The sequence below is a fragment of the Nicotiana sylvestris genome, chromosome 2 (genome assembly GCF_000393655.2).
Source record: "Nicotiana sylvestris chromosome 2, ASM39365v2, whole genome shotgun sequence".
NCBI lineage: Eukaryota > Viridiplantae > Streptophyta > Magnoliopsida > Solanales > Solanaceae > Nicotiana > Nicotiana sylvestris.
This window is the reverse complement of record NC_091058.1, coordinates 30,883,114-30,955,202: the sequence shown is the minus strand read 5'-3', so window position 1 is coordinate 30,955,202 and position 72,089 is coordinate 30,883,114. Positions and strand designations below refer to the sequence as shown.

The following is a 72,089-nucleotide window of genomic DNA, read 5'->3' as shown; positions in this document are numbered from 1 at the left end:
ATTAAATTAAAAGGGAAGAGGGCTCAGATACTTTCAGCAGGCCATTGTTGGCCCAAACTTCAATTTCAACCAATGTGAGTCAAGATTCAAACAATATTCACAATTAAACAAACTCAGAGAAAGCTGATGAACTAATTCTAGCAAAACGGGACACTAATGGAGCATGCATTACTATTAACGAATCAACTAAGGTATTTAAGACTGAATGGTGATGATCATCAATTTAAACTACTAATAAACCACTTATTATTCCTAATTCAATTTCCAAAACTGACCTCTAACAGTTCGTCAATTAATAAGGCTTAAGAACAAATTCGAGGTGATTGGAACATTTGGACACAATTGCATCTCAACTATTTTTGGTTCCTGATTCGAATTAACCCACAATAATATGAACACTAATCATAATCAGTTTCCAGTTATTAGTACCAATAAGGCTCGTGGCTTCCAAAATTACTTTTATGTTCTAGCTAGATTCTGATTTCAAAATTACGCTACAAAATGAAACTAGAAGGCTAATGAATAATTGCTATTCTAACAATCCAGTCAGTCCATTATACATTAACAGTCCAAACAGTCTACTACAAATAAGCTAAAACAGTGAATTCATCCAAAAAAAAATCCTAGAACTAGTTGTAATGCAATTAACTAATAAAACAGTGAAAGCTTCATTGAAGATCAACAGCAACTACATTTCCATTTCATGAAGGAATTACATTAAATCAGTCTCGAGTTTGTACCTGGAATTCGAATAAAAAGTGAAGGAGAAGAGGTCAAGCTAAGGCAAATAGACGAGCAGCAACAACAATAACAATTTCCAGCAGTATAGAACGACGAGCAACCCAGGAATGGATTCAGAAATCCAGAAATATTCAACAATCAGACAAAAACTAACAAATCAACCCAAAGACCACTTGAAATGCACTCAAATAAGCTCGAAATGCCCCAGAATACTTCAGCAAATCCAAAACTCATCCAAAACCAGTTTAAACAGACCCAAAATTGCTCGAAATTAAACAGGGGAACATTTGAAGTTTCAAAATCAACTAGAAGAATGGAGATCAACAACTAAAAGTCAAAATTAACCTGAATTGTCTAATGGAACAGTACTTTTTTTTGGATTTTTGAAGGTTTTCTATTGTTTTTTGGTTTTTTCTTTTCTCTTTTGAAGAAAGCTAAGCTAAAGGGGTATTGGATTTGAAACTCTGAATTTCAAATCTGTGAGGCTAGAGGAGTATTTTTTTTTTTTTGGGGGGGGGGATTTTCAGAGATCAAAAACTTGGGAATGAAGGCATTGAACATGCCCTTTTATAGGCACAAATGGGGTTCTATCAGATTTTAGACTTTACAAATTAGCCCTTCCTTATTTTCAGTTTAGTCCCTTTACTTTTGACTTGCTCAACAAGTAAATACCTCTATTGTGCTAACACCTACACTAAAGTACCCTTCTAGAAGGCCCTAGGGTGCTCTTTTAGTTAGGCAATTCCTCTACTACCCTTACCCCTGTTTTGAAATTACCAATCCTTAAAGAACCACCCTTTTCTATGCCTAAAATGTCCTTCTAATAGTCTGAAAACTACAGACTAAGGTCAACTGATCCCAGTCGCTTACCCTGGCTAGAATTTAATTAAAGTTAGCCAAAACAAAAGATTTTGTTCAGCTATAACCAACCAGGTTCACCTCTAATGCAAAATATTCAAGCTGAATCATACTACCAATTAATCCTAATGCACACTCTACCAAGCCAATAAACATCCGAAAGTAATCATCAACATGAGAATAGACTAAGCTAACAACTAATCACAGAATCATCACCCATAAGCATGAAACGGACAAAAGAGAATAACAGAACAAAGGCCTGGAAAAATCAGATCAATAAACTACTAATCTAACTGACTAATTAACGATAATTCAGAGCCTAAGTCCTACTGTTAATTGAAATGGCTAACTGATAAAGCATAGAAACACGAACTAATTTAACCTAATAAAATTAGACTTAAAACAAGTAAAAATCAGAATTAACCATGGACAATTTCCACAATCGATCAAATCAAATAGAGAAGAAGAAGAGACTGTTAGGCTACACTGATGTAAATTGAGCTTAGAAAGTTGGAGAGAGACTCACCGACGGAGAGAAAACTCCGGTCAACCACTGCCATTCGAATCTCTCCAGATTTTTGACACGCAACATCCCTAACCATGTGTTTTTACAAGAGAACACATGGTTAAGGATATTACGGTCCAAAATCACAAAGATTTTGGGTTAGGGTTTTGGCCATAAATTCTTAGATTTGAAATTCGAGCCGCTTCACCGATATTCGAAGGAAGATGGTCATGGATTTGGGTTGAGGGAAGTCCGGGGATGGTGTGGTATGATTTTGGTCCAGTTTGGATGAATTTGCGACTTGGCCGGAAAACTTCAATCGGAGATTCAATGAGCTCCGGCAATATTCGAGGGAAACCAATGGTAGGAATGGAAAGAGGAGAGTGAGGAGGACGAGGGGTGTAAATTTGGGGGTGATTAGCATCGGCGTCGCCACCGGCGATCTAGGGGTTTCGGGGCGGCGCGGCTAGGGTTTGTGGGGGGTGAGGAAGACTATGGGGAATGGGGTGGGGGGACCTTCGGACAGTTTTATAGTACACCTACCTCGCCTCTGAGCCGTTGATCTTATTAACCTCGACGGTTTGGATTGATCGACGCCAAACGGCGTCATTTTGATTTTAGCGTATTGGACCGGATGGGGAGAGGGTTCTGGGCTGTTTGGCGTGATGGTTTGGGCTGATGCTCAATTCAGAAGAGGCCCAATTGTTTCTTTGCTTGAGACAACCCTTTTATTCCTCATTTTAAAGTGTTCTTCTCTTTGAATTTTGATTTTCCAAATTAATTCATCCTTATTTTCCACCTCATTTTTGTTACTAATTATCTAATTTGCAAAGATTGCAAGAAGTTAAAAACTAAACTAAGCTAATTAATGTCTAAAAACTTTTAAAACTAATTTGTGACAATTTCACAATTAAAACAATAAAATGCTAAAGTGAGCTATTTTGTAATTTTCATGTTTTGTTTAAAAACAAATTAATCCCTAATTAATCCTAAAAATATGAAACTATATCCTGAATGTAAATGCATATTTTTGTATTTTCATGTGAATTAACACGCACAAATAAAAATGCAAACAATTAACAGAAAATGACACAAAAATTTACAAAAATTGTAAAAATAAGGGAAACATCATTTTGTTTAAATTTTTGGGAATAATTTCATATATAGGGCAAAAATCACATGCTCACAATGAGTATCTGAGTACTGAACTGACATGAGTGTCTGAGTACTGAACTGCCATGAGTATTTGAGTAACTAACTGGCATGAGTATCTGAGTATTGAACTGACATAAGTATTTGAGTACTGGAAACTTGAATGTTATAACATGACACGTGAAATACTGGTTGTACCACTGCTAACTCTAGTGGTAAATCCAACTCATAAGCTAATTGATCGATCCTTCACAAGATTCTATATGGCCAAACATAGCACGGACTATGCTTCCCCTTCTATTCAAATCTCATAATGCCTTTCACAGGCAAAACTTTCAGAAACAACCAATCATCAACTTGAAGCTCTAGGTCTCTATGCCGCACATTCGAATAGGACTTTTGGCGACCTGAGCCATCTTCAAACGCTCTTGAATCAACTTAACTTTCTCTATAGTCTGATAGACCAAATTTGGTCCCATCAACTCCCTTTCACCAACTTTTGGACCAACCAATTGGTGATCTACACCTTCGGCCATAAAAATCATGCTTTCAAAATGAGCAAGATAATCCTATTATAAGGCCCATATTTACCATCTCCACTCAAAATATGTGTATTCTGTGATAACCACTGGGCTTTCTGTTGCTCGGCTTTCACTTACTGATAATTCGGATACTTGTCCATAAAGTCTACAATGTTCTTTTTCATGTCGTTCCACCAATAAATCTCCTTAAGACCATGATACATATTTTTGGTACCTGAATAAATAGAACACCTGAAATTCTGTGCTTCTAGCATGATCTTCCCTCTTTAAGTCCATCTATGTCTGGAACACACAATCTGTCGTGGTACCTCAAAGTACTATCATCTCCCCCTTACTCCAAAGCTATCATTTTATGCCTGTGAATCCCCTCTTTCAGCTACAAGTAGGGATCATCAACTATTTCTCCTTCACTTCGCCTACTAAGGGGGGGGACAAGTCATATTCTAGACAACAACTCTACTATCTTTGGAGTACGTAAATTGAACTCCTAGCAAGGCTAAGCGGTGAACTTCTTTCACTAGAGTTGTCTTATCTACCTCGATCGTGAGTTATACTTCCCACACTTGATTCTCTTTTTAAGTACTTCCTGAAAACACTTATATAATTGTTGTGAGCTAAGTCTATACTCCGAAGATTAGAGTCTCATGCGATGGAACTACCCTCGTAATACATAACTGAGCATGATTTTTGTATAGCTTTTTTGTGATCACTTTATCATCAATAACTAAGCTCGGTGATTATTCTACTCACTTTGTGTTTCTTACACATATTAGACATAATCCCTATGGTAATTATACAAATTTCCCTCATTACCGAACTGATTTTCTTTTTCATATCCCATGCTAACTATTCGAGTTTCAATTCTCCATCTGGACTTACTGATGGTTTTCACATCACCCCTTAGACCAAATGTCTTGTACTTGTGGATCCTTCCTTTTTTTTGTTGGGATTCTAACAACTTTATTTATCTTCTGCAACTCTTTGCACTTTACGTTAATGATGACTCATCTCCCAACTTACCTCTGAGAAATCTTTCTTACTAGGAAAAACTAAATTATTTATATAAACGGAAAGTTTATGTCTTTATAACTATCATACATAATCGTAATGATTTAACTCTGCCCACACTGCTAATCTTGGGGAAACCCCTTTTCGATAACTCTTAAAGGGCATTCTTCTATAGTTTGCTCTCTCACTACTAGCTGATTTTTTTTCCACTGCCACTGTACTTCAGGTTTAACTTAAACTCTTTGAGTTCTAACACATGCATTCGGTATTTCAAACTTCCATCCACTCACTAGAGATAACCTGGCTAAGTGGATCAAATCTTACCTCTACTAGCTCTGCTAAAATTGCTAATTCATTGTATCTACTCAACTTACTTACTATCCTTTCATTACCCACCTGCTAGCATCATATTTTCTTCTCCTGCTTTGAATAACTAAAGTGAAGCATAAGGTTACTCCTAACTTCCACATCATCTAATCATATTCTTTTACCGCACACTATCATTCTTTTTGAACTATGTACATGGATCACACCTAGGGGAATTTCATTTGTCTTAAACAAAATTAGAATATCTAACCCCAAACTTTCTATACACTTGAAAATCATATCATATTATAAACATTCGGAGTAAACACTTAGTCACATAACTTAAGGGGAATTGTCATATTCTTTATCTCACAATAATAGCTGCTTCTTATAGCAATTCACTAACGTCGTACTTTCTATTTCTGATTTGAATAAATCTAAAAAACTTAAAATCGTTCCCTAAAATTCACTATTGGCTGCTATTGGTCCTCATTTCATACATCATATCTTCTAGTCATTTGCATGAGTTGTACGAAATCACATCTTTGGTAACAACAAATGTTTCTGACTCCTAGGTATTTTACCCTTATGCTCTTTTCTATCTAAAACTATAGTGACCAATGTCAGGGTCTGACATCTGAACTATCATCATCCAACTTGTGGCTCCATTTCCAAGAATTAGAAATGAGATTGTTTAATGAGGTAAAACACATATGAATACACTACCATACACAAACTTGTCCTTCAGAGTATACCATCATCAGATAAATCACTTCATGTACCGTCCGATGAGTCTTGGGTCTTAATCTAGACCTAAAATATGCGAAGTTTTCTCTATAATCATTGTTACTTATATTTTCTTTGAGAACCCATATGCATCACTGGATACTCACAAGTCACCAAGAATTTTGATACACTGAAAATTGGATATTTGGTAAACATATAACTGAATACTGGCTTACTGAATAACCATAAACTTGCTAACTGAAGGATTGTATAACTGGTAACTGAGGTAAACTGATAACCATAAGACATGATAATTGCTTTTGTACTTTCTGATAAAGTTATGCTCTATCTGTAATACTATCCATTGCATCCCACTTTTAACATCCTCTAAAGTCTTATATTTACCAACCTATACTCCATGATTATACCCCAATGGGCAATTATCCTCTCTAGGACCTTACGTTTCTCCTGCGCGTCGCTTGGGAATCCAATACGTTTGGAATTCGATAGGAAGAGAAGGTTACCTTTTGCTATAAGCTTCATGGCACAATCTAGAGTAGAAAGAAGTGAGACAATCCTGGATGTCTTGGTAGTTAACCATTTATATGAGTGGTCGGCACACACATATAAAGGAAACTCCAATGGACACAACTTCATAGACTCCCTAGAACTCTTGAACCTAGCGCTCTGATACCAAGCTTTGTCATGCCCCGAACCTGGGCCTGGACATAACACGACACTCGGTGCCTAACTAGATGTGACCGAGCGAACCAACTGACTGGCTAAATCAACATGTGATATCATAACATACTGAATGCGGAAGATAAACTAACACATGCTGGTATATTGAAAGTCTGAATAATATAAATCAAAGTAGGAAAATACTAATACAATTTCTTAAACGTATTTGTAGCAAATATAGCTTAACATGAAAAACTTGAGACTTTGTCTAACTGTTACTCTAGTCTATGAAGCCTCTAATGAAATACTGAAAACACTAACTGTTTAAAAATACTTAAGACTGTAAGGTAATAATAAAGCTCCAAAAGAACTGGGGATCACCAAATAGCTGGTACGAGAATCCTATCGCTTTGAATCATTAACCTGTAAATCATTACCTGCATCGTGAGATACAAGCCCCGGGAAAAAGGGACGTCAGTACATTTTAATTGCACTGGTCTGTAAAGCAACTGAAAGAAAGAATTGTAAATGTTGAAACTGAAACTAAGCTGATAATTGAGAATTGATAATTGATAACTAAAATGATAACTATTGAAACTGAAACTGAAACGATAACTAATAACTAATAACTGAACTGGTAACTGAACATATAACTGATAAGTGAACTGAACAAAGGAAGTAAGGATATGAATACTCCCTCTTCTGAATGATGAACAACATGTTTATCTAAAAATTAAACTGTGGCCTCATGCCCAATATATATATGTGCACAACTGCGGCCTCGAGCCCAAGTATACATATACATAACTGCGACCTCAGGTCCAAAACGCATAAATCATAAACTGCGGCCTCAGGCCCAAAGATGCATAAAGCATAAACTACGGCCTCAGGCCCAAAGATGCATAAAATATAAACTGCAGCCTCATGCCCAAAGATGCATAAACTGCGACCTCAGGCCCAAATACAGGTGTTCAACATTCAGGAATTTAAAATCAGGAACTGAGAATCATACTGCAATACATGATAGTGAAATACTGAATCACGCTGAGTTACATGATACTGGAATACTGGATCATACTGAGTTACATAATACTGGAATACTGAATCATACTGAGTTACATAATACTGGAATATTGAATAGGACTAGAATGAAACAGGTATACTTGAACTAGTTATGAACACTGAAACTTCAACTGTTTATGACATGCTGAGTAAGCTATACTGAGACTTAGGGACATCAAACCCAAGTCTATATTGAATACAAACTGAGCTCACAACATTCAGAATGAAAGTCATGAACGAGTTATGAAGCTAGAGAATAGAAGTTCTACAACTATTCAAGGAACTAGGCTTAACTATATTTCAGAGGCAACTGATACGTCGTAAAAGAAACATAGTGTAAGGAGAATCATTAATATTCCTAAACATAGAGAGTTAGCCTCACATATCTTAACTTCCTACTCTTGAGCATAATACAACATTCGCCAACCCTTTCAACTTTAATCTATATCAATACAAGTCAAAGGGATTCCATATTAGCAATAATACTGATGTTTTGGTCACTTAGGCATTTTCTTAAACACTTGGTGGCATAAAGCTTCATAGTCCTTATTAATAGTATTTCTACACCCAATAACTTATTCCCTTTCTTCTAGATAAATTCTAAAGTCTCAAATGGTTATAATCAACATCATTCTTTATCACTCATAAGGTAAACAATACCCTTAACCAATAATCAACAATCAACAACCCAAACCTATAACCATTCATGCTTTTCTATCAAACTCATCAACTCATATCTCATGAACTAGAGTCTATAACCATTAATTCAATGATAGAATCAATTAGAAGGTGAAGATATTACCTTTTTGACGTTCAATCTTCTTGAATTCGAGCTAGTGTTTCTTCTCTCAACAATGGTGTCCAAATCGAATATCTAATGATATGGAGGGTTTACCCATGTTAATAGGATGTTGGAAATCAAAATTAATTTAGAATCACCATTAGAACTTACCTTGGGTGGTGGAGGGACCTTTGAGGAGTTAGGTTTTTGAGAGTTTTCCTTTCTAGGGCAAGTTTTTATGTTTTGGGGTTGTGGGGGACAAAATAGGGCTTAAAATGACTTCCCAAGACTGCCACCGCGTCCCAGTAGGCCTGACCGCGGTAAATAGCTAGAGCACTGCCTACCGACCGCGGTCGCGGTCACGCGGCCAAACAAGGTGGTTATGCACTATTCTGTAAAATTGACATAACCTTTTGCACAGAGCTCCGTTTGGGATCCACAATATATCGTTGGAAAGATATTTCAAAGACCTATAACTTTCGTGCTTTGAGTTTTCCTAAATTTCTTACAAGTTTTCACTAAACCCTGCTGGAATACGGACCTTCTGCAAACTTAGTCGATTTTGTCGAATCTTATGCACCTCACTTTCCATCTTGATTTTGAAACAACTATTTTCACCCATAATCATCCCGATAGGACTTCATATGTCCAAAATATAACCTTTCTTCTCCTTTAACTCATTCATATCTAATCCAAATGTGTGGGGTGTTGCTATTGCGAGCCAAAAATTGAATGATTCTGTATGCACTTGTTGGCTTTTAACCGATGAGTGTCACTTTGCCTAGACGGTCTTGAAAATTTTAGAGTATAGGGCTCATCTTCCTTTTCCTTTGACTCTTGCATTGGCTCATACATATTAATTTACATTTCACCATCTGAACATAATATAGAGAAGTGTTTGGAATGAGGTCCAACGCGCTCAAATACATGAACTTCAAGAATTTTTAACCTCCTCAACAATCACACTAGGGTAAACTAAATTTGTATCATTAACGTCCCTAGTTGACTCTAGTATTACTTCTTCAACATCGACATCCTCAAATTCTAGTTGGTTAGATTGTTGGTGTTCTACTCTGACCTCCTCCATTAGAACATCCGTTTCGGTATCTAATTCATATTCTTCTTGGCTACTATCCACAATATTGGCTTGTTGAGTATTAAATGCTTTAACTAGTTGACTCACTTATCCCTCTAGGTTGAGAATAGTAGCATCTTGCCTTTGTATGAGCATTTGTTTCTCATTATTTTGTTCCACAAGGCACCTTAGCATATTCTTGATCTCTTTCAGGTCATCATCCATGGGTTCTTTGTTCCTATTAACTTCACAAGAAAAAGAAGAAACATCAAAGTAAGGGGTTGGGAAAGATAAGAAATATAAGCACAACCATGAAAGTGATCATCTTGACCACCACACAAATCACACACATTCCACACATACGATTGAGTTGGTGTACATAATTTTGCTACGGGTGGTTACCTCCACTATATGCATGAAGAGGATCAAAAGTAGAATTACCAACATCAAAACTCTCATAATTCCAAGATGTTATTTTTATAAAATCAACAAGTAAAACAAAAATAAAAAAATCAAATACAAGAAAATAAAAATAAAAGTTCAAACTTGCAACCTAGCAATATGTACACCTACAGCTACACCGTAAGTTCCCCGGCAACGGCATCAAAATTTGATCACGTCCAACTCTAGTCCTAAAAAGGATAAGCGATCGCTGCAAATATAATCCAGTCTAAAAATTCTGAGTCGAATCCCACAGAGAACTAAAGTTTAGCTACAACTTTTTACTATCACTAAGAAGACAAGCTCGAATAATTCCTAAGTTATAAATATTAAGATTCTTGTATCTAATTAACTAACAAATTAAATTAGTATATTAACAACTAGGGATACTAAGGATTGGAGACAAGATTAAGGAGGTCTAGATTTATGATTTCTCCAATTGTCGGAATCCTTTCCACTATATTCTTTATAATTTCGCCTAAGTATTCTCTACCGATCGTGAGTACTTTGAGTGTCATAATTCTCTTCCGAGCAACTTCCACAATTTACTAGATATATTCTTTCGAACTACACTAGCTGGCACTAATTCACCGCTCACTAAGATCGCACCAAGGTCTCGTTATTCCTAATCCCACATTTAAACCCTCAATAGAGATTCCTTACATATGTTAGGAGTGATGTTGTTCAATAACTACCTAAATAGATATATATTTTCCAAACAATACATACTAAATAGGCACAGTCAATTGAGGGCCCTTTACCAAGGACAGGAGAACGAATAAATTTCTCTCTCTAAAAATTCTTTTCTCTCAACGGTAACACCAACGGTAATAGAGTGTATCCACCCCAAATGGATACTTCTCCTGCCAGCCAACCGACGTCTATCACCCAGCCTAAAGACCCACCCACAGAAATAAGGCCACCAGTTGTCCTTCCACCTGACCCAAAAATCTCCTTCTCCACTGCTCTTATAGGAACCACAAGCACCTGCAACACAATCAACACCAGCACTGTGGTGGCAAGGCAAACGACTCACAACAGGAAACCTGTTGTTATCTTCAAAGCCTCCGACTACTATGGTGTAATGGCGGAGAATTGTAAATGGACTTTGGTCAGAAAATTCACCATGGGAAGACCCAAGATTGAAACAATTAGGGCAAAATTCATTGAACAAATTCCTTTGAAAGGAAAGGTAAGAATTGGGGCTTATGACTATAAACATGATTTCATTGAATTTAACAATGAAACAGACTTGAACACTCCTTACTTCCAACGATTTATGGGAATTTATGGAGCCTTACTGAGGATGTTCAAATGGTCTCCTGACTTCAACCCCAACGAGGAAACTTCCTTGGCTCCCATTTGGATTTTATTACCAGAACTCCCTTTCCATATGTTTAAATGGGAGTACCTAAAGCAAGTATTAGAACAAATTGGCACTCCAATGAAGGAGGACATTGCGACCATTGCAAGAACTAGATCATACATGGCCAAAGTCAGGGTAGAAGTCGATCTGATGAAATCACTTCCAAACTCGGTGTTCATCGGCATTGAAGGCGATACAACAAGATTGAAGGGCAAAGATCAAAAACTAGAATACGAGGGTGTCCCAACATTCTGTAAGACATGTAAACTATATGGACACGATTATGAAAGATGCAAGGTTGAGGCAAGAAAGAGAGAACAAGCCAGAGCCAACCAAGAAACTAAAAATGCTGAGAAAAAAGAAGACCAAGCAAGAACTAATATTGCTGGAGAAATAGGAATTAAGGTTACTGAGGGGACACAGACTCATATTGAAAATCAAAAGGACGATGGATTCATACAAGTTAAAAACAAGAGGAACAGGAAAAAAAGACCTTCCAGGCAGAGAGCTCAAATGTCAATAATAATGAGACCAAAAAAGTTGTTTTGAATCAGCTACAACCTCCACACGACCAGACAACTCTTAAGAACAGAAATACCCAAGCAACATAACCTGCCAAAGACAACCTGGTTGCAAAAATGAGGGAACTACTACTATACAGCGAAAAAGAGCCAATCCAAACAAGAACAGCAGCAGAAACAAGAGAAACAAGACTAAAAAGTCGACTACCCAATGCCTAAAAGTCAAAAACAGACTTTGGATCAAGCAAAAGCCAAAGCAAATAGAAGAGAAAATCATATAAGTAGTACAAAAAAGAAGGGAAAATCAACATGGAGAACATAATAAAAGAGAATACTACGTGCAAGGACCAAGAGATAAGGCTCAACATGAAGGAAAAACAAAAGAGCACGATAGCAGTAGCGCTAGCTCAAACAATCAGATTATGTCCCCAGTCACTGCGGACACGGCTTGCATTCAAAACAAAGGTGGAAAAATTGTTATTGATCTGGGAACACTTGAGCATTTTCCAGGGGAATTGAACAACAAACATAGCCCAGGTATAGAAAACAGTTCTATCTATGAATCAGGAGAGGACATCAATAGTAATCAATCTCATGAGGCCTCCACAGATGATAAAATTGCAAATAGTTCTATAGGAGGAAGTGAGGATGAAGATGAGCCTCACGGACAGTCTAGTTGAAGCTTTTGTATCTGTACCAAAGCATCTTAACGACCCTGTGGAAAAAGAAACAGAGGAGGTGATACAAAAACATGGCCTCTCACCAAGAGGGAACAAAAGAAGAAACCACAAAGGTAAAGGAGGCAACCCCAAAACCTCAAGTACCTTCCAAACACAAGGCAACCTACAAAATCCCAACCTTTCATAATGATTAACATCATCAATTGGAATATTAGGGGAATGATATCCAAGGGTGCAAGTGAAAGATTAGCCAAACTAATCAGAATTCATAAGGCTCACATGGTCATTCTCCATGAACATTTTCTCTCTTCTAACAAGTTAGAAGACTACAAAAGGTACTTTGGTTTTGATCAAGATGTCTCCAATAAATGCAGCAAACTGTGGCCTTCTGGAATAATGAACTGGAGTGTGATGTCATCGACAATAGCAGACAACAGATTACTCTCAATATTAAGGGAGATGAGCAAACATATTGGATCACAACAGTATATGCTAGGAACAGTGCTGTGAAAAGAAGAAATTTGTGGACCAAGCTGAGGAACATAAGCAGCAGAATCAATGGCTCATGGACCATCCTTGGTGACTTCAACACTATTATGGCTCCAGAGGAGAAGAAGGGTGGTACCCTCACACTTTAAGCAAAAGTGCAGACTTCATTAGATGCATGGATGACTGTGGAATGTCAGATCTTAGCTTTACAGGGAATCCTTTTACATGGTGCAATGGCAGCAGGGGAGAAAAAAAAATCAGCACAAGACTGGATAGGGTTCTTATTAATGAAGACTGGGCAAAGAACTTTCAAACAAATAGAGTCGACCACCATGCCAAATCAGGGTTGGATCATAGTCTCATCACCTTTAAATTTGGTAATGAGAACCCTGAAGTTATCAAATACTTCAGGTTCCTTAATTTCTGGACTAAGTAGAGCAACTACAACTCCTTAATTGAAAGCATCTAGAACAAAGAGATCCAGGGAAATGACCAATAGATCCTTCAACAGAAATTAAAAGTTGTAGCCAGGGGCCTTAGCAAATGATCCAAAGAGTCTATTGGAGATGTATTCACTTCAGTCAAACAGACAGAGCTGGAAATGTGTAGGTTAGAGCAGGAATATGAGACTAATAACAACAATGTCAACAGACAGAACCTATACAAGGCCCAAGCACAATATACTAGATGGCTAAAGATGCAAGAATCCATTCTCAAGCAAAAATCCAGAATCAAATGGGCTGAAGAAGGTGACTCTATCTCCAAATATTTTCATAGTGTGATTAAGGAGAAAAGGAGGAGAGCACATATCCACAAAATTAAAGATAATCAAGGAACATGGATTGAGGGCAATGAAGCTATTGCAAATGCTGCTATTGATAATTTCAGCAATTTGTTCATTCACACCCAAAGTGACAATAATCTGTCCATTCTGGAATGCATTGAACTGATAGTCACAGAGAAAGACAACCACCTCATGAACCAGATTCCTGAAGAAGAAGAGATTAAACATATAGTATTCTCTATAGAACCCAACAGCTCTGCAAGCTCGGATGGCTTCAATGGTCACTTCTACCAAGCATCATGGGACACTATTAAAAGGGAGGTTTGCAAGTTTGTTCAAAAATTCATTAATGGTTACAATATTTCCAGATATTACACTCATACTAACTTGGTCCTCATTCCTAAAGTGTCCTCTCCTTTATCTTTATCTCAGCTAAGACCCAATAGTCTTTGTAATGTGTCAAACAAGATTATCTCCAAAATTATCAGTGCTAGGATAGCTAACTTCCTTCCTAAATTAATCTCCGATAATCAATCTGGTTTTGTTAAAGGCGGATTAATGACTGAAAACATCCTTCTTGCCCAGGAACTTGTTCATGGTATCAAGAAGAACAATCAAGGTGGAAACATTGTCATTAAGCTTGACATGTCAAAAGCTTACGACAAACTCTCTTAGAGTTTCCTCACGGTTGTGCTAAGAAAAATTAACTTCTCTGAAATTATCATAGATTCCATCCATAGACTGATTTCGGAGAACTAGTATTCCATTTTAATTAATGGAACAAGACATGGATTCTTCAAGTCAACAAGAGGACTGAAACAGGGAGACCCTCTTTCCCCTACTCTATTTATTATAACGGCTGAGGCTTTATCTAGGGCCCTTAACAGACTCAATGAGAACAACCAATTCATTGATTTCTCTATGAATCCCAAAGGACCTAAGATATACCACCTAAGTTATGCCGACGATCTAATTCTTTTCTCTTCTAGCGATAGGAAATTAGTGAAACTGCTAATGGAAATCCTTGAGGACTACCAGGATGCATCTGTCCAAGAGATCAACAAAGAAAAAAGTTTTTTCCTAAAATACAACCATGGAGTTGGCAGAAACAATAAAAGAACCATTAGAAGACTACGAAAATGGACAGGCTTTAAGCACATGCAATTCCCATATACATATCTTGGGTGCCCTATCTAGATAGGCAGGAAGAAGATTTGCTACTTCGCCGACCTGGACACAAAAGTGCTAAACAAAGGGGGAGGATGGCAAGGGAGACTCCTATCATTTGGTAGTAAATCCATTATAATCAAGCACATCTTTTAGTCCCAAACTTTATATTTGCTGGCAGCTATGGTACCTCCTAAATCCATTATCAAGCAGATTGAAATGTACCTTGCAAATTTCTTCTAGGGAGAGAAAGAAGGTAAAAGGAGTTATCACTGGTGCTCTTAGGATAATATGAGCTATCCTACTGATGAGGGAGGAGTTGGGTTTAAAAAGATCCAAGATATATGCAACTCATTTGCAGCAAAAAGATGGTGGAGATTCAGGGTGGAAAATAACTTATGGACAAAATTTCTCCGAGCTAAATAATGTTAAGATCCAATCCAATCTCTAAAAGGTTGGATTCTAAAGACTCTAACTCATGGAGGAGCCTAATGGAGACCATAGATTAAGTGGAAGCTTACATTCATTGGAAGATCAACAAAGGTAATAGTCTATTTTGGTGGGATAGGTGACTAACATCAGGGAACATCAAAACAATAGCCAACCCCTCCCCCCCCCACCAAAAAAACCAGAAAACACCAATGTCAAGGAATTCTTCAATAACCAAGGATGGAACACGGAGCTTCTTCAAGAAACTATGCCTCAGAGAGTCATTGATGAAATTGAGCAAATCAAGATTGGTTACAACTATATACAGGATCAAGTTGTATGGACCCCCAACCCCCAAGGATCCTTTTTATTGTTCTTCTGCCTACCAGCTTCTAAGAAAAAGAAAAGACTCCTCACCTCAGTTGGCCAAAATTTGGAATAAACATCTACCTTTCAAAATCTCCTTTGCTACATGGAGAATACTGAAAGGCAGGCTACCACTTGGTAATATTGTACTAAAATTCGGTACTAACAGTATATCTAGCTGTTGTTGTTGCAGGGTGCCAGAAGAAGAAACCATGAACCATGTCTTCGCAACTAGCAACACAACAAAAAAGGTATGGAACACTATGTCCACTCTACTAGGATTTCGGACCACGGGAAGGAATATTCTATGCATCATAACTCAATGGTGGAGCAGACATCCAAAAAATAATGTGCATAAGTTTCTACTACAAATCACTCCAATTATAATATGCTGGGAAATATGGAAGGCCAGGTGTGGTAAGAAATATGGTAAGAAGACTATTTCTATTTTTAGAATATGTCAACAGGTTCTTTTTCAGGTAAACGTTTCCATGGGCCAAAAATACAGCCAGATGGATTGGAATTGAACATGGAACAATGTATACAAGGTGGTAAAGGATTACAAGAGTAGACTGAAGAGTATTATGGTTCTTTGGGAACCCCCTAACAGTAATCAATGGAAAATAAACACAGACGGAAGTTTCTGCGCAAACGCAGGCAAAGCAGGCATTGGGGGTGTTGTTAGGAAAAGAAATGGTAAAATGGTGATGGTCTTCTCTGCACCAGTACATTTCTCGACTAACAATTACTCTGAAGTGCAAGCGGCCTTGTTTGTTGTACTCTGGTGTTGTGACCATAACTGCCAAGACCTAATACTTGAATTAGACTCTCTCCTGGTTGTCAACATGATCCAAGGGAAATACAATACCCCATGGAGACTAAAAGAAGGAGTCACACTTATTCAACAAAAGGTGCAACAACACGACATCAAGATAAAATATTGCTACATGGAAGGAAATGAAGTGGTCGACGCTTTGTCCAAAAATGCTACTACTCTCATGCAGCAGGCCATCATCCTCAATGAAACTGATCTGCCTACTGAGGCCAGAAAAGCAACGACTATGGATAGAATGCAGATCCTAAATTTCAAAATTAGACCAAGGAATCACTCAGGATGGGTATTTGAACCTCCTTAAACGATAAGGAAAGAGCTACTGCTGTACCGAATCATATCCTATGATAGTAGCTCTTTTATAACTTAATAGGCCTAGTCATTTTAGTTTTTCTAGCAACAATGTGACTATGTGAGGTTTTGGTCTATGTCCCCCTCCTTGTACTATTTTGCTAGTGAATAAACAGGGTAGGGGTCTATGCCAAACCCCCTAACACCATAGGAGATGAAAACCTGGGTGGATGGTTTTAATAAAAATAAAAATAAAAATTGAGGGCCCTTCAGTCAACTAAAATAATCACGTAGTTGAACAAGAAGAGAAAATCCAACGGCAAAATAATATTAAATGCCACAGAAAAATCATCCTTCAAAAGGTTCCATCAAAACTCTAGATAATAAATTAGCTATTCATAATAGTATGCATAATTGCAATACTAGAATTCATAACCAATAATGAAAATTAGGAAGAAGGAAGTGAAAAACTCGTAGAAGAATTCTCCGTCTTGCTCCTAGTGTGTTCTTGCCTCCTTAGGTCGAATCCCCTCTCCGAAAACGTCCTCTTTAGGTTGAATCTGCTCTAAAAAAATATCTCCCCCTTCTTCTTAGACATGTTTAGGGAGTATTTATAAGCTAGGGTTGAAGTCCTTAAGTCCAAATCCAAGTCGGAGTTTTTTAACCTGCGAGTTTTAATTACCGAGCTATACACCTCACGAGGCTAGGCTTATAGCGCGGTCAACCTGGCTACAGACCTCGCGAAGCCTGGTCTGGAGCGTGTTCAACCTGGCTATAGACCTCGCTAAGCCTGGTCTATAGCACGATAGAGCTGGCTATAGAGTTGGCTTTACTTGGTCCGTAGCACGGTTTGGGTACTTGATGCTTTTGTGCTTTTTTCTTGCATTTTTTCCCTCTTTTTGTGCAACTTTCATTCGTCTTTGTCTTCCAATACTCCTACATATAAAATAACATAATTTAGCTCAAACGTTGTACAATTAACCACTAAACTAAAATATTATAGGGCGAGTAATGTAATAAAAATATACTCCCTCCGTTCCAATTTATGTGAACCTGTTTGACTGGACACGGAGTTTAACATAAAATAAAGACTTTTTGAATTTGTGATCTTAAACAAGTCAAAAAGGGGCCCAGAGTATTTATGTCGTTATAAAATCTTCTTATTAAGGATAGAATTGTAAATTTAAGCTAAATTGTTTCTAAATTTAGAAAGTGGTCATTCTTTTTGGAATGGGCCAAAAAGAAAATAGGTTCACATAAACTGGATCAGAGGGAGTAGTATTTTGGCCTAACATCAGACATTCATTTGATAGATGAACCAGCGTTTGGATGCTGCCAGGGCCACTATTGATCTGATTGTCACCATCTTTTCCACAGGTTAGAAGGTCTCTGTATAATCCAGTCCCTCCTTTTGACTGTAGCCTTTAGCTACCAATCTAGCTTTATATCTCTCTATCTCCCCTGAGGCCTGATACTTGATCTTGAATATCTATTTACAACCAATATGGATCTTGTCAGTAGGAAGATCAACAACACTCCATGTGTGATTAGCTTCTAGAGCAGCAATTTCAAGCTGCATTGCTTCTACCCATTTTGGATCCAAAGTAGCCTCTCTGAAAGTCTGAGGCTATTTGATAGCTGTGTATGCTGACAGAGCCTGCTTCTAAGACAGTTTAATAGCAGTATAGGACACATATGAAGCCATAGGATATTGACAAGATTTGTTCTTGACAGGAATCACATAATCCTGCATCCAAGTAGGTTGCATCCCTTCTCTAGTGGACCTTCTTAACTCCTGATGAGGTGGAGTCTCAGAAGGTTGATCATGAGACTCTGAAGTTGAAGCAATAAACTCAGTAAGTGAGGAAGTGGCACTATGCTAATGTTCTTTATTAGGTGCATACAAAGTAGCATGGGGTAGTTCTTGACAGGCAGCAGAGTGATGTGAGGAGGCACCCTGTGAGTAGGCCTCTGCAGCTGGTAGCAAGTCAAGAATATGAAATATAAGGGTACTAGCATCCTTCATGTGTTTGAAGGGAAAGAAATGTTCCTAAAGTACTACATGTCTGCTTTCAAATAAGGACTTGGTGTGCAGACTGTAGATCTTGTATCCCTTTTGTGTGGAAGAATAACCTAGCAAGATTACAGGAAGAGCTATTGGTGCAAACTTATCATTCTTCTTTGGATTGGATGCATAACATAGACACTCAAAAACTCTAAGGTGTATGAGAGAAGGAGGATGCAACTGAAGCATTTCAAAAGGTGATTTGTTATGTAATACTCTGGAAGGCAGCATGTTAATAAGGTAAACTGTAGTGCTAACACATTCACCCCAGAACTTTAGAGGAACAGCTTCTTGAAACCTGAGTGATCTGGCTATTTCAAGGATTGTTCTGTATTTTCTTTCTACCACTCCATTCTGCTGAGGAGCATAAACACAAGAACTCTGGTGAATAATTCCAAGAGAGGAGACCAATGCTTTGAAGTCAGAACTAAAAAATTCATGCCCATTATCCGTCCTGAAAGTTTTAACAATAGTTGAGAAAGTATTCTGCATTATGGTTAAGAAGTTTCTGATGACCACTATAGCATCAGACTTAGAATTAATTAAGAGCAACCAAGTATATCTAGCATAGTCATCCGCAATAGTGACAAAGTATCTTTTTTCATCATATGTACCCTATAGGGCCCCCAGATATCGCAATGTACCAGTTCAAATATTGATTTAGCAGTTGCAGTACTCAACTGAAAAGGTAACTTTGATTGCTTTGCTACAAGGCACACAGTACAATGATATGAACCTACATTTTTCAATGCTCTAAGTACATCATGCCTTTTGATTACATCAATAGGAGCATGTCCTAATCTGAGATGCCATAGATGAGTAGATTCAGAACTAATAGACTCAGAACTAAGGTTAGCTGTGTGTGCACATTTATTTAACAGCTGTGATTTCTGGAGTGAGTCCCTTTCAGTAGATAGAGTTCATGCTCTTCCTTACCAATCCCCAACACCTAACCATTGTAGAGGTCCTGAAATATGCAGAAATCAGGGAAGAATACCACTAAGCACTATAATTCCTTGGTAAGTTGAGAAACAGACAGTAGATTGTATTTAAAGTCAGGTATATACAACACATCACTAATAGTCTGGTCTTTAAGTACTGTAGTATTTCCTGATTGTGATATTGTCACTACATTTACTGTTGGTAATTGAACTGTGCCTCTTTGATGTTTTGGTAAAACCTGATAGTTGTTTAACATCTGTAGATTAGATGCCATGTGATTTGAGGCACATGTGTCTACTATCCAGTTGTGATTAAGATACTTAGATAGTTAGGCTATCAGAGTACCTGCAGCAACAGCCTTGGAAGATGATCCCTCTTCAGCACTTTTGTTGAGTAGCTGGACAATCTGTTGATATTGTTGTTGTGTAAGATAGGGTGCAGGTGGTGGAGACTGAGAATACGTGGCAGATTGAGGCATCATAGATATCATAGGGTATTGAGGCATAATAACAGGTTGAGACATAATGATCTCCTCTACCATGTTGACCTGCATGTTGAACTCCAACCTGCATCTATGGCCCTTCTCCCAGCTGATGGACATCAGCACTAGCATGATTAGCATATAGACCAGGGGTTCCTCCTTTCTTCTTATGTTTAAAATCAGCTAGATAGCCAATTAGCTTATAACCATTTTCCTTAGTATGTCCTTTGTAGTAGCAGTATTCACACTGTATTTGATTTCTCCTTTGTTTGAAATTACCTCCTGAGTTAACAGAGGTTCTATTACTGTAAAGATCAGTACTCGCCATTGTCTCAGACACTTGAATTGTTTGTGAGAAATTTGCCAAACTCCTTTAACTTTCCTGATCCACTAGTAGAGGGTAGGCCTTGTTGATACTAGGAATTGGGGACATCATCATAATTTGACTTCTGAATTGTGAGTATGACTCATTTAGGCTCATAAGAAATTGCAGAAGCCTGTGTTGTTCAAAGTGCTGAGCAAACTTTTTCGATTTTGGACATGGACAAACAGGGTTGGGCATGAGAGCATCAAACTTGTCCCAAAGATCCCTCAGTTTCAAAAAATAGTCAGATATGGTCATGGTTCCTTGAGTCAATGTATGAATTTCTCTATGGAGATAGAGAACTCTCGAACCATTCACTTTATCAAATCTTTCTTTTAGATCCTCCCACACTTTGTGAGCATCAAATGCATACATTACACTACTTAATAGGCCTGGTCTAACTACATTCATAATCCATGCGAGAACTACACCATTGACTACAGTTCAGGTACAAATTTAGATTTAGGAAATCGTCCAGCCACAAAACCTAGTTTACTCTTGCCTAGCAAACCAATCCTCATAGATCTACTCCACAAAGCATAGTTATCTGATCCGGTTAATTGAAGAGAAATCAGAGTACTACTTGGAGTATCCGTTGGTTGAAGAAAGAGAGGATGATTGTGATCAATTGTGGGAATATTGACAGTAGCAGTTGTGCCATCACTTGAATCAGCGGTTGTGACATTCACATCATCTCCAATCGCCATTGCTGAACAGAGTTTCAGACCTAGATTCAACACTTGCAAACCCTAATTTCACCACGCGTCACTAGAAGGCCATTCTACAGGTCTTATGCAGAATTAAAGCAATACTAGAAATGGAGAGTGAAATTGAGTTAGTGATTAAGCGTAGATCGAGTCTCAAAGCTCTAATACCATGTTGACTGCCATGGAAATGGCATTTGAGCTAGAACAAAGACGAGCTTGAGAAGAGAGGATGTGATTTTGTAAAATATCAAAACTTAATACAATCACTGTACACCCAGTGTATATATATAACTAACCTACAATGTTAACTAACTTCTGGAACCTTCTAACTAACTGCTAACTGACTAGCTTAATTGACTAAATAAGATTAACCACCTACTCACTGCTAACTTGACTCTAGTTACATCAGCTTGTTAGCTTTAACCATAGTCAACACAATCGCATTTAGCATTTTGCAAAGTCGCATTTGAGATATCTCATTTATAAGTCGCAATTGACGAAATGAGATGTATATTCTCCACATTTATAAGTCAAAAAGTCACAATTCAGAATATGCGTTATAAATTTCATTTCTAAAATCAATTTAATTTAAACATCATCTCCCAGATTTTTCGTTACCTGACATGTAAATGGCATTTCATATTTTTGGAATTCTAACAAAAATTACACTCTAAAAATTCAGAAGAGTTTGTATCTATATGTTCAGGGTAGTTGAAGGTTAGAGTAGGAAGCAAGATCAATGAACTCACAAGTCACAAGGAAGAAGAAAGGAAGAACATAAAGAGAATAAGCATCCACAATTCTCTAATAACAAAACAATAGCCTAGCCTTGAGATAGGAAGATAGTAGAGCCCTTCTTAAAATTTGCCAAAATCTAGGCTAATTTTATTACCCAGTGCACTAAAAATAAGGTTAAAAGGATGCCCTTGAATTTTCATATAAGACTTTGTTGTCCAACGCAGGATGTCACAATTGACACCAGAGTTCATTGAAATACTTGAGATCTCTTTGCAGTTCCAAAATCCAAGAAGCTGAACATCCAAATTAAGAATGACTTTTGAGAAACTTGAGTATCAGCTCATTGACCTGGTCTGGTAATTGCTCTTGAACAAAGTGGGAACCTTCTAGCAAGAACACTATCTCCAAATTGGTAGCTAAATGTTTCACATGCCCACTTCTTATGTAGTCCTCTATTCCTGGAAATTTCAAGGTGTAGTCTTTTTCCCCCATGATCAGCAGCGCTGGGGCCTTAACTATGTGGTTTGAAATGTTGAACTCTTCATTGAGTGACCTGTGACATAGCATGTTCATTCAAAAACTTACTGATGGTAATGGATACTACGTTACAGATAAGCTCGTCAAGAAAGTAATAATGGCTAAATGGAAACTGAAACATGTATTTCCATTATTGCCTTCTTCGTGGCTTATCGGCAATAAGCTGTCTGTTATATTCCTCATGTATCGGATCTTCCAAAATTAGTACATGCATTAAGTCTCTTACCTATAAGGAACCTTTAATGCAGTTCGAAATCCAGATTTCTCATATAGAGCACCATATGCTGAAAGGTCTTCGTCCGAGAACCAAAGGGGTAGAGGGGTTGATGAGTCCACTAAATCCAGTATCTCCTGATCAGGTAATGCTATTGGTATGTCACTTCTGGAGAAGAGGATGTATATGTTGCGCAAAACAGTTTTAGCATCAAGCCTAGCAAAATCTGCTTCTGCCCTTCCTGGTTCCTGAATTTGAGAAAGGAAGTTACCTAATTGCAAAAACTACATACTTCATATTCTGTTTTTAGCAAAAAGATACCTGCCATCTGGAAACATAGAAGCCTTCTGGAAGGGTCTCGAGAAATTTTCGAGGACCTAAAGGTACAAAAGGAGTACCCAATGTGACGACTCCTATGACTCGTTCGGGGTGTAAGAGAACCAGTAACTGAGCCAGCCTAGCACCAAAATCTTTAGCAACTAGAGTTACCTGTCAACTTAAGTTGTTAGCGGGAGAATCTAAATAGTAAAAGTATACATTACAAGAAATTACTTAATAACGACATGAGATGTTCTTATTATTTAACTTAGACATAACAAATCAAAGCGTTCCGTCTTAAAACTTCCCACTTTTTGCACTCTTACTGATGAAGATCCAAGAAACTTTCAAAGTACATTCGTGCAGACAGACAATGGATAATGTTTTAGCATACAACACAGCAGAACAAATTCACTGTCTCAGTTCTCCCTAGATCTGTCCTATTTGCTTTTATGCGTTATCCCAAAATGTCGTCTGCTCTTACTTTTTCAGCCCAAAAACTAAGGTCAGTTGAATATCTATGATCTGCCTATCACATATACCCTTTTCTTATGGAATGATACGATCAGCTAGCTGTAGCTTTATATCAGCTAGGCACAGTGCGGGATTTCTGTTGGATCAGAAAGCTTTTGGAGTTAGGACTGTAGCATTATGAAACCCACTTTTACTCATCTTAATTACAACTTTATTCTACTCTAATACATCATAAAAAATCAAAATATGCCCCTATATATTTCTCAACAAAATAATACAATTCCTACTTCCAGACTTCCAGTATTCTCTTAATAATCGTTATTAATACTGGAAAAACAAATGGGAAGGATGAGGGTGTAGAATGATCAATTTTTAGCTCCAATTTAGGCAAAAATAAAAATAAAAATTGTATCAACCCTTAGCCGTGTTAGTTTAGTAACAAACTTATCCAATGCCATCTAAAGTGAGAATATATGATAAAGGGCAACCCGGTGCACTAAGCTCCCGCTATGCGCGGGGTCTGGGGAATAGCCGGACCACAAGGGTCTATTCTAAGCAACCTTACCCTGCATTTCTGCAAGAGGCTGTTTCCAGTCTCGAGCCAAATTGAGAGTATATGATATTTACTCTAATATAAGTTTAACCAAATTACAAAGACAAAATGAGCATCTTTAAGTCAACTAGTAAACACAGCTCAAATCCAAAGTTCCAGCAGATGCATTTGCAGTATAAGGTAAGAATAAACAATAATGATAGTAATTAAGGAGTGTAAAAATGAATCTCAGATCAAATATAGTAATGGAACTACAAAAGTACTGACTTTAGAAATGCCAAGAGCATCAAGGAGAGCAACCAAGTCATTAACGAAGTCAGAGAATGTGGTCTTCCCGGGTTCGGGTGGCGGGTCGGATAGTCCATAACCTCTGTAATCGGGTGCAATGGCTCTGAAACCAGCATTAGCCACAGCAACCATCTGGTGCCTCCAAGAATACCATATCTCAGGGAAACCATGCAAGAACAACACCACTGGTTTTGACCCATTTCCAATCTCAGCTATATGTAGCTTTAGCTCATTCACTTCAACGAATTTGTGCTCTATTTTATCCATCTCTGATCTCTCTGTGTCTTGACTTTCACTTTCACTCTTTCTGACTCTTCTTTTTGGGAAAGAAGAAAACAAGTATATTTGGAATTTTAAACTACCTCATAATCACTATCGACAATAAATGTCTTGTTCTTATTCATGCTACATATTAATGTAATTATTGATGCCATTATTAATTAAACGTCTTCCTAATTTATTTAACACGGGATTAAAAATGATCACATGTGGCATATGACATAAAATAAATAGTAAAGTGACAGAATATTGCTTGAAACACTACTAATTAAAAACAGGAATTTGCGACTGATGATGTCCATCTCATTGAAGAAGTATTAGGCATGTGCCTAATAAGAGTTTTCTTTGGTTTGGTAGCCAACCTTGTTGACTTGGTTTGGTTGGTAGCCAACCTTGTTGAATTTCTTTGGTTTGGTAGCCAACTTTGTTGAATTGTGAAAAATGTGTGTAAATTGTCAAATATTGTAGGCTTTAGAGGGTGAAGCTTTGGCTATAAAAGGAGAGCTTCAACTCTCATTTCTTCACACCAACAAAGAGAGAAAGAAAGAGTGAGGTTTCACAGACAAGGTATAAGAAAATAGTCTGTGAGGAAAATAGAGAGTGAGCGATATTGTAGTGAGGTGGGAATATCAAAAGAGGGTTATTTCTTTTGAGTGTTGTAGTGGTCTTTGGAGTATTTACCTCCGACCTACAAAGTGTAAAATTCCTTACTATAGTGATATCAGTTGCTCCTCTCGGGGTCGTGGTTTTTTTTCCCTTATTCAGAAGGGTTTTCCACGTAAAAATCTTGGTGTCATTGTTACTCTTTTATTCTTGTTAATTACCGTATCTCGGTGCTACATTATTATTCCGCTTTATTACCGTGAATATTATTTTGGTAAGGGGTTTATTCCCAACAACTGGTATCAGAGCACAGGTTCTGCTCGTTCACTGAAATACTATTCACTGTCGGTAGTACTATACTTGGTGAAAAATAAAAATGTCCGGAGTAAAGTACGAGGTAGCAAAATTCAATGGAGATAACGGTTTCTCAACATGGCAAAGAAGGATGAGAGATCTGCTCATCCAACAAGGATTACACAAGGTTCTAGATGTTGATTCCAAAAAGCCTGATACCATGAAAGCTGAGGATTGGGCTGACTTGGATGAAAGAGCTGCTAGTGCAATCAGGTTGCACTTATCAGATGATGTGGTAAATAACATCATTGATGAAGACACTGCACGTGGAATTTGGACAAGGTTGGAAAGCCTATACATGTCCAAAACGCTGACAAATAAATTGTACCTGAAGAAGCAGTTATACGCCCTACACATGAGTGAAGGTACGAATTTTTTGTCACATTTAAATGTGTTTAACGGACTAATCACACAGCTTGCCAACCTCGGAGTGAAAATCGAGGAAGAAGATAAAGCCATCTTGCTATTGAACTCGTTGCCATCTTCGTACGATAATTTGGCAACAACCATCCTGCACGGTAAGACTACTATTGAGTTGAAAGATGTCACATCGGCTCTTCTACTCAATGAGAAGATGAGAAAGAAGCCTGAAAATCAAGGACAGGCTCTCATCACAGAAGGTAGAGGCAGGAGTTATCAAAGGAGTTCGAACAACTATGGTAGATCCGGAGCTCGTGGGAAGTCAAAGAACCGATCCAAATCAAGAGTCAGAAATTGCTACAACTGTAATCAACCAGGTCACTTCAAAAGAGATTGCCCAAATCCAAGGAAGGGCAAAGGTGAAACCAGTGGCCAGAAGAATGACGACAACACAGCCGCCATGGTGCAAAATAATGATAATGTTGTCCTCTTTATAAATGAGGAAGAGGAATGCATGCACCTGTCAGGTCCAGAGTCGGAATGGGTGGTTGACACAGCGGCATCTCACCATGCCACACCGGTAAGAGATCTTTTTTGCAGATATGTAGCAGGTGATTTCGGCACAGTGAAAATGGGTAACACAAGTTACTCAAAGATTGCGGGGATTGGTGACATTTGTATCAAGACAAATGTCGGATGCACATTGGTTCTAAAGGATGTGCGGCATGTACCTGATTTGCGGATGAACTTGATCTCGGGAATTGCTTTAGACCGAGATGGATACGAGAGTTATTTTGCAAATCAAAAGTGGAGACTCACTAAGGGATCATTGGTGATTGCAAAGGGAGTTGCTCGTGGCACGTTGTACAGGACAAATGCAGAAATATGCCAAGGTGAATTGAACGCGGCACAAGATGAGATTTCTGTAGATTTATGGCACAAAAGAATGGGTCATATGAGCGAGAAGGGATTGCAGATTCTTGCCAAGAAATCACTCATTTCTTATGCCAAAGGTACAACTGTAAAACCTTGTGACTACTGTTTATTTGGTAAGCAGCATAGAGTCTCATTTCAGACATCGTCTGAAAGAAAATTGAATATACTTGATTTAGTATATTCTGATGTTTGCGGCCCAATGGAAATTGAATCAATGGGCGGTAACAAATATTTTGTTACTTTTATTGATGATGCTTCACGAAAATTATGGGTTTATATTTTGAAAACCAAAGATCAGGTGTTTCAAGTTTTCCAGAAGTTTCATGCTCTAGTAGAAAGGGAGACGGGTCGAAAGCTAAAGCGTCTCCGAAGTGACAATGGAGGTGAGTACACTTCAAGGGAATTTGAAGAGTATTGTTCAAGTCATGGGATCAGACATGAAAAGACAGTTCCTGGAACCCCACAGCACAATGGCGTAGCCGAGAGGATGAACCGCACCATTGTGGAGAAGGTGAGAAGCATGCTCAGAATGGCTAAACTGCCTAAGTCATTCTGGGGTGAAGCAGTTCAGACAGCCTGTTACCTGATCAATAGGAGTCCATCAGTTCCGTTGGCGTTTGAAATCCCAGAGAGAGTCTGGACCAACAAGGAGGTGTCCTACTCGCATCTGAAGGTGTTCGGTTGCAGAGCTTTTGCACATGTACCAAAAGAGCAGAGAACAAAGCTGGATGATAAATCTATTCCCTGCATATTTATCGGATATGGAGATGAAGAGTTCGGGTACAGACTGTGGGATCCTGTAAAGAAGAAGGTCATCAGAAGTAGAGATGTAGTCTTCCGAGAAAGTGAAGTTAGAACTGCTGCTGATATGTCAGAAAAGGCGAAGAATGGTATAATTCCTAACTTTGTTACTATTCCTTCTACTTCTAACAATCCCACAAGTGCAGAAAGTACGACCGACGAGGTTGCCGAGCAGGGGGAGCAACCTGGTGAGGTTATTGAGCAGGGGGAGCAACTTGATGAAGGTGTCGAGGAAGTGGAGCACCCCACTCAGGGAGAAGAACAACATCAACCTCTGAGGAGATCAGAGAGGCCAAGGGTAGAGTCACGCAGGTACCCTTCCACAGAGTATGTCCTCATCAGTGATGAGGGGGAGCCAGAAAGTCTTAAGGAGGTGTTGTCCCATCCAGAAAAGAACCAGTGGATGAAAGCTATGCAAGAAGAGATGGAATCTCTCCAGAAAAATGGCACATACAAGCTGGTTGAACTTCCAAAGGGTAAAAGACCACTCAAATGCAAATGGGTCTTTAAACTCAAGAAAGATGGAGATGGCAAGCTGGTCAGATACAAAGCTCGATTGGTGGTTAAAGGCTTCGAACAGAAGAAAGGTATTGATTTTGACGAAATTTTCTCCCCCGTTGTTAAAATGACTTCTATTCGAACAATTTTGAGCTTAGCAGCTAGCCTAGATCTTGAAGTGGAGCAGTTGGATGTGAAAACTGCATTTCTTCATGGAGATTTGGAAGAGGAGATTTATATGGAGCAACCAGAAGGATTTGAAGTAGCTGGAAAGAAACACATGGTGTGCAAATTGAATAAGAGTCTTTATGGATTGAAGCAGGCACCAAGGCAGTGGTACATGAAGTTTGATTCATTCATGAAAAGTCAAACATACCTAAAGACCTATTCTGATCCATGTGTATACTTCAAAAGATTTTCTGAGAATAACTTTATTATATTGTTGTTGTATGTGGATGACATGCTAATTGTAGGAAAAGACAAGGGGTTGATAGCAAAGTTGAAAGGAGATCTGTCCAAGTCATTTGATATGAAGGACTTGGGCCCAGCACAACAAATTCTAGGGATGAAGATAGTTCGAGAGAGAACAAGTAGAAAGTTGTGGCTATCTCAGGAGAAGTACATTGAACGTGTACTAGAACGCTTCAACATGAAGAATGCTAAGCCAGTCAGCACACCTCTTGCTGGTCATCTAAAGTTGAGTAAAAAGATGTGTCCTACAACAGTGGAAGAGAAAGGGAACATGGCTAAAGTTCCTTATTCTTCAGCAGTCGGAAGCTTGATGTATGCAATGGTATGTACTAGACCTGATATTGCTCACGCAGTTGGTGTTGTCAGCAGGTTTCTTGAAAATCCTGGAAAGGAACATTGGGAAGCAGTCAAGTGGATACTCAGGTACCTGAGAGGTACCACGGGAGATTGTTTGTGCTTTGGAGGATCTGATCCAATCTTGAAGGGCTATACAGATGCTGATATGGCAGGTGACATTGACAACAGAAAATCCAGTACTGGATATTTGTTTACATTTTCAGGGGGAGCTATATCATGGCAGTCTAAGTTGCAAAAGTGCGTTGCACTTTCAACAACTGAAGCAGAGTACATTGCTGCTACAGAAACTGGCAAGGAGATGATATGGCTCAAGCGATTCCTTCAAGAGCTTGGATTGCATCAGAAGGAGTATGTCGTCTATTGTGACAGTCAAAGTGCAATAGACCTTAGCAAGAACTCTATGTACCATGCAAGGACCAAACACATTGATGTGAGATATCATTGGATTCGAGAAATGGTAGATGATGAATCTCTAAAAGTCTTGAAGATTTCTACAAATGAGAATCCCGCAGATATGCTGACCAAGGTGGTACCAAGGAACAAGTTCGAGCTATGCAAAGAACTTGTCGGCATGCATTCAAACTAGAAGACAGTGCTACCTCCTCTGGATGAATGAGACTGGAGGGGGAGATTGATGATGTCCATCTCATTGAAGAAGTATTAGGCATGTGCCTAATAAGAGTTTTCTTTGGTTTGGTAGCCAACCTTGTTGACTTGGTTTGGTTGGTAGCCAACCTTGTTGAATTTCTTTGGTTTGGTAGCCAACTTTGTTGAATTGTGAAAAATGTGTGTAAATTGTCAAATATTGTAGGCTTTAGAGGGTGAAGCTTTGGCTATAAAAGGAGAGCTTCAACTCTCATTTCTTCACACCAACAAAGAGAGAAAGAAAGAGTGAGGTTTCACAGACAAGGTATAAGAAAATAGTCTGTGAGGAAAATAGAGAGTGAGCGATATTGTAGTGAGGTGGGAATATCAAAAGAGGGTTATTTCTTTTGAGTGTTGTAGTGGTCTTTGGAGTATTTACCTCCGACCTACAAAGTGTAAAATTCCTTACTATAGTGATATCAGTTGCTCCTCTCGGGGTCGTGGTTTTTTCCCCTTATTCAGAAGGGTTTTCCACGTAAAAATCTTGGTGTCATTGTTACTCTTTTATTCTTGTTAATTACCGTATCTCGGTGCTACATTATTATTCCGCTTTATTACCGTGAATATTATTTTGGTAAGGGGTTTATTCCCAACAGCGACGACCAAATTATGTAGCTAAACAGAAAAATTCGTTATTAATCCCATTTAAGAATGAATTAACGATATATTAGGAAGAGATTTTATTAGCTACGAGCAATTTAGCGTCAAATTAGCGACAAAAGAGTACAAATAATTCGCGCAAATCCAACAAAAAGTAGGGTGCATTGGTATAAAAAAAAAACTTATAGGGGATATTATTTAGTTGAGATTAAATTTTTGTCAATTATGATGTTTCTCGGGAGTATTCTCAACAAAAATGATTTGGTCATAGACAATACACCTAATTAAGTATGAATATCAAATAATTACCAGATAATAGTTGAATTATTTCGATTGGCCATCTAGTCACTAATCCTGCTATATGTCTCGTGAAATTCTTGTCGTAATGATAATTATTATGTACAATTATTTTTGGAGTTTATTGTTCAGATGATCATTAATTAATAAAAATTGTGTAAAGAAAGACATAATTCTTTTTACTATTTGTTACGAAAAGTTACTTTGTCATTGCTATTTCACTCGCAAAAGTCATCTTAGCCAGAAGTTGATATTTTGGTATCATTTAATGACATGGAAACACACTGATATCTACATGATTAAAGAAAATATACACTAATTATAAAGATAAATATTTTTTGTATATTAAAAAAATATACATATTATTTTAGATGTCAGCTATACAGAGTATATTTCCCAATTTTAAACCTTCTTAAAAATATTCGGAACTTTAGCCCAAGCCCAACAAATGGACCCTAAATCCAAATCCGAACCGCTAACTGCCTTCGCAACCATTCTCTGCTCTGCGCCCTAATTTGTTGCTTCTCATCTCCCTCCGGCGAACTTCTCCACGTTCTCGTCATAATTCGGCTGTATCGAATTGTATGTCTCTAATTTTTTTTCCTCTCTCACTCAATCCCTTAGTTGTTATCCTTTCTGTTATTCGCTTTGCTATTATTTTAGTGCTAAATTTTTGGCTTGATTGAGCAGAAATTTAGAGTTTTTGAATGATTAATAGAGTTGAATGGATCTGAATCGGTAGTTACCTGTTTGGTTCATCAGCATGCTATATTTGCCTGTTCTTTTTGTATTCTGTATCCAGCCTTAGGGTTTCAATTGGGTGATTTTGACTTATAAATTAATATTTCCTTGTTAATCTGCTAATTATTGTGTTTATTGCTTTTATTTTGGGTAAATTATCGAAATATTAACTAAAATTTTGCTTCTTTTACGTGGTTTTTGAAGTTGTTGTTAATTGCCAAGTAGCTGAGTGGAATAGAAGATCATGGAAGAAGAGTTAACTGATTTGCTCTTGGAGGCTGCTGGCAGAACTAATACGGGCGGAAGGAACCGCCCGCCTCCATCGTCTAGAAGGCATCACAAGAGTTCATATTCTGATGATGGAAGTGATTCCAGGGACGATGATTCTGATGATGATCGTGGGTATTCGAATAGAAAGCTTTCCGGTTCACAAGTTCCTCTCAAGAAGAGATTGGACCCTCCGGAAAGAGATGATGATCGTAGCAGTCACGGAGAAGGTGACGATGATGGAGATGGTTATGGGGATGAGCGCGATAGTGATGATGATTCTATTGGCAGTGATCTTTACAAGGACGAAGAAGACAGGCAAAAGCTTGCTCAGATGTCGGAACTGGATAGAGAAATGATATTGACTGATCGTGCATCGAAGAAATCTGACAGGAGTCTGCAGGAAAAAATCTCTGGAAAAATTAAGAATAGGAGCCAACCCAGGAAACCAAGTTCACCCCCTTCACATTCACGTGGCATGCGGTCATCAACAAGAGCTTTGGACAGGGCAGCTGATAGAGATGATGCATTGAATGAGATACGAGCAAAACGAGCAAGACAGCAGGATCCGGAGGGTAACTGGAAACTGAGGGATGCAGGTCGAAAAGGTTCTGGAGGCAGGGGTTATTCACCAGTCAAACGTAGAAGCTTTACAGCTGCAGCCCTGGGTAGTAGTCCTACCAGGGGGGAAAGCGATTCACGCAGTAATGAGGGAGATTCATCAGGCGATGATGGAATGGATGACAGTGATGATGACAAATCACCAGAGTCACAGTTGCCAACGTTTGAGGATATAAAAGAAATCACCATTCGGCGGTCAAAACTGGCGAAATGGTTTATGGAGCCCTTCTTTGATGAGTTAATTGTGGGCTGTTTTGTACGAGTTGGCATTGGGAGGTCAAGATCTGGTCCTATCTATAGGCTCTGTATTGTCCGCAATGTTGATGCCACAGATCCTAATCGACAGTACAAGCTAGAAAATAAAACCACATTCAAATTTCTAAATCTTATTTGGGGAAATGATAGCTCTGCTGCTAGGTGGCAGATGGCTATGGTTTCAGACTCTCCTCCTCTAAGGGATGAGTTTGATCAGTGGGTAAAGGAAGTAGAACGAAGTGGTGGTCGTATGCCCAGTAAACAAGATGTGTTGGAAAAAAAAGAGGCCATACAGAAGTCTAACACATTCGTTTACTCTGCTGACACTGTAAAGCAGATGTTGCAGCAGAAAAAATCTGCAACATGGAGGCCGCTCAATGTAGCTGCTGAGAAGGATCGTTTGAGAAGGGAGATGGAAGTGGCCAAAATGAAGAATGATGAGGCAGAGGTTGAGAGGATTAAGGCAAGACTGCAGGAACTGGAGGCTAGCAGGAAGGCCCAAGAGAAAGATGACAAGGCCCGCAGGCTGGCTGAGATGAACCGAAAGAATAGGGTCGAGAATTTCAAGAATGCGTCTGAACTCAGACCAGTGAATCAACTGTTAAAAGCTGGTGAGGCTGGGTATGATCCCTTCTCGAGAAGGTGGACTAGGTCTACGAATTATTTTGCAAAAAGTGCTAATGAAGCAGCAGTAGGTGCATCAAATGGGGAAGCTGCTGCTGCATTAGCAGTTGTAGATAATAATGGGGCTGGTGGTATTGCCGACGGAGGAATGGCAGCTACAGCAGCAGCCTTGCAGGCTGCAGCAGGTGCTGGAAAGTTGGTGGATACTATTGCTCCGGTTGATCTAGGAACAGAATCAAATACGCTACATGATTTCGATCTGCCTATCTCATTGGCTGTGCTTCAGAAGTTCGGAGGGCCTCAAGGATCCCAAGCAGGATTTATTGCTCGAAAACAGAGGATAGAAGCAACTGTTGGATGTAGAGTTCCTGAGAATGATGGGAGAAGACATGCACTAACTTTAAGTGTCAGCGACTACAAGAGAAGGAGAGGGCTCCTTTGAGATGTACTGCTGTTACCACTTCCAATCTGTTTCTTCCAGATATGAGCTGTTCTATGCTTTTGCTATTAAGCCAAATGGATTGTCCTTCCCTTTGGATTGTTGTTACTTGGGATTTATTTACAAACTGTGAAACTAGAGAGTGCACTTTTAACTGTTATATCAAGTATTTTGGAATTGGACGAAGAATGCATTGGTGTCACTGTTTTATTATTCTCTAATTTACCCCAAAAGTACAAGAAAACTACTCGTTTTACTTGTGAATTTGTTTTCCAGATTTGTGCATTTCCGTCAAGCAAAAATGGCAATCAATTTGGACCGTTAAAAGTCGAAAAGAATATTTTGCTTCACCTCTAATGAAATTCCATGACGAAAAAACATATACACATGGTGTTTACCCCAGATTACATGAATTTATCATGGTAAAAGGTGGAAAATGAATATTGTATTAATTAATCATCCTTTTAATAAAATGGAATTTCATGTTTTTTCTATCAACCTAAACAATCAGTTATTGTTTTGATAAAAAAAATATCTCTCTCTATATATATAAAGAGTTGAATTTTAATTCATGAGTCATTTGACGAATCTATTAGAAGATGAATATGTTACGCTTAAGGGGTACATAAGTCGGGTTAGTTCGAATTTTTCAATTACCAAACCAAACCAATTGTGTTGGGTTATTAAATCTAAAGACCAAACCAAACCAATAAAGTTGGGTTTTTTAATCTGGAGTTTTTCGGATTTTCGGATTTTTTCTGTTTTTTTTTCTTCATAAAGTCTTCATAGCACAAAACATAGAATTTGTGTTCCAAATATTTCTTTAATCCTAGTAAGACAGAACTATATAAGGTATTATTTAATCAAATATGAGATGAGTCATGACGTTGTACTAAAATATTCAACAATAAAGATAATAAAATAACATAAATATTATTAATAAGCCATAATAAAAATAAACATAATTTAAAATTACTAAGTTGCCAAAATAAGCACGACTAATAAGTTCTATTATTTACATAACTAAACACTAAAAAAAAATAAGTTACGCATTTTATCTAAACCATGAAAAAACCAAAAATAAATATCCAACACTATTTTCATTCATAGTACAATTGAATTGCATGTCTTTTATTAACATTAGTATTGATTTGATTTCGATTTAGAATTTATTTGAGTAACTAATATTTATGGACTATAAAACTTATTAGAGCATCCAAAAATTATAAGTCCAAATTTGAGATAATACGTTAAAAGATAAAACTATGAAATATCTTAAGAAATATTTACAAACTACACTACAATAAATATTTTTATGTATTAAATATATGGGAAAAGGCCATTATTGCCCCTGTATTATTGGCATTTAAGCACGTTTCTCCCTCGTTATACTATACGTTCAATCCCCACCCTACCGTTAACAAAGTAAGCAAAATTATATACCCCTAACCCTAACGTTTTGACACTGTGGCACCCAGGACCCTCAAATAAATTGCCACGTAATAATATCAGCATTTTTGTAAATTCACTACCCAATAAATTATTTTAATTTATTTTTCCTTTTTTTCTTTTACCTTTCTCTTTCTTCTTTTTTCAACATCAGTTCTTCTGCTTCTCTAACGCCATAGCCTACCAAGCTGAAAGCTTTAGAAACCCATCAAGGATTGTTTAAGTTCATGATAATGAAATTAGAAAAAGAGTGAGTTTTTTCTGAATGGGTAGAAAATGCCAGGACTTAGGGGTGTTCATAATAATCCGAAACACCGAACCAAACCGACCAAAAAACCCCATACTTTTTGGTTTGGTTTGGTTTTGGTTTTGAATTTTAAAAACCGGTCAAATTTGGTTTGGTTTGGTTTTAATCAGAAAAAAATCGAACCAAGCCGACTATAGGAGTAGCTATTTCAAATTTATTATTACACTTATATATATTTATATTTTTATACAAAGTTTCAAAAATTTTATGATAAATGTTAATAGTTTGCACTTTTAGTATAGTTCTTTATCTTTACATTCTAGTTTGATTGGTAGTTTTCTTTTGTTAAGTGTAAGAATCCATTTTGTTTTAAAAATAGTATATTTTTAATTGAGTCCTTAAATTATTCATCACTATTTGATTCAATTATCACCAATATATCTTGGTAAATAATAGATTTCTCAAAGGGCAATTGATTTGATAGTGTTACGTTGAAAATGTGGTCGCCGGAATATGTGTTTGGTAGTGTATGTCTTATATTCAAGAAAAAACCGACAAGTAACCGAAAAAACCGAAAAACCAACAAAATCTGACATAGACCGAATCGAGAAAAAACGACTTAATTGGTTTGGTTTGGTTTGGTTCTAATATTTGAAAAACCAACTTACTTGGTTTGGTTTCTTTTTAGGGAAAAACCGATCCAAACCGAACCATGAACACCCCTACCAGGACTACTAATTACGATTAATCCCAAAGGTGGCAGGCCATTAATCTTCTTCTTCTTCTCCGGCGAGCTTGTCGAAAAGATGTGTTGAGGGGAGACAATAAGCTAAATTGTTAATGGTTGAAACTGTCAACATTGAACAATATGGCCAGTTGACTTTTCAAAGCAGTGCGTATATATTGACAGGCCAGTAATCTCTTCCATCTTTGGTGGTCTTGCCGGAAAAATGCCCGCCGGTGAAGAAGTACTCTCAGATTTGACCAAAAGATTATCGATGAATTTTCTTTATCTTAACCTTTGTTTGTGGCAGAAATTCCTCCTACCGACCTCAAAATCTTCATGGGTCTGTCATGGGTGGTAATGGAGGTTTCCGGCATTTTCCAATCCTACTATTACGATATTGTACTTTTCACTAGGAACAACATCAATCAAAATCTTGATGTGAAGCCCCATTCTTTATAGACATGATAAAAACAAAAGGATCTGAATTTGCTATAGAAATCAAAGTTGATTGGTTGAATTTTGAATTCGACGGAGAAGATGATAACGCCGAAAACAGAGGAGAAAAGGAGAAGAAAAAAAAAGAGTTAAAAAGTTTAAATCAAGTGGGACCCACAAAATTTCCTTTATCTTAAAAGTAAAAAATAACACAAGATAAATTTAAGGATTATCTGATTTGGTCGTTGGGTTTGGGGATTAAAAATTAGTGGAAGTCCGAGTTGGCAGCTGACTTGGAAAAAAGAGAGGGGGTCAGCTGCCATATCGACAAGGCGTTAGGGTTAGGGGTAATTGCATAAACTTTGTTAACGGTAGGGATGAGATTGAACATATAGTATAACGAGGGAGAAATGTGCTTAAATGCTAATAGTACAGGGGCAATAATGGCCTTTTTCCCTAAATATATTTAAAACTTCTATACATATAATGTCGGGTTGGTTTGGTTTCGGTTTGACTTTTTTTAGTTAAATCAAACCAAATCAATTATGGTCGGATTTTTTACCCAACACCAAACCAAATCAAACCAAACCATAGTCGAGTTTTTTTTCTCGATTTGACTCGGATTATCAGGTTGATGCGGTTTGCCGGTTTCGTTTGTACACCCCTATCTACACTTTACAGAATGATCTTTTGGCGAACATCATAGTGCATAAGCTCATTTTCTATGTGTCTAATCGGACATATTTCCTACTTTCTTCTAGGGGTGTACAAAGGAAACCAAACAAACTGATCCAAATCAATAATTCGAGTCAAATTAGAAGAAAAAAAATAACCAAGGATCGGTTTGATTTGATTTGGTGTTGGAAAAAAACTCGATCATAATTGGTTTGGTTTGATTTTAACTAAAAAAAGTCAAATCGAAACCAACCCAACCCGACATTACATATGTAGAAATTTTAAGTATGCTTAATACAAAAAAATAGTTATTGTAATATAATTTATAAATATTTCTTAAACTTTTTCATAGTTCTATTTCAAGTTTGAACTTAGAACTTCTGGCTCCAATAAGTTTTATAGTCCCTTACAAATAAAGCCCAAATCAAAATTAAACCAATATTAATGCTAACAAATAGGGTTGTTCAAAATCGAACAGTAATCGTTAATTGAACCGATGACTTATTGTTATCGGGGTAATGAATGGTGAACGATTGAGATTTTCTAATTAACAGCTTGACAGTTTGGGAGCAGATTGCTCAATTTTCTTATCGGAAAAACCATTAACCCGTTAAATTTTTTTATGTTTACACTTTTACTCTTATGTATATAAAGTACTATTTGAACCATAAATGGCTAAGTCCCTAATTTCTAATTCTCAATTGAACAGTCAGGTTGATGATTATTGGAATCTCTAACTTGATAACTGCATAATGAGGCAGGGTATAATAGTGGGGAGTTTGCCAATGTGCCACGGCCGCAGTAGAAATTTGGGTCATCGTATCAGAATCAACTTTGTCTTTATTGTGTTCATACGCTGGGGTGTTGTTTCCGACAAAGTATTAACTGTTATAGAATCGGTGTTGGATTTTCTGCAGCTGCATAAGAGCAACATTGGGTACTGGCTTGGTGGTGTCCTCTGGTGCAGGCTGCTTTTGTGTTGGTTAATCTGATTTTATCCTTGTTTCAATTTGAGATTTCTGTGTTTTTACAGCTAGAGGGTTGAAATGATATAAGCGAGTGAACTATGCAGTATGGCATTTGGTATTCACAAGACTAGCATTGTTTAAATTTTTTTATTTGATTTAGCCGATAAACCGTCCGACAACGGACCGATAATTGTTAATCGTAAAAATAGCACAGTATAGCCAGCTTTCGGATTGGTCATTCAAAAATAGCCAACGTTTACGAAGTCAATGAAAAATAGCCACTATTTTGCTGCAACAGAGACCGGTCCAGCATAATATACTGGAGTTCGGTGCACCTGTGTATGAACTCCAGCATATTATGCTGGACCGGTATACTTTGCTGACTCCAGTATAATATACTGGAGACTGGAGTACCAGTGCTCCAAACTCCAGTATATTATACTGGACAATTATACTTGCTGGAACTCCAGTATATTATGCTGGAGTTCTAGTGTACTTATGTTGGAACTCTAGTATAATATGCTGGAGTTCAAGCATACTTATGCTGGAACTCCAGTATAATATATTGGCGTATTTTCTGGCTTTGAACAGTGTTTTCGCTCAGATTTATCTTTACATGAAAAATGGCTAAATTTTGATTACTTTTGAAACTAGGCTATTTTCGAATGACCAGTTGTAAATCTGGCTATTTTTAAATTTCTCCCTTGTCAATCCGATACCAATCCACCCATTATCTTATTGGATGGCTAGCGGATTACTACATTTATAATCTGATAACCGATAAGCCGAACCGTTAAGTGTAATTATCTACCCGATAAGTATCCCTACTAACAAAGATATTCAATCCAATGCTAGGAATGATAATGTGTTGGATATCTATTTTTTAATTTTTTAATGATTTAAATAAAAATGCATAACCTATATTTTTATTTTTCTTTAGTGTTTAATTATTTAATTAATAATACTTATTAGTCGTGCTTATTTTAGCATGACTTGGTACTTTTAAATTATGTTCATTTTCATTATGACTTATTTAAGCAATATTTATTTTGTTCGATTTATTATCTTTATTGTTAAATATTTTAGGACGCTGCCATGGCACATCTCATATTTTGTATTATTTTCTTGGGAAACACTTTATATAGTTGTATCTTATTGGGATTAAAGAAATATTTGGAGTACAAGTTATATGTTTTGTGCTATGAAGATTTTACCGGGGAAAAATCCGAAAACTCCTCGAAAAAACCGAAAACCCGAGAAAAATCGAGATTGAAAAATCCGACTTTTGTTGGTTTGGTTTGATCTTTAGATTTAATAACTCAACACAATTAGTTTAATTTGATAATTGAAAAACCGGAACCAACCCGATTTATACACCCCTGCTTTCTTTTCCTTCAAATCATCAACTAGATCACAGAAATCGTGATTCCAAGTTTAGCCTCTATCTTCTATTTTTTTTTTTTTTTTGACGGTTTTCTATGATCCAATGGTACCACAATTTCTATTCTATATAATAAATACAAGTAGGTCAAAGAGTGAACAGATCTTGGAAATATTTGTGGCAATAAATTCCTAATCAAGCAGTTATATTATAACCACTTTGTTACCTTATTAGTCAAATCATAAGGTATTTTATTTCGTATGTCTTCGAGATGAATGTCTAAAAATCATTTCATAAAGTACTATCTTTTAGTGGTAATTAGCTATCTATAGATACCATTTGCTATTTTACGGATTGTAGATACGGTTTCTGTTGTTATAAGATGTATTAGATATATTTAAGCCACTGTATTCATGAATACAGTAGCAAAAATAGGCGTACAGATTATTGTATTCGACTGTATTTACGGCGTGAAACAAGGGATTATACTATTTTTAAACGGAAAGTGAATCAATTAACATAATAGACTCCTAATATAACTCAACAAACTCAATTATAATTTTTTTTTTGTATTTCCAGTTATAAAAAAGATTCTCAACCGAAAAATATCTAAAAAAACATAGCAATCTTCAGAGAAATTATATAATACATCTGAATACATAAATTATATTAATTAAAAAACATATGAATACATTCATGGCATATAGCGAGACAGTGAATACAATGAAATACATATAATACAACGTGATACAATGAAATACAATGGAAAAAAGATAGTGAATACAATGAAATATATCGAATACAGCGAGATACATTGAATTACAATGAAAAAAAAGACAATGAATACAATGAAATACATGAAAATAAAGCGTGATACGTTGAAAATACATTGAAATATATTAACATAAAATCAAGTTGCTCAGCCCCAAATTCCATCGTCTTTGTTCAAGAACAAACCCTAATTTCCGGCGAATCCGACGTCGAGCAAAAACCCTGAATCTCACTGTTCCCACGCATTAAAATTACAAACGGGGCCACGAACGTCTCGGCCATTCCATGGGCGATATGAAACCCCAAATCTCTAACTCTAACACTAACACCGGCTCTAGGAAATCAAAGGAAACCGAGCGCAGGCGCAGATAGCGGAAGCAGAAGAGAGACAAAAAAGTATCGTCTCATGGAGAAGATAGTGACGCTGGTAATGGCGGTGCTAATTATAAGGAGAAGTCCGATTTTCAAAAGTCTTTGGAGCAATTTGAAGTGGAATATATCCCAGAGAAGGCAGAGTTAGATGGCAAGTTGGATGATGAATTCAGGAACGTTTTTGAGAAATTCTTTTTCGTCGATTCTGTTAGTATAACTGAATAGCGTATTTAGTGGCTTAGGGGTAGGAGGTAACCAAAATTAGATATTTTGCTATAAACATTAAAAGGTATTTATAGAATATAATTTTTTTAAATGGTATTTATTTAAAATAAATAAGGTATTAATCTTTATAGAAGGTAAACTGTTAGCGGAAACGTAAAAGAAAGACCATAAGATTTAACGTGGTTCGGATCAAAATAATCCTACGTCCACCAGAGAACAATTGCCCTTTTAATATTAACAAAGGAATGGGAGATTTCCCAATTACACTTAAGAGAATTTCTCTCTTAACTCTCTACTCACTACAATGTATTGTATTATTTTGGGATGATTTCTACAAATGAAGGAGTGCATCTATTTATAGAGGTAAAAACCTCCTCTTGATGTCATTGGTGACATCAAACTACCTCCTCTTGATGTCATGGGTGACATCAAAGGAGGAAGCTTCCTCCTAGCATCCACACCAACACTTTCCACCAACTCTTCCAATTGGCATGCCATTGTTGACTAAACATAAACCAACATTTTCAGCATGCCATTGTTGACTAAACATAAACCAACATTTTCAATCTCCACCTTGGTTTGCGTTTCGAGCGTGTGAACAACTCTGGCCAAAACTTCTAAGCTTACTGGGCAACCCCGTTGTAAGAAACAAGAAGAATCAAACCATTGTTGAACATACCACCTCCACCTAGCAACTGTTCTCTTCGGAGTTGCATCAGTTGATGCACACCCCCGCCAAGTCCTTGCAGTGTGCAAACTTAGCGAGCGGGACTATCTTGGTCAACATGTCTGCAGCATTATCGTCTGTGATAACCTTCACGACCTTGATAGTTCCCTCATCAATAACATCTCGAATAAAATGAAATCTGACATCAATGTGTTTAGTGCTGTCACACCTCCTTTTTCCGCACCCGCGAGGGTGCAAGGGAGTTTTTCCAATTAAAGGACAATCGAGACGGGATTGGTTTATTTATTTCAGAGTCGCCACTTGGGAGATTTAGGGTGTCCCAAGTCACCAATTTTAATCCCGAATCGAGGAAAAGAATGACTCCATATTACAGTCTGCGTACCAGAAATCCGGATAAGGAATTCTGTTAACCCGGGAGAAGGTGTTAGGCATTCCCGAGTTCCGTGGTTCTAGCACGGTCGCTCAACTGTTATATTCGGCTTGATTGTCTGATTTTATACAAATATGAACTTATGTGCAAATTTTATCTTTTAACCGCTTTATTATTATTGTTTTTAAAAGAAATATGAACATCGCTTAAAACACGTCTTTGGACTGCGTTACATGAAATGCACCCACAATCCGGAACACGTTTTATTTGATGTTTTGGGATTTGGATTCGGGTCGCATGAAATGCACACCCAGGCTTAAGAAAGTAAAATATTAAACACGCGCCTAAAGAGACTATCGCGTTATTATTTTGGGGAAGACCGTGAAATTCGCTAAACGGTCCTTCCGAATTCTAATTAAACCATACATTTTGTGAGGGCCCCGCAATCTATACGTTTTATTTGGCGAGGCTCGTCTCATTTTTATTTTTACAGGATAAACCTACAATGACTATATTTTCTATTAAGTTCGTCTCTAAACTAAAAGAAAATCTCTTAATTATTTACATGCTGAAAAACGTAACTTATTAGTTATTAGTTTACGGCTAATGCGAATGGAAAATTGCGATCGAGTTTGTACAAAGAAAAACTGCTTTCATTTTATATTCTGTTATTCAATAATACTAGAACATGAGATTGACCATAATATCAAAACAGATTAATTATTCTCCGTAATTTAAACTAACATTATTAGATGAAGAAAGTATACATATGCAACCTCATTATTCATTAATCATTCAACTACATCTTTATACGAAGAAAGAAAAATTATATTCAACCACAAATCTAAACAGGAGGAATTCAACAGGAACAAAGCCTGATTAATATTTCATTTTTTGCTTCAAGCCGAGATTGTACAAATGTGTACCTGGAAACAGCAGTACAAGAACAAAAGAAGGAGAAGTCAGCAGCAGTAATAACACAGCAACAGCAGATTCAGCAACATCGCAAACCAGTACAGTAGGAATAGCAGAAAACCCAGGAGACTATAAACGACTCCAAGTATAGTGAAGAAGTAAAAGGCAGGAAGGTTCTGACTATTTCAGATCTTAAGCGAGGCAATGAAGCAGTAACTATTTTTTTTCAACTTCAAAACTCTCCAAAATGAATTCTGCCCCTGTATATTCAGTGTATACAGAATGTATATCGGGTGTATACTTCTCACTCCGCCCCCTCTTTTTTTCTTCTCTCTATCTAGTTTTTCCTCTCTTTTTTTCCACCCTTCTTCCTAAATTTTCTCTTCTATTTATAGCAAAATTTTCGAAATTTTCAGATTTGTTTTTTATTATTTTATTATTTTTTTAATTAAAAGAAATCCCACTTACAAATTGCTTTTATTTTTTTAGAAAAAGAAATCCCACATTTATTTACTTTTATTTTTAAAATTCCAACTTTAATTACTTTATCTTATTTAAAATCCCACTTTTTATTTTTTTAAAAGAGAATCTCACTTTATTTAACTTTTCTTTAAAAAATAAACCACTATCTTTTCTTTTTCTTTTAAAAATGCTACTTTCAATTACTTTAAATTTTTTAAATTTTCAGATATCTTTATATTTATTTTTTAATTCCAACCTTCTTTTACTTTTAAATTTTTTAAAACTTTTTACTTTTTTTTTAAATTTTCTACATTCTTTTACTTTTTTTATTTTTTTATTTTTTATTTTTTTAAAATCATTTCCGAAATTACTATATATATATATATATATATATATATATATATATATATTTTTTTTAAAATAAAAATAATAAATAAAATAAAATATTTTCGGATTTTTTTATATATATATAAAAAAACAAAAAATAAAACTATTAATAGTGATAATTCACTTTTTATTTTTTATTTTTTATTTTTTTTGGTTTTGTTTTGTGTTGGACAAAAATGAAGAAGGGGTGTTGGGTTAATGGACTGGGTCGACCCAGTTCGAAATGGACTGGGTCGTAGGGAAGATTGGGCCATTTTTTGGGCCTATAGCTTGAAATTGAAGAAGAGGCCCAATTCCGACTTTCTTTATATTTTCGCTCTCTTTTCTTCTTTTATTTTTCTAAAACTAAATTATAAAAATACTTAAACTATTATTAAGAACTAAATTAAGTTATAAAGGCGCAAATTAACTCCCAATAACAATTAACGCACAATTAAGTATTAATTAAGCATAAAATTGTATATTTGGACATTAAATGCTAAAAATGCAAACGATGCCTATTTTTGTAATTTTTAATTTTTGTAAAACAATTTTAATTACTAACAATTGTAGAATTAAATCCTACATGCAAAATGCGACATATTTTTGTATTTTTTATTAATTTAGCGAATAAACACGCACAGACAAATACAAATAATTCTTCAAAATATCACAAAATTGTACACCAAAGAAAAATCATTTTATTTTTGAATTTTTTGGGAGTAATTCTCATATAGGGCAAAAATCACGTGCTTACAGCTGCCCCTCTTTGCCCGGAGACACGAAGGGTTTTCGTGCAAAGATAAAGCGAGCGATTTTTGCCCATCCGAGTACTCCGTTGAAGCATTTTTTTGAAAAAGATTTGACCGAACCTTTGCTTCAAAGGTTTCCTACATATCCTGGGCTAAACAGGAATCAGGTCAATGTAGTTCGAGAAATTTTGGTAGCTGGGACTACCGTTGGACTGCAATGTTACTGTTGTTGCATGCTATTACTACTGCTTACCGATCTCCTTGTTACACCGTGCTTAAAAAAACAAGAAGCTAGGCTAGAGTACAATTTGTTTTTGTTGCCTTGCTTCCTTGTCTGCTTGCATTTCTTTCGGTGCTTTACTTCTTTTGACACATGTACTTGAGTTTGTACTGTGACCTCTTGTTGCAACCTTCTGTTTCCCGGTGCCGGGGAATTTTATTGTTTCCTGCTGGGGATTCCTATTGTAACCCTCTGTTTTATTGTCCTCTGACTTGATTTTGAAATGTATGCCTCTGTTATCTGGGCGGGCTCCCAATTTTAATACTTGAAAATTAAAGACTTGAAATGTATGCCTCTGTTATCTGGGCGGGCTCCCAAGTTCAATGCTTGAAAATTAAAGACTGAAATGTATGCCTCTGTTCTATGGGCGGGCTCCCAACTTCAACAACAACTTTAAAAATGAATGTCATTCCTCTCTTCAACCAATACATCGCCATTCTGTTCTTCAGGGGGCTCCTGATTTCAACAACTTTAAAAAATAAAATCCTATTCGAGGGCGGATGAACCCGAAATATCCTATTCGAGGGCGGATGAACCCAAATATCCTATTCGAGGGCGGATGAACCCAAAATATCCTATTCGAGGGCGGATGAACCCAAAATATCCTATTCGAGGGCGGATGAACCCAAAATATCCTATTCGAGGGCGGATGAACCCAAAATATCCTGTTCGAGGGCGGATGAACCCAAAATATCCTGTTCGAGGGCGGATGAACCCAAAATATCCTGTTCGAGGGCGGATGAACCCAAATATCCTATTCGAGGGCGGATGAACCCAAATATCCTATTCGAGGGCGGATGAACCCAAATATCCTATTCGAGGGCGGATGAACCCAAATATCCTATTCGAGGGCGGATGAACCCAAATATCCTATTCGAGGGCGGATGAACCCAAATATCCTATTCGAGGGCGGATGAACCCAAATATCCTATTCGAGGGCGGATGAACCCAAAATATCCTATTCGAGGGCGGATGAACCCAAAATATCCTATTCGAGGGCGGATGAACCCAAATATCCTATTCGAGGGCGGATGAACCCAAATATCCTATTCGAGGGCGGATGAACCCAAATATCCTATTCGAGGGCGGATGAACCCAAATATCCTATTCGATGGCGGATGAACCCAAAATATCCTATTCGAGGGCGGATGAACCCAAAATATCCTATTCGAGGGCGGATGAACCCAAAATATCCTATTCGAGGGCGGATGAACCCAAATATCCTATTCGAGGGCGGATGAACCCAAAATATCCTATTCGAGGGCGGATGAACCCAAAATATCCTATTCGAGGGCGGATGAACCCAAATATCCTATTCGAGGGCGGATGAACCCAAAATATCCTATTCGAGGGCGGATGAACCCAAAATATCCTATTCGAGGGCGGATGAACCCAAATATCCTATTCGAGGGCGGATGAACCCAAAATATCCTATTCGAGGGCGGATGAACCCAAATATCCTATTCGAGGGCGGATGAACCCAAAATATCCTATTCGAGGGCGGATGAACCCAAAATATCCTATTCGAGGGCGGATGAACCCAAAATATCCTATTCGAGGGCGGATGAACCCAAAATATCCTATTCGAGGGCGGATGAACCCAGAATATCCTATTCGAGGGCGGATGAACCCAAAATATCCTATTCGAGGGCGGATGAACCCAAAATATCCTATTCGAGGGCGGATGAACCCAAATATCCTATTCGAGGGCGGATGAACCCAATATATCCTATTCGAGGGCGGATGAACCCAAAATATCCTATTCGAGGGCGGATGAACCCAGAATATCCTATTCGAGGGCGGATGAACCCAGAATATCCTATTCGAGGGCGGATGAACCCAGAATATCCTATTCGAGGGCGGATGATCCCAAAATATCCTATTCGAGGGCGGATGAACCCAAATATCCTATTCGAGGGCGGATGATCCCATTTTCAACATCTTGGAATTGTCTTACCTCCGACTGTTTTTCTCCAAATCTTGTTGTCTTGCTATCTCTTAAAACTTGAATTGATTTCCTTGTTCTTCTGAGAAAATTTTCGACCATGGCAGAAAATCTTCTGCCCCAGTTTTGATGCTTTTCCTTGTTCTCCAGGTGGACGCCTGACTTCTGATATTTCAACTGTTCTTCCTTGTTCTCCACGTGGACGCCTGACTGCTAATTCAATTCTTCATCCTTGTTCTCCAGATGATTGCTATTTCTTTTCTTCATCCTTGTTCTCCAGGTGGACGCCTGATTGTTGTTTCTTTCATTGCTCTTCCTTGTTCTCCAGGTGGACGCCTGATTTCTGATATTTCATTGCTCTTCCTTGTTCTCCAGGTGGATGCCTGATTACTAATACTTCAACTACTCATCCTTGTTCTCCAGGTGGATGCCTGATTGCTGTTTCTTTCATTGCTCTTCCTTGTTCTCCAGGTGGACGCCTGATTTCTGATATTTCATTGCTCTTCCTTGTTCTCCAGGTGGATGCCTGATTACTAATACTTCAACTACTCATCCTTGTTCTCCAGGTGGATGCTTGATTGCTGGGGATAATACCACTGGGGGAGTCTCCTTTCTTTCCTTCCTTCAAATTCAATTTTTTTTCTTTTTCCTTTTTTTTTTCTTTCTTAACACTGCTGGGGATAAAAGTGTTATCTTCTTGGGATAACGTTGTTGAGGATAACGCTGCTGGGGAATTTTATCCCTTCAAATCGATGCTTCCTTCTTCTGGAAGCTGCTGGGGAGGATAATGACTCTTTGCTTTTCTGAGCACAAATGTCATCTCTTTGTTTTGTCTGCTGGGGATCAACTTCCTCCATTGGAAGCTTATTATGTTGGGGGAAACCCTAGTTCAAAGACCACTTCCTTGGTGCTATCTTTATTCTTCCCCAAATGGGTACCTGATTTCCAGAAAATTTTCTAACTGAAAAGAAAATTTTCTGCCCCAGTTTGCATTTTCCCTTATGGTCTTCACTGCCATTCCATTTACCTGTTTCAAACCAAACAAAATTTGTTAGTTTAAAAACCCGGTGGTTGGTTATGATACTCCTACTGGGATGGTTTTTTCCCTTTCTCCCTTCCCCACTCTATGTTGTCCGACCCTCTTGGAACTTGGTCGAAAATCTGTTGGGGATGCTCCTACATCTCGATGATCTGTCGGGGGCCCTCTTGGAATTAGGTCCACAATTTTCTCAACTGTTGTTTTCCTGTTTTTCTCCAACTTCCCCTGGAAATTTGGTCCTATTGGGATCTAGGCCCCTTTCATCATTTGGTCTTGCGACCAACTTCTTTTCTCTTTATCGCCTTATCTTTGGCGTGTCCTATTCGCATTTTGCTTTGCATCATTTTGGCAACTGGTAGTAAGCTCTGAAAATCCTTTTCAAAAACAAACTGCTGGGAAGGTAAGTCTTTTAAACCAAGAAATGAAAAAGTGATGATTTCAAAAAATAGAAAAAAGAAGAAGTCTTTCTGAACAAATGCTAGGGAAAAGGAAAGAAAAGAACTTATCTGAATGATATAACCGATTCCAACGATCATGTCGCGCATTCCGGATTAATCAACCCAGTCTATTTGTATCAATCAACCTTCCAGACGGCCTCATGTTGCTGGGGATAAACAGGCACTCAACTCTTTGCGGATCCTTCCCGCCAATCTTGTTTTGTCGCCTCATAGTGCCCTTCGAGGGGTTTTCACTAATAAGACTCTCTCATTTCTCTCAACTCCTGTCGCCTTATGGTGCCTGTGAAGGTTTTCACCGATAAGACTCTCTCATTTTATTTTATTTTTCAGCTGGGAATTGGAGTGTTGCCGATATGACTCTCTCTGTTGGGGATTCTTTCGGCTATCAATTCAGTTCCAGCTTATGATCTTCTTCTTTGCTGGGGATCAGAGTGTTATTCCCGACTTCCATTTGCATTGACTTAGCACTTCTCAGATACTGATCGGGAGGTCTTTTTTGGACATCAATAGGGATTTTTGTGTATGGCTGAAAGGAGAAGGGGGTATCAAAAGTTCAAAAATAATTTTTAGGGGTAAAATAGTACAACTCTTGGAATCAAACTTTCTTGCCAAAATTACAAGCGCCAACTTCTGCCCCAGTTTTTCTTGCTTGGGGATTTTTATTTTGTCACAATATGTTACCTTATGCACACTATGTTACACTATGACCGAGCCGTGAGGCGCCTACGTATCCTTCTTTGAGGAATCAGGTCAAACGTAGTTCCCATTCCTTTGTTTTTTTTTCTTGACTTTTCTTTTGTTCTTATTATCATTACTTTTTTCGTTTTCATTACAGATTCCAAAAGAGGGGTATGAAAGAGTAAATAAGGCTCAAAAGGGGAAGCAAAGGTCAAAGTGTTTGGATAGAAGAAAGAATTGCCTCCGTCATTTCATTCTCTGATAAATGCTAAGTACAAACAAACAACAATTACAATTACCAGAAATCATAATATCTCTTAACTGCGTCAGAATTGATAGCCATGTCGACGCATTTCCCTTCGATATCTGTGGATCATAAAGCGTCGGGCTTGCTCTGTTTAGATTGCGATGATCAACACATACCTCGGATTTTCCTTTTTTTTTTTTGGCACCACATTAGCCCACCAATCAGGATATCGAGCGGCCCGAATAACCTTAGTATTCAGCTGTTTGGTCACTTCTTCCTTAATCTTCCCACTCACGTTGGTTTTGATCTTCCTGAATTTTGCTGGACGGGGGGTAATGCCGGGTCAGTGGGCAATTTTTGAACCACTAGATTGGTGCTTAAGCCCGGCATGTCGTCGTATGACCATGCAAAATGTTTTGAATTCAGTAAGTGCTTTGATTAGTTCTTCCCTGATGTTTGGTTCCATGTGGATGCTTATCTTAGCTTCCCTGATGTCATCCGCATCCCCTAGATTGACGGCTTCCGTGTCATTTGAGTTGGGCTCTTTTTTTTTTTTTCAACTTGGCTCAACTCTCTGTTAATTTTTCTGAAGGCTTAGTCCTCATCGTATTCCGACTTATCATCACAATCTTGTACTATAAGTTCGAAATCAGATTGATTGATTTCTTTTTTTAGACTAGGTTGAAGATCCGTCGTGCATGCCATGTCATTAGAATCAGTAGAAAGAGAACTGTTCAGAAGACAAAAATAAGAAGAAAAATTAAAACAAAATAAGGAATGAGGGGAAAAAAAACTTTCACTTTATTAAAATACGGGATAGTAAGGTTTCACACTTTGGCGAGCACAAGAAAGATTTGGATTACAACCCTGGAATAATCCAGACAACAAAAAAGAAAATCAGAGCCCACTACCAAGACTCCCTTCATATAGGAAGAGGAGTAGCCATTCAATTGTTGATTTTTGCTTTCAACCCCACAAACTGTACATCTGCCTCATTGGACCCTTTTCCCAACACCATAACTGGCTTGTTATCCACCTTTTCCAACTATACCACCGTTTTCCCACTGGTTAACATTTATTTTGAACCGACACGGATCATCATCACTGTTTGTGAGGGTTTCTTTAGCTTCCCTCCTTCGTGCATTAGCTCAATCATGTGGGTTTCAAGTTGTGCCGGCAACGGGTTCTGATTGATGTTGGGTGCCTCTGGTGTCTGAACCTCAATCTTGTTGGTGTCAATAAGATTTTGTACTGCATGTTTCAACTTCCAACATTTCTCGGTATCATGACCGAGAGCCCCCGAACAATACTCACAGCTTACCGAGTGGTCCATATTTTTGGGAAAGGGATTTGGCAATCTGGGCTCAACAGGACTCAACAAGCCTAACTGCCTTAATTTGTGGAACACGGCAGTATAGGTTTCCCCTAACTCAGTGAATGTTCTTTGTATTTTTTCATTTCTGAAAGCCTGATTTCCCCGGAAACCTACCCCTGGAGGGTTCTTGTAGGCTCTTGGTGGTGAATAGGTGTTTTGCAGTGGTGTATGTGTGTTCTGGGGAGCCGGTGCGCGCCATTGCGAGCGAACCGGAGGCTGAGTATATGTTTGGGCTTGGTTAATGGAAGAATGGGGCTCTGTAAGGTGATAGTAGTGTTGGGATGAATTGTGGTGGTAAGTTGATTGGCGAGGTCGTTGTTGATTATAGTAAGGCGGTGAACCTCTGGGTCCCGACCAAATTCCTGAACCAACTACCGCTGCTTCCTCTCTCTTCTTTCTTCCGATTTCTCCTACCCTGCCTTGAATAGCTTGAGTAGCTGCCTTAATTGCTGAATAGCTCATAATTTTATTTGTCTTGAGGCCTTCTTCCACCATACCTCCCATCTTCACTACCTCGTTGAATGATTTCCCTACCGCTGAAACCAAATGGGCATAGTAAGTTGGTTCCAAGGCTTGGAGGAAGTAGTCTACCATTTCACTCTCCTTCATAGGAGGATCCACTCTTGCTGCCTGTTCTCTCCACCGAAAACCATACTCTCTGAAACTTTCATTATGTTTCTTCTCAAATTTTGTCAAAGATAATCTATCTGGGATGATTTCCAGATTGTATTGGAAATGGTATGTGAATGCCTGTGCCAGGTCATCCCAGGTGTACCATCTCCCATGGTCCTGGCGTGTATACCACTCCAAAGCTGATCCGCTTAGACTTTGACTGAAGTAAGCCATCAATAATTCATCCTTTCCCCCAGCTCCTCGCATCTTGCTACAGAAACCCCTTAAGTGGGCTACTGGGTCGCCGTGCCCATCGTATAGGTCAAATTTAGGCATCTTGAAACCAACTGGTAATTGTACATTTGGGAACAAGCACAAATCCTTGTAAGCTACACTGACTTGCCCACCTAATCCCTGCATGTCTCGGAATGATTGTTCTAGACTTTTGACCTTCCTGAACATTTCTTCTTGTTCAGCATTTTTGGCTGGCTTGTCAATTTCGGTTGGGATATCAAAACGAGGAGCAGTTGAATGGATTTCGGAGGCTTTGAGGGTGGGCTCCGGGGGGTAATATTGGTTGTCCTGGGCCTGGAATGTAGGCTCACTAGGAGATTTGTGGAATGTAGCCGGGGGAGGTGCTACGAAAACAGGAGTCACAGGTGGAGGAAAGTATGAAACTGGTTTTGGAGGTGGAGACTGCGGTGTTTGAGAGGTGGTTCCTCGGTAGTGTTGGTAAATGGGGAAATTTGGGGATAATTCAGTGGTAATATTATCCTGAGTTTGGGTCATTGATGGAGCAGGGTTAGTTGGGTAAGATAGGGGTAACTGCCCTGTAGACCAAGCCTGGTACATTTCAGCCATTTGCTGTTTGAGTTTAAACATCTCTTCTTTCATTTTCCCGACATCCATCTCCTCTAGCTCAATACCTGTGTCAACATCTGGGATAGACATACTTTCGGGTATTCGTCCTTTTGATCTCGTGTGATAATGATAATATGCCAGTATACTCTTTAGAGAAACTAACTGCTTGAATTCTGGAAATGAACAAACTTGTTAGTTTTGAGAATTTAACACATATATAATTACACGTTGAGATGCAATGCTCCTAGACAAATATCCCCTTTCTATTATGCATTTGCTTGACTGCTTGTGTCGTCCCAGTTTTCTTGAAAAATTTATTCACTTATATTTTATTTTATTTTATTATATATATTTTATTGTGGTGGTCGAATCTTATAGAGATTGCCTACGTATCATGCCCCTGCATGAATCAGACCTTGCGTAGTTCGGACCAATAAAAGATAAGCAATACTAATCATTTTTTTTTCAATTTTCATATTGGGTTTCAAAGGTTTTAAAATGACCTACAAACTAGAAAATCAAACGACCCACATATTATAATCAAAAGTTTTACAAACTCCAAAACAAACGGCCAGCTTCCTTTCTCCGTTTGACAAATGCAACCAAACGGTTATTTTTGCAAATGTGGCCCCGTCCAAATTTTGAGGCCGGAGAGGATTATTTTATGACACTTTACACACTTGTCCGTTCTTTTACGAAAATAGCCTTTCGACAACTGAAAGATACTCTGAGGCTATTTCGGCAAGAACGGTTTAAGACGCGGCCGAAGCTGGCTCGGCTTATTATGACAAAATTCAAACGGTATTCACCTGACCGCCGACTATTTATTTTTTATTTTTTTTAAAATTACAATAAAAACCTGGTGTTGCAAACACGGCCCTTCAGCGCCTCGGGGACGAAGATTTTTAAGGCTGTGTGGGTCAACTAGACCAAAATCCTAAACATGACCCAAAAGGTGGTTGTTTATGCAAAGTCGGCCTTCTGGCGTCCCATTCGGGAACATTCGGCTATGTCTTGATAAAACAACGTCACCCGACTTCTTTATGATTCTTAAAATTTGACATATTTTTTTTTTGGCTATTTTGTTTTAGCAAAAAGTGGAGGCTGGACACTGCCCGACTTATTTATGAAAAAAAATTAAAATTTTGACATGTTTTTTATTTATTTATTAGTTTTTGGTTATTTTAGCAAAAATGGGGGTTGGACCCGATAAGGGTTGCCTACGTATCTCACATCCGGTGAGAATCAAACCCGCGTAGTTCGGGCCGGTCATGAATAAAGTAAATAAACTGATTTTAAATTATGATTTTTTTTTGTAAAAGAACTGCTTTAAAAGAAGAAAGGAAGTATTTTTATATTTTTTTTTGGATTTTTGATTGATTTTCTTTTTGAAAGAAAGATTTCTAAGAATTCCTTTTCTTTTGATTTGAACTTTGAGAATTTCAAAAGTAAAAGGAAGATATTTTTTTTCTTATTCTAAGAAGAAAGAAAATATTTTTTTTTTGGAATTTTACCTTTAATAAAAGAAACGCTTTCTAAAAAAAATATTTTTTGAATTTTGAATTTTCTTTTCAATTTTTAAAGAAGAATGAAAATATTTTCGAATTTATTTTATTTTATTATATATATATATATATATATATTTTAATAATTAAAAGACTTTCTAAAGAAGTCAATAACGGAAAAAAAAATTTGGATTTTTTTTTGTTTTGAAAATTGAGAGTCTAAAAAAAACTTTTCTAGACTTTTGGCACGACAAATATTTTTGCAACAAATAAAGATATATATACATTTTTTGGAAATAAAGAACAACTTTTTTGGATTTTTATATATATACATATTTGCAACAAATAATAAAACCACTTTCGACGCGACTCTTTTTATTTTATTAGTTATTTTTATTTTGGTATCTAAACAAATAAATAAATAAAAACTCATTTTAAAACAAGACTTTTTTTCATTTTCATTTTTTTTATGGCAAGACAAACTATTTTTTTTTCTAATTTGTTTTTTAAAAACAAGACAGAACAACGACTCTTTTTTTTTCTTTCTATTTTTCCTTTGCTTTTAATAAAACAAACTAATAAAATATTTTTTTTCTCATTTTCTCAAAATTTCGGCAGAGTTTTGACAGTTATTTGGGCATTGTTTTTTTTTTCAAAAATAAACAATCAATTCCCTAACCGCTATTTTTTTCAATTTCAAAATATTATTCCTGATATTCAAAAGTCAGTCAACACAAAAGTCCGAATCAAATAAATGCGCAAATAGCAAGCAAGTAAGATGCATCAGGATGGTCATTTTCATTTTTTGGTACACCTGTCCTAGACAGACTCAACCCCTGTGTTGAGCCTCCAAAGTCAAATGCACGTGATGCAAACAAACGTTCCTACTAGGGATCCGGCATGAAGCTGAGTTATTCTAAGTGAAAAAAAACCTGAGGCATATTGTTCTAGCCCTGGCTTACCCAAGTGGACAGCTTGAGCCGAAATGGGGGCAACGTACCGGGAGCACGAAAGTCTGCCCGGCCTAGTTACTTGTCCCAACTTCGTCTTATTTGGTATGACTTCTAACAGAAAGGTGGGTCACGCGCACGTGTACACCATAAATTTAGAAGACTCAGAAAGAAGAAGAGTTTCGTAGCAGTTTTATACACAATTCAGATAATATTAAAGCGGTAAAAGCATCATTTAGCATATTAAGCATAAACATGTAAAAATCAGATAATAAATAAAGCCAACTATAACAGTTATTTTAAGCTCGAATTTCTAACCCTGAACCAGTGGTTCTGGGCCAATTCCCCAGCAGAGTCGCCAGAGCTGTCACACCTCCTTTTTCCGCACCCGCGAGGGTGCAAGGGAGTTTTTCCAATTAAAGGACAATCGAGACGGGATTGGTTTATTTATTTCAGAGTCGCCACTTGGGAGATTTAGGGTGTCCCAAGTCACCAATTTTAATCCCGAATCGAGGAAAAGAATGACTCCATATTACAGTCTGCGTACCAGAAATCCGGATAAGGAATTCTGTTAACCCGGGAGAAGGTGTTAGGCATTCCCGAGTTCCGTGGTTCTAGCACGGTCGCTCAACTGTTATATTCGGCTTGATTGTCTGATTTTATACAAATATGAACTTATGTGCAAATTTTATCTTTTAACCGCTTTATTATTATTGTTTTTAAAAGAAATATGAACATCGCTTAAAACACGTCTTTGGACTGCGTTACATGAAATGCACCCACAATCCGGAACACGTTTTATTTGATGTTTTGGGATTTGGATTCGGGTCGCATGAAATGCACACCCAGGCTTAAGAAAGTAAAATATTAAACACGCGCCTAAAGAGACTATCGCGTTATTATTTTGGGGAAGACCGTGAAATTCGCTAAACGGTCCTTCCGAATTCTAATTAAACCATACATTTTGTGAGGGCCCCGCAATCTATACGTTTTATTTGGCGAGGCTCGTCTCATTTTTATTTTTACAGGATAAACCTACAATGACTATATTTTCTATTAAGTTCGTCTCTAAACTAAAAGAAAATCTCTTAATTATTTACATGCTGAAAAACGTAACTTATTAGTTATTAGTTTACGGCTAATGCGAATGGAAAATTGCGATCGAGTTTGTACAAAGAAAAACTGCTTTCATTTTATATTCTGTTATTCAATAATACTAGAACATGAGATTGACCATAATATCAAAACAGATTAATTATTCTCCGTAATTTAAACTAACATTATTAGATGAAGAAAGTATACATATGCAACCTCATTATTCATTAATCATTCAACTACATCTTTATACGAAGAAAGAAAAATTATATTCAACCACAAATCTAAACAGGAGGAATTCAACAGGAACAAAGCCTGATTAATATTTCATTTTTTGCTTCAAGCCGAGATTGTACAAATGTGTACCTGGAAACAGCAGTACAAGAACAAAAGAAGGAGAAGTCAGCAGCAGTAATAACACAGCAACAGCAGATTCAGCAACATCGCAAACCAGTACAGTAGGAATAGCAGAAAACCCAGGAGACTATAAACGACTCCAAGTATAGTGAAGAAGTAAAAGGCAGGAAGGTTCTGACTATTTCAGATCTTAAGCGAGGCAATGAAGCAGTAACTATTTTTTTTCAACTTCAAAACTCTCCAAAATGAATTCTGCCCCTGTATATTCAGTGTATACAGAATGTATATCGGGTGTATACTTCTCACTCCGCCCCCTCTTTTTTTCTTCTCTCTATCTAGTTTTTCCTCTCTTTTTTCCACCCTTCTTCCTAAATTTTCTCTTCTATTTATAGCAAAATTTTCGAAATTTTCAGATTTGTTTTTTATTATTTTATTATTTTTTTAATTAAAAGAAATCCCACTTACAAATTGCTTTTATTTTTTTAGAAAAAGAAATCCCACATTTATTTACTTTTATTTTTAAAATTCCAACTTTAATTACTTTATCTTATTTAAAATCCCACTTTTTATTTTTTTAAAAGAGAATCTCACTTTATTTAACTTTTCTTTAAAAAATAAACCACTATCTTTTCTTTTTCTTTTAAAAATGCTACTTTCAATTACTTTAAATTTTTTAAATTTTCAGATATCTTTATATTTATTTTTTAATTCCAACCTTCTTTTACTTTTAAATTTTTTAAAACTTTTTACTTTTTTTTTAAATTTTCTACATTCTTTTACTTTTTTTATTTTTTTATTTTTTATTTTTTTAAAATCATTTCCGAAATTACTATATATATATATATATATATTTTTTTTAAAATAAAAATAATAAATAAAATAAAATATTTTCGGATTTTTTTATATATATATAAAAAAACAAAAAATAAAACTATTAATAGTGATAATTCACTTTTTATTTTTTATTTTTTATTTTTTTTGGTTTTGTTTTGTGTTGGACAAAAATGAAGAAGGGGTGTTGGGTTAATGGACTGGGTCGACCCAGTTCGAAATGGACTGGGTCGTAGGGAAGATTGGGCCATTTTTTGGGCCTATAGCTTGAAATTGAAGAAGAGGCCCAATTCCGACTTTCTTTATATTTTCGCTCTCTTTTCTTCTTTTATTTTTCTAAAACTAAATTATAAAAATACTTAAACTATTATTAAGAACTAAATTAAGTTATAAAGGCGCAAATTAACTCCCAATAACAATTAACGCACAATTAAGTATTAATTAAGCATAAAATTGTATATTTGGACATTAAATGCTAAAAATGCAAACGATGCCTATTTTTGTAATTTTTAATTTTTGTAAAACAATTTTAATTACTAACAATTGTAGAATTAAATCCTACATGCAAAATGCGACATATTTTTGTATTTTTTATTAATTTAGCGAATAAACACGCACAGACAAATACAAATAATTCTTCAAAATATCACAAAATTGTACACCAAAGAAAAATCATTTTATTTTTGAATTTTTTGGGAGTAATTCTCATATAGGGCAAAAATCACGTGCTTACAGCTGCCCCTCTTTGATTTTTCATTAGATGAATAGCACTCTGACTATCACATCTAAGAGTTGATTCCAGCTGAACCAAACTCAATTCCGCTACTAAACTTTTCAACCAGATAGCTTCCTTTACCGCCTCCGCTGCTGCCATGTATTCTGCTTCTGTCGTAGACAAAGCGACAATCGACTGCAAAGTCGACTTCCAACTGACGGCACTGCCAACGAGGGTAAAGATGTATCCAGTTGTGGACCTTCTTCTGTCAAGATCTCCTGCATAGTCAGAATCCACATAACCGAGAATTGAAATACCTGTACCACTTTTTCGAAAGGTAAGACCAACACCAGAAGCTCCTTTGAGATATCTCAATATCCACTTGACAGCTTCCCAATGCCTCTTTCCTGGGTTGGACATGTATCTACTTACCACACTTACAGATTGAGCAATATCTGGACGTGTGCATACCATAGCATACATAATACTACCAACTGCACTGGCATAAGGAATCTTTGACATATGCTCCACCTCATCCTCGGACTGAGGCATTTGTGACTCTGAAAGTTTAAAATGAGGAGCTAATGGTGTACTTACAGGCTTGCACGTTTGCATATTGAATCTCTCGAGAACCCTTTCAATATACCTCTTCTGAGAAAGATGTACAACATCGTCTTCTCTTGAAATCTCCATACCAAGGATTTTCTTTGCAGCTCCTAAATCCTTCATGTCAAATTCCTTACTCAATAGTTTCTTCAAAGCATTTATCTCTGTAATGTTGTTAGCAGCAATAAGCATATCATCAACATACAACAGTAAATAAATCATTGAGTTACCAGACATCTTCTTGTGATACACACAGCTATCAAATGCACTCCTTGAGAATTCATGTGTAGTCATGAATGCATCAAACCTCTTGTACCACTGTCTAGGGGATTGCTTCAAACCATACAAAGACTTCTTTAGTTGGCATACGTGATCTTCTTTTCCCTCAGCTAGGAAACCTTCAGGCTGATCCATATAGATTGTCTCTTCTAGATCACCGTGTAAGAAAGCAGTTTTGACATCAAGCTGTTGAAGCTCCAAGTCAAATTGGGCAACCAATGCTAGTAGCACGCGAATTGAGCTATGCTTCACGACTGGAGAGAAAATCTCTTTCGTGAGAAATCATCAATAAAAATGAGAAGATACCTCTTTCCGCCCTTCGATGGAAGTTTAGAAGGACCCCATAAATCTGAATGGATGTAGTCTAGCACTCCTCTTGTCTTGTGTTTGCCAGTGCTGAAGCTGACCTTCTTCTGCTTCCCTAGAACGCAGTGCTCACAGAAGTCAAGCGTGCTGATCTTCTCACCTTCCAAAAGTTTACGATTGCTCAACATCTCCAGTCCACGTGCGCTCATATGACCCAGTCTCATGTGCCATAGTCTTGCCTTGTCATCATTAGATAACTGCACTGTAGATGCATTTGCAGAGCCAACAATGGTGCTTCCGGCCAATGTGTAAAGGCCGTTCTCCAGCTTGCCTTTCAGCATGACTAAAGAACCTTTAGTCACCTTCATAGTTCCTGCTTCGCTCATGTACCTGTAGCCTTGTTCATCCAGAGTACCCAAGGAGATCAAATTCTTCTTCAGATCAGGAACATGACGGACTTGTGTAATAGTCCTCACGATTCCATCATGGCAGCGAACCCGAACTGAGCCAATGCCAACTATTGCACAAGTTGCATTATTGCCCATTACTACGGTTCCTCCACTTTTCTCGTAGCTGCTAAACCAGTCTTTTCGGAACGTCATATGCAGAGTACAAGCAGAGTCTAACACCCATTTGTTTTCATAACTACTATTATTATTACACGATGTTGTTAGTACATAATCATTATCAAAATTATGTACCTGTTCAACTGTAGATGCACTCGCCTTTTCCTTGGACTTTGACATTGGGCAATCTCGTTCAAAGTGCCCCTTCTTGCCACAACCCCAACACTCTGTATTCTTCTTGTTCACACGAGACTTTGATCTGTGCTTTGATTTGGTCTTTCCCTGTTGGCTAGTCCGGCCTCTTACAAAGAGGCCACTTGCCTGGTCATCTCTATCTCCTTCAATGTGCCTCCGCACATCACTAGAGTTAAGTGCCTGCCGCACTTGCTCAAGCTTGATAGGCTCCTTGCTATACATCATTGAATTCTCAATATCACGATATCCTGAAGTCAATGAAAATAGCAAAGCACATGCAAGCGTCTCCTCCTCCCTTTTAATTCCTGCAATCTGTAAGTCCATGACAAGTTTATTAAACGCATCTAAATGATCTTGTAACGAAGTACCTGACCCCATCTTAAATGTGTGAAGACGTCGTTGTAACAACATTCTTGTTGTCACTGATCGGTCTTGGTATAGCCCTTCTAGCTTTTCCCACAACTGTTTGGTCGTCTCTTCGGTACCCGTACTCACTTCACAAAGCATGTTAGATGCAAGGGATAGTTGGATTGCACTCAATGCATCCCCTTCAATCTTCTCCTTGTCGGGAGCTGATATATCCATAGGATACTTTCCGTCAATAGCATGGATTGAACCTTCCCTCCGCAGTAACGCCATCTGGATCTTCCAGATATTGAAGTTGTTGCGTCCATTGAATCTATCAATTTCAAACTTCATGGAACTCATATTTGCTTGTTCTTCCTCCTTGGATCGTTAAAGAATCCTGTCGCTCTGATACCAATTGTTAGCGGAAACGTAAAAGAAAGAACATAAGATTTAACGTGGTTCGGATCAAAATAATCCTACGTCCACCAGAGAACAATTGCCCTTTTAATATTAACAAAGGAAGGGGAGATTTCTCAATTACACTTAAGAGAATTTCTCTCTTAACTCTCTACTCACTACAATGTATTGTATTATTTTGGAATGATTTCTACAAGTGAAGGAGTGCATCTATTTATAGAGGTAAAGACCTTTCTTGATGTCATTGGTGACATCAAACTACCTCCTCTTGATGTCATGGGTGACATCAAAGGAGGAAGCTTCCTCCTAGCATCCACACCAACACTTTCCACCAACTCTTCCAATTGGCATGCCATTGTTGACTAAACATAAACCAACATTTTCAGCATGCCATTGTTGACTAAACATAAACCAACATTTTCATAAACATTCCTTTTATGTTAGGTGAAGTATTAAAGAATCATGTCACTGCACATTCATGATCTCATTTTGTACCTAAACCCCTCAATTTGCTCAAATTAAAAATCAACTAGACAAGTGTTAGCAATAAGCAGTTGCATTTTTTGTGTCTAGATGGGTTTGCTTTTATTTTCAAATCAAAGCTAATGTCTTTTCTTACCCAATATATACCATCAAAATAGCTACCAACTTTAGTTAGATTGCAATATCTTATATCTTTCATTCAGTTGCTCCTCCTTATTTTTTGCTAAATCAATTTGAACATTCATAGACGTAGCGTGGCAGTGTTAAATTTAAACACCATAGCAAACACATTTACTAGAAAAGTAATTTGTTGCAAACAAGTGACTTTACCAGTGAAAGTAAGTTATGCTAGCTCCTTTTTTAACCAAAGGTCTCGAGTTCGAGTCTTGAGTATGAAAAAATTATTGGTAGGGAGCGTTACCCCCCCCCCCGAATGAGGCCCTACCCGAAGCGAATCCGAATATAATCAGGCTCCAATACGGATACCGAACACCGGGTGTAAAACCAAAAAAAGTGAAAGTAAGTTGATTTCTACCACCAAGGTTGTGCCGTGTATGGTCAGGATTCTTCTACTTTAAATCAAGTCTCAGATTGGTTTGAGCCATGGGAATGAAGAATATTATACGAAATACTTATTGTATTAATGGGTCTAACCATGCAAATTTGTATTAGTGGAAGCAGTGGGTTATGAATATCAAATACCTAAAGAAAAATAATCCACTTATTTCTTGGTTTTTATTAACGGATTAGTAAACTTTTGGCGTTAGGTTATTTTTCTCGATCCTCAAATTAGTATAGCATTTGGCCTTGAGTACATATTATTGAAGTCTATAATAAATTGACTGTGGCAAAACAAATACGATTTTTATATGGTGAGCGTGCCAAATTTAGGCAAACAAGCTTCACTCACTGTTTGCTGAGTCGTTAGGCAATTAACTAAAAAAGGTTTAAAAAAAAAAAGTAGATCGGAGTTGTTTTAATTACTAGTCTTTTTCTTATATATAAAATTTACGTGTTAGTTATTTCATGTTCTCAAGTTCATATTTGAATACTTTCTTCTGTATTTTCTTTTTATGTTTTACTAAATTAGTCCAAGTTGTTACGATGTGATTATCAGAGTCGTTTTTTGTCACTGTTGGTGACATGAGTAAGTAATTACTAAATTATTGAACAATTATTGAGGAAAGGTTGAATTCCTTGGACACATTTCTCATCTATACTAATTTTACATATCAAACAAATTTCCAATAATATCGTTATAACAACGGATTACTATAATATTGTCGTTAAACTGGATGAAATGATTTTTTTTTAAATTTCTAGAAAGTACTTATTTCATTTTTATTTTGATTGTAAATTGAGCATTTGGATACATTTGAAATTTCATCATTGATAAGAAGGATGGAATGCAAGGGGTGTGGCCAAATGATTAATAAAATGAGTGAAAATTATGAAAGACTAATGTTAAAATTCTCGGAGACAAAACATGTTAAAATCAGTCTAAATTCTAGTATGTAGCGTTACCTTGTACTTGTGTTAGTGGAAAATAATAAGTACTTACTAATTAGCACATGCACTTCAATTTTACTGGAGTATTTTTCACAAGGAGCATATAAACTATTATTGAATTATCTTTTCCTTTTTCCTTTTTTTTTGAATGTAGATCGTGGTTGATCTTGTTCCTCAGTGTTTGAAAACGCGTAACATTATTTCTGCACTCTCTATTTTTAATTCTTGTCTGGCATTCTGGCGAGAGTCTCTCTTTTTTTCATTTTTATAATTTGCGTAAATATAATTTTATCATTTAATAATGCCGTTGTAAAATAGTATTTAGACGCGAAATTAGTTATTATGTCAATAGGGATGGAATTAATTGTTGATTAACAATGGGAAGTGATTATTCATGATTTATTAAATACACGACTTGACCATCCACTGGCCAATTGATAAGATGTGAGATAAAAGATTAATTATAACAATAATAATAATACTAATAATTAGCGAAATATACTACTTTAAATGTTATTAGTAGATTACAATTTCATCCTATTTCTTGTGAATTTTGTAGCATTATAAATTTCTCATTGGAACTTCTGGTAAGGTAGGTAAACAACTAATAACTTTTGAGATTGTAATACTCTATATGTCACAAGAAGATTTTATTAAGATTCGAAAATTAAAAGCACCAATTCCTTTTAATGAATCGAATTTGTTTTCGGTAAGTAAATATATATCATGTGAATGGAATTTAAAAGGTGATATTTTCTAAGGAAATGTTGAGTAGTTCAATCATTTAAACTGTGCAACACATCTTCGTCCCAAAAGGGGAAATCAAAAAAGGAAGATGAGAAATGAAAATTTAGTTATAGAACTTTTCCTAAAAGGTAATCGCATCGTTTTTTTTTTCATAAGGAAGATAAAAATCATAATACAAGTTTAGATTTTTGATGGAGTAATATATACATATTTCTTTTGAAACGTTTTAGATACGGAGAAGGGTAAAAAATATCCCTTTACTATGCGAAAAAGATCATATATACCCTCTGTTATGCTATCTGTCCATAAAAGTCTAACGTTATAAAACTGGTACAAAAATACCCTTTCTCCATTAGGACCTTCACCATATCCAACATCATCCTACGTGGCCTGATATTTTGCTGCCATAGATGCCACATGGCAATGCCACTCCACCACCCCCAATCCCATTTACCCCCTCCCCCTCTTCTTCCTTCACCACCACCTTCCCCTTTCACCCAACTAATGTCATTAACACCACCCAACCACCATAATCATTACCACCACTACAAACCTCCATCAGCTACCCCTTCTCTCTCTGTAACAGAAATTTCATGTTATTTACATTGTTCATATAGCCTAAAACACATAGTATAATTTTATTGCAAAATTATTTACTCAACTCTTTCGGGACTCAGTATCAAATTAAAGTAGATGAAGCCATCGATCTGCAACAATATATTAAGCAACTCTATGATAAAATTTTTACTTTAAACATGTTCAAACCAAAAGATAATAATAATAATAATAATAATAATAATAATAATAATAATAATAATAATAATAAAGTTCAAATTCAATTAACACAATTTTGGAGGCTTAATTTCAAGTTCTTTCTTATCCGTTCTTTTTTTTTTTCCTTGCTAAATCATCTTATCCTTTCTTAAAGCTTTAGGCAAATCAAAAAAACACTTTATCCAAATCACAACTGTATTCATCACGATTTAGGCGCAGAGTTCTAACCTCAATATTTACGAGCCGAAAGAATAAAATATAATAATAAAATTGACTACTAAGCGAGGATTACTAGAAGAATAAAGTAGAGATTGAATTTTTACTTAATTACAAATAAGTATAAATTCAGAAGAACAGATAAATTAATCGGATGTACAAGTGAACAACAAAAAGAAACGAAAGAGGAATTTGAATACGATTCACATATTGTTGTTGAAGGATATGTAGCACACATATATTATTTTCTTGGATGGTACTGAAACTGAGTTAGAAGAAAGGCCAAAGGAAAAAAGAATCAAAAAGGAATTTTTCTTGCAATTATAGAGAGAAAGGTTACGGGGAGGGGGTTAAATGGGGGTTGGGGCAGTGAGTGGCATTGCCACATGGCGTCTACCTTAGCAAAATATTAGGCCACGTGTTGGACATGGTAGAGGTCTTCACGGAGGAAGGATATTTTGGTATCAATACTATAACGTCGGAAGTTTTTCTAGACAGATAGTATAACGGAGGATATATGATCCTTTTCGCATAGTAGAGAGATATTTTTGACTCTTTTCCGTTTTAGATATGTTTATGCTTTTTCTAGAAAGAAAAGTGTATAATAATTGCTGGCTCCCTCATCCTGATTAGATCGACCTTTCATCAATTATGAGAAGTGATATTACAGTTTGCCAATTGGAGTTTTCACATGGGATATTTCGAGTTTCTGTCAACAGTTTTTATTCTTTATAATGAATTAATTATTGATGTTGCGACAATATAAAGCATCCAAATACTCACCTGCATCTTAATGAAAATAATATACTTAAAAAATACACGTTTGATCCTAATAAAATGGACTTTAGGCCTAACTCAACCCCAAAAGCTGACTTATGAAGTGAGGATTACCCAAGACCATATAAGGAGACCATCTGTCCCCTTCATTGTCGATGTGGGACTCAACAGATCGTGTTATCATTTGTTTAATGTTAAAGAGGGAAAAATTCCAACTTTTGGGTTTTGGTGGTTAATTAACAAGATATACAAGAATGGTTACTAACACAAATTGTCAAGAATATGTTTGTAACAAACTATGAATATTAACCAAAAGTTGTTCTCACCACACCAAACACAAACAAAAGCATTTGAGAGAAGGTTTAGGGACGAAGACGAATTTAAGATTTAAATTTGACGGTTTCAATATTTAAGACTTTTAGTACTAAATTTATTGTACTCTTAAAATTATGAGTTTAAAATTTTAATATTTTTTTAAAAATTAGTGGTTTTTCTCATGTATATATTGCGCATTAGGATGACTAGATAAAATATACTTTTCCTACTCACGAAAGTATACATTGATGATGTTGAGACACGAGTGTCTGATCGTGCGATAACTTGTTAAGCGTCAAATAAAAATCTACTTTGACATGAGAGATCTTCCTTGATCTTTGTAGTATGTGATTGTCTAACTCACAAAAAAAAAAAAATTACTGTACTTCTTAAACCACATTGTAGGTAGTTATAATAGCCCAATCAGGTTTAATACCATAATCACTTTGGCGGGAAAAGTCAAAACAGTAAATTGCGCTTGCTTTGACCATAAGAGTAAAGTAAATTAACTTTGTCAGATATTCATTGGAAATATGCAGTCCCCAATAGCTGAAAAGAAAACCAAAAGTAATTGCTCCTTCTATTTAAGTATTATAAGCGAAGGAGCCAATGCAATATACTCACTCCGTCTCGTATCATTGTTTCTCTTTTACACGCTCCCTTAAGATATAATATTAATTAAAAAAGTGATTGGACAATTCTATCTTTATTTATGTCATAAGATATAATCTCTCTTTATTGAATATTTATTCTATTTATGTGTTATCTCCATCTTTAAAAATAATTATTACTAAGGGTAAAAAAAATATTTAATTATGTTTTGAACTTTTAAAATGATTAATAATTTGAGATAACTATTTATAGTAACCACGACTGTTAATATGAGACGAAGGGAGTAGTTATTCTTCATAAGGGAGAAATTCAAAAATAGCCAGATTTACAAGCGGTCATTCAAAAATAGCCACAGTTTCAAAAGTAATCGAAATTTAGCCACTTTTCATGTAAAGATAAATCTGAACGAAAACACTGTTCAAAATCCGGAAAAATACTCCAGTATAATATACTAATCCAGCATAATATACTAGAGTTTGGAGCACCGGTGCTCCAGTCTCCAGTATATTATACTGGAGCCAGCAAGGTATACCGATCTAACATAATATGCTGGAAGTTCATACACAAGTGCACCGAACTCTAATATATTATGCTGGACCGATCTCTATTGCAACAAAATAATATTTATTTTTTAATAACTTAATAAATACTGACTATTTTGAATGGTCAATCCGAAAAATGGCTAAACCGTGCTATTTTGTCAAAAAAGGATTAGCAGAGGGGGAAACCAACTGCCAAGCCTAAGAACCCAATCAACCAACTCTACTACATTTAGTTCTCATTCTTTCCTTCTCCTTCACTTCACAAAAGTACAAAACAGGCTCAGAACCCAAGAACTTTTCATCCCATAAAATCTTCTTTTGTCTCTAAAATCTTCCAAAAAGCACACTACACAACACAACACAGCGCAACACCCACTAGAAAACCATCTTTCAATTTTCCTGCACTTTTTTTTGCCGCCTCCACTGAAAAAATGCTCTTCAACTTGCTGAACTCTCACCTTCATCTCTTTCTCACAACTAAAAAATACTTCAGACATCAGCTATGAAAAAGGAGACATTTTTATGTCCAAGAAAAGACAATGGACACTGTAATTAATAGTACTAAGAGAACTACCAATTCTAGTTTGTTTCATTTTTTTCACCATTGCTGTAATTTCCAGTTGACTAAAAGGTCCTTATATGCAGTTGTTTCTTTTTTTCTGCTTTTTCTCTTAGCTTACAACAGTTCCACTGTGTTCTATATTCAAGTTCCAGTCCCGGCCAACTCCTCGCCGGAGATTTCTAGCTTTTTAACTGAAAATGTCGCCAGAAAATCAAGAAAGTTGGTTTCTTTATCTTCTTCAACTAAACTCTCATCTTCTGTGATATATGCAGTAAAAGAAGAAACCCCACTTCAAAAAACAAACACCCAGTTGACCATTTCCCGCAAAAATCCGAACTTTGTGAGTTTTACATACAATTCAATGGCTTATTATCCTAGAAGAAGTCGGAAAAAGAAGTCTTTAGTGAAAGTTCTTGGTTCAGGGGCAAGAATTAATGAGTTCTCAATGAGAATAAAAGAGTTTTTTGGAGCTAAATCATCCAATACTTCATGTAAGTACAGGTTTTTTATGACTTGGATTTCTTCAATTGAATCTTTTGGTGAAAGGGAACAGTTTGCTGTTGAGAGTTTATTCAAAGCACATCCAAATGGCTGTTTGGTAATTATGTCCAATTCAATGGATTCACCAAAAGGAATGCAAATTTTAAAGGCTTTCTTTGAGAAAGAATTAAGGGTAACTGCAATTTCACCTGATTATTATTATTTGTTTAAAAATACATTGGCTCAAGCCTGGGTTGATAGCTTAATGAAGGGTAATATAGATCCAGGGGAAGTTTCTATAGGTCAAAACCTCTCAAATTTGCTTAGACTTGGTTTATTGTACAAGTTTGGTGGGATTTATTTGGATACTGATGTTATAGTGTTGAGAAGTTTTGGGAAGCTAAGAAATGTAATTGGGGCTCAAACTATTGATGTTGAAACAAGAAATTGGAGCAGGTTAAATAATGCTGTAATGATTTTTGATAAGGGGCATCCTTTGTTGTACAAGTTCATTGAAGAATTTGCACTTACATTTGATGGGAATAAATGGGGTCATAATGGTCCTTACTTAGTTTCAAGGGTAGTGTCAAGGGTAAGTGGAAGGGATGGATACAATTTCACAGTTTTGCCTCCGATGGCTTTTTATCCAGTTGATTGGAGTAGGATTGGTAGTCTCTTTCTTGGGCCGAGGAATGAGACTCATTCGAAATGGTTGCTCTCTAAACTCCGGAAGATTCAGAGCCAAAGTTTGGCTGTGCATCTTTGGAACAAGCAGAGTAGAGGGCTTAAGGTTGAAGAAGGAAGCATAATCCAACATATAATGTCAGATTGTTGTGTTTTCTGCAATTCTTACTCCACAAAGTTGCAAGTATACACCACGAACAATTAGTTATCGACTTGTTTTTTCTTCATTAATTATTATAGGATTATGGACCACCTCAGTTCATTCCATAGGTTGTGTTTCAGAAAATTAGGTGGTACAGAAATAATGCAGGATCCATGTATTCTACTTGATTGTCTATGTGATTAGCAAATTATACATGATAGAAAAGCAAAATTATTTCTATGTTCCCAGTGACTGAAGTGCTATTGGCACACCATTTTAATTGGATAAATATCTTGATTCTTTGTTTGACTTTGGCAAATACTTCAGTTGTCCATAATATCTAAGGTACAAAAGCAGTTGGAAGCGAAGGTGAGAGGGCGGCTGTAAAATGGTGAATATTCAGGACCACTATATGTGTTGTAAGGCTGTTCACCTATACACTGATCAAACCTCTGAGCTACTACTGATTAGCTCTTGTCCTTACTTTTAATTTTGGTCCAGAATTTGTTAGCATTGTTGTTCATGAAATTATGCTGGCTCTATGGAAGCAAGTGAAACTTTTCCCTCTAAATCTGTGTAGGAGACAAAGGTGCTACCTGTCTGAGAATAGGTCAGACAGCAAGTTTCTTCTGAAACTACACTACTAACTAATAAAGTAATGCTTAATTTTATCTGGTTAGTTCCATGTGAATGTAGTTGTGCAGAAAGGTCATGGAGATCTTGTGAACCAACCACCTTCAGCGTATATATCTCCTTAGTTGGTGCAGATTATGTTGTTGATCAGAAGCAGATTACTATGGAGAACATTTGGAAATTTTCTTTCATCTCTCCTCCTATCTGTTAAAATCAATTTAAGTAAAGTGACCACCAAACATATAGAATCAGCAGTTCCTAACTTTCTTGATGCTTCTTTTTCTCCTTGACCAGGACTAGTCTGTCTGACAGTTACTAATTGATGGCTTCTTGACACTGATTATTGAGCTTTCACTGCCTACATTACTTTATTAAAACTGAATTTGTATCCTGTAGTGATCTTCATATTAATCCGCTCAAGACTACAATAATGTCATTAAACTGAGTTTTCCTGAAGAGGCCAGAGGAGACTAAGTTTTGTGGTCGCATGGTACTAGGATGTGAGGTTCTCCGTATCCCATATTCTCTGCTTTGCAAAAAAAAAAAAAAAATGTAGATGGCGATCGAACTATATTTAATCTGGCGATCAACTGCTAAATAAGTTTTTTTAAAATTGCTCAATTTGGGATTGCAAGCAGTGTTAGAGTACAATGCTAAGTGTTAGTAAACTATATTTAATCTCGTTTCGTCTTTTTATCTGTTTTTTACTCACCTCTCCAATTGCATTGCTGATCAAAATTGGAGTATTTGGTGTTACAAAGTCTATAATTTACCCAACTTGCAGGTAAGGGTATATTATGGGCCGGGCCTAGCCCGGGATCGACCCGGGCAAACAGGCCAAATGGGCCGGTCTCTAGTGGTGCAAAAGCCCATAGCGGGCTGGTCCTGACCAAATAGCCCGTGAGCCCGGGACCGGCAGGCGGCCCTAGGCCGGTTCAACCGGGCCAAACGGGCCCCAACGGCTATTTTTTTTTTTAAAAGGGCCAACGGTCAGATTTTTAAAATCTAGTCGTTGGCCTTCAATTTTCAGTCGTTTGGAACTTTAAAAAATAGCCATTTGGTCCCCAAAATTTGTTTTAACCCCAAACTTTTTATAATTACACTTTTTCCCTATTCTCAACTATAAATACCCCTCATTCTTTCATTTTTACTCACAAATTCATCAATCTCTCTCTAATTTTCTTCTATAATTGCTTACTTTATTATTGCAATTTCGTGAAAAACTGTGAAGTTGGTGAATTGAAGTATTCAAGTATTCAACGATATTCAATTTTCAAGAAGTTGTTCATCAATTCGGTAAACTCATTCCAACTTTTAAGTTTTAATATTATAGTTTTGTTTGTTTTATTTAGTATAATTATAATTAATATGGACTTTTCTTTGAAAAAAATATTTGGTGGTAAGAGTAAGGGAAAATCTAAAATTGGTGAATCTAGTTGCCAAGCTACTACTCTTCCCCCGGCTCCCCGACCCAGACCTGTTACCCGTCTTCCTCCACCTATTATTCTTGATAGTGATAAACCTTGTTTTCAATTTTCCGATAGTCAATTTTGCCATGATGTTGCACCAGGTCAACAATTAAATGAAGAAGTCATGAATGCTCTTTATCCTAATCAAACTATCTTTGAAAATGATGAGGAAAATGATGATTTAGATGAAACGCAACCAGATTTAGATAATACACCTACTAGTCCTGTTAATAACCCAACTGATGCCCCGCCTGACCCTCCTGTAGTAACCCCTACTTTTAATAGAAAACCTTCTAAACGGCCCGAAACATCTCTTGTTTGGCACTTTTTTACTCAACTAAGAGAACAAAATAAGGCTAAGTGTAAAACTTGTGGGTCTTTGATGGCTATAAATATACTGGAGACCGTAGCGGTACGGGTAGTTTGACTAGACACATATTGAAACACCCTATAGATAAAGCTAGATATTTACAAATGAAAGCTGCGCAAGAGGGGACAAGTGTAGATACTACGGTTAACCCTAGTACAGGTTCAAATCTAGTTCAACCGGGAATTAACACTATTACCGGTGACATTTTATATTATGATCCAAATAAAGATCGTGAAGAATTGACAAAAATGGTTACTATTATGTGCTTACCCTATAGTTTTCCTTCTAACCCTCATTTTGTGCACTATATTAGAAGAATTTTTAATCCTATTTATAAAGGATGGCCTCGCGCAACCGTAAAGAGTGATATTTATAAATATAAACATGAATATGAACAATATTTGCGCTATTTATTTACTCATATAGATTGTCGCATTGCTATTACTACTGATATTGGTAGAAGTGGTAATGACTGTGATTATCTAACTGTTACAAGTCATTGGATAGATGAGGAGTGGATAATGCAAAAGCGCATTATTGCTTATAGAATAATTAATTCACGCCACACATGAAAGTTTATTGCTAACACAGTTGCAGATATTTGTAGATATTTTTGTATTAGAGATAAAATAATGTCGATTTCAATGGATAATGCTTCTAGTAACACTAATGCTATAGGCTTGCTTACAACTACACTAAATCCTGCATTTAGTAATATTTTTCATGTTAGATGTATTTGTCATATTTACCATTTAATCATCGTTGATGGTATGAAAGTTTTAAATGTAGAAACTGAAAAGGTTAAAATGGCTCTTAATTGACTTTTTTATTCAAACCGTAGAAGTAGACTTAAAGATTATTTTAAAAAATATGATGAATTTGGCCTTAGAGAAAGAAAGATTCCTAAACCTTATCCGACTAGATGGAATTACATGTATGAAAGTTTAGTTGTTGCATATGAATATAGAAACACAATAAGCGCAACATATAATGCTCGTGTAGGTGATGATGATAATGATGAGCACCTTACAAATTAAGATTGGACTAATGTTAAAATGTTTGTAGACTTTTTAGAACAATTTCATGTTGCTACAAATGAATTATCTGGGCAATATTATCCTACTATTTATAACTGTTTAGTTTATATTGCAGCACTTGCAGATTTATTTACTCAATTTTCAGAGGGTGGGGTAATTTATGAACAAGTTATTAATTCTATGAAAGCTAAGTTTAATTTTTTTTCCCTATCCCCCCTATTTTTGATGTTGCTGCAGTGTTCCTACAATGAAATTAGGAGGTCCTCAGTTTTGGTACTCAAAAATTTATAACGTTTTATCACTTTCAGCTGAGGAATTTGCTACACTTGGAGATGCAAAAATCTCAATTAAAATAAATGCTCAAACAATTTATAATGCTTATCAACTTGCCTTAGATCATGCTAGACCAAATGTTCCAACTCCTACTTCGTCTAGTTCGCAATTATCTAAAGGAACTGCGGGCTTAAAAACCCTTGGTTCTTGGACGGAGTTCCGGGGTTCTCAAGGTGATAATATTGGTGATAGTTCACAACTAAATGAGCTTCAAGTTTATTTGTCGCAGGGACTTGAATCAGAGAATCCCGACGGCTCCTTCGATGTTTTTGGAATGGTGGAAGGACAAACAAAAACACTATCC

General features: G+C 36.8%; 5 protein-coding genes across 5 annotated transcripts; 3 read left to right on the top strand and 2 right to left on the bottom strand.

Annotated features, from left to right (window-relative positions):
* The first annotated feature begins 10,728 nt into the window (after positions 1 to 10,728).
* LOC104215844 (uncharacterized) lies at positions 10,729 to 11,793 on the top strand. Its single transcript, XM_009765765.1, has one exon. The coding sequence runs from the start codon at positions 10,729 to 10,731 to the stop codon at positions 11,791 to 11,793; it is 1,065 nt and encodes a 354-aa protein (XP_009764067.1).
* Positions 11,794 to 20,664: 8,871 nt separating this feature from the next.
* Positions 20,665 to 21,362, bottom strand: LOC138884126 (uncharacterized). Its single transcript, XM_070164959.1, has 2 exons — positions 21,167 to 21,362; positions 20,665 to 21,092 (listed from the first exon to the last, which is right to left on the bottom strand). Exons 1-2 carry the CDS (start codon positions 21,360 to 21,362, stop codon positions 20,665 to 20,667), a joined length of 624 nt encoding a protein of 207 aa, XP_070021060.1.
* Positions 21,363 to 22,114: 752 nt separating this feature from the next.
* LOC104215843 (epoxide hydrolase 2-like) lies at positions 22,115 to 24,845 on the bottom strand. The gene is made up of 4 exons (XM_009765764.2): positions 24,464 to 24,845; positions 23,173 to 23,340; positions 22,864 to 23,099; positions 22,115 to 22,653 (listed from the first exon to the last, which is right to left on the bottom strand). Exons 1-4 carry the CDS (start codon positions 24,749 to 24,751, stop codon positions 22,407 to 22,409), a joined length of 939 nt encoding a protein of 312 aa, XP_009764066.1. The 5' UTR covers positions 24,752 to 24,845; the 3' UTR covers positions 22,115 to 22,406.
* A 6,285-nt stretch (positions 24,846 to 31,130) lies between these two features.
* On the top strand, positions 31,131 to 33,834 carry LOC104245613 (protein RTF1 homolog). The gene is made up of 2 exons (XM_009801232.2): positions 31,131 to 31,267; positions 31,631 to 33,834. The coding sequence occupies exon 2, from the start codon at positions 31,671 to 31,673 to the stop codon at positions 33,633 to 33,635; it is 1,965 nt and encodes a 654-aa protein (XP_009799534.1). The 5' UTR covers positions 31,131 to 31,267; positions 31,631 to 31,670; the 3' UTR covers positions 33,636 to 33,834.
* Positions 33,835 to 66,309: 32,475 nt separating this feature from the next.
* On the top strand, positions 66,310 to 68,183 carry LOC104241090 (uncharacterized protein At4g19900). The gene has a single exon (XM_009796005.2). It carries the CDS (start codon positions 66,615 to 66,617, stop codon positions 68,004 to 68,006), a length of 1,392 nt encoding a protein of 463 aa, XP_009794307.1. The 5' UTR covers positions 66,310 to 66,614; the 3' UTR covers positions 68,007 to 68,183.
* The last annotated feature ends 3,906 nt before the right edge of the window (positions 68,184 to 72,089 follow it).

Excerpts from the sequence above, each read along its gene's own strand:
- LOC104215844 (XM_009765765.1), top strand. The coding sequence starts at position 10,729 with ATGGATACTTCTCCTGCCAGCCAACCGACGTCTATCACCCAGCCTAAA.
- LOC138884126 (XM_070164959.1), bottom strand. The coding sequence starts at position 21,362 with ATGGCGATTGGAGATGATGTGAATGTCACAACCGCTGATTCAAGTGAT. Across the intron at positions 21,093-21,166 it reads GAGTAGATCTATGAGGATTG|TCAATGGTGTAGTTCTCGCA; the intron begins GTTTGCTAGGCA and ends CCTGAACTGTAG.
- LOC104215843 (XM_009765764.2), bottom strand. The coding sequence starts at position 24,751 with ATGGATAAAATAGAGCACAAATTCGTTGAAGTGAATGAGCTAAAGCTA. Across the intron at positions 23,341-24,463 it reads ATGCTCTTGGCATTTCTAAA|GTAACTCTAGTTGCTAAAGA; the intron begins GTCAGTACTTTT and ends TTAAGTTGACAG. Across the intron at positions 23,100-23,172 it reads TCTATGTTTCCAGATGGCAG|GAACCAGGAAGGGCAGAAGC; the intron begins GTATCTTTTTGC and ends TCTCAAATTCAG.
- LOC104245613 (XM_009801232.2), top strand. The coding sequence starts at position 31,671 with ATGGAAGAAGAGTTAACTGATTTGCTCTTGGAGGCTGCTGGCAGAACT.
- LOC104241090 (XM_009796005.2), top strand. The coding sequence starts at position 66,615 with ATGGACACTGTAATTAATAGTACTAAGAGAACTACCAATTCTAGTTTG.